The sequence below is a fragment of the Sus scrofa genome, chromosome 2 (assembly GCF_000003025.6).
Source record: "Sus scrofa isolate TJ Tabasco breed Duroc chromosome 2, Sscrofa11.1, whole genome shotgun sequence".
NCBI lineage: Eukaryota > Metazoa > Chordata > Mammalia > Artiodactyla > Suidae > Sus > Sus scrofa.
Genome location: NC_010444.4, coordinates 26,279,843 through 26,340,790, shown reverse-complemented (window position 1 = coordinate 26,340,790; position 60,948 = coordinate 26,279,843). Strand labels below are relative to the sequence as shown.

The 60,948-nt window shown below is 46.3% G+C and overlaps 1 protein-coding gene across 9 annotated transcripts; it reads left to right on the top strand.

Moving 5' to 3' along the window:
* On the top strand, positions 569-53,547 carry EHF (ETS homologous factor). Of its 9 annotated transcripts, XM_021083195.1 has the most exons (11): positions 8,034-8,081; positions 8,201-8,284; positions 28,496-28,645; positions 30,307-30,406; positions 34,303-34,548; positions 37,357-37,419; positions 40,428-40,496; positions 40,620-40,688; positions 46,658-46,720; positions 48,416-48,611; positions 48,985-53,547. In XM_021083195.1, the coding sequence occupies exons 3-11, from the start codon at positions 28,643-28,645 to the stop codon at positions 49,082-49,084; spliced, it is 909 nt and encodes a 302-aa protein (XP_020938854.1). In that variant the 5' UTR covers positions 8,034-8,081; positions 8,201-8,284; positions 28,496-28,642; the 3' UTR covers positions 49,085-53,547. The 9 variants fall into 9 exon arrangements, with proteins under 9 accessions (XP_013849889.1, XP_020938854.1, XP_020938855.1 ...); XM_013994435.2 differs by lacking the exons at positions 8,034-8,081; positions 28,496-28,645 and adding an exon at positions 569-592; XM_021083196.1 differs by lacking the exon at positions 28,496-28,645 and having other exon boundaries at positions 8,039-8,081.

Sequence of the window (60,948 nt, the reverse complement as noted above, 5' to 3'; positions counted from 1 at the left end):
TCGGAGTCAGGCAGTGCAGTGACCCATGGTGGGTCTGGATGACGGGCAATTGTGTCCATGTTGGCACAGTGCTGAGGCTTCCTAGGCTCGTCTTACCTGGTGGTTCAAAGAATGTCACCCCCAGCCAAGGCTGAAGTTCACAGAGCATTGACCCATCCCCTAACAAGCCTATTTTCCCCAGCTGGGCATTCAGCGTCCAAGTTAAGGTGACCTGCCAAGCTGGAAAGAAAAGGAATTAGCAAAACCCAGGAATTTGCCGAGGGCGCCCCTCCTCCACCACAACCACACACAATTGTGAGAGCTAAGGTTTGACTCCCTGAGATTTTCTGCTCTAGTGGTTCTGGCAGTCCCTGGAGACGCACAAACTGGTGAATCTGAGGGCTCTAACCCTTGGGCAGACTTTGAGGGGTTTTGGTGTGGATGGAAAAAGTCCTTCATCACTTCGGTGTTGACGGAGAAGGTCCCTGGCAAGCAGACCATGCCCTTCTGGCACGTTCACCTTGTCAGGGGTGGCTCTGGCCCGCGCCCTCCGAGTCGCGTCCTTTGCAGCCGAACAGAGCTCAGCGGCCGCCATCTTTTCCACTGTGAGGAAGTGAGTAGCCCGGGGCTGGTCCCTTTCGCTCGGGGTCGTCCTCCCGAGAGAAGTGTTCAGATGAACTGACTGTGCATATTTTTGGTTCAGTTTACAGAGGAGTTCCTTATTTCGGTTTCACTGTACACCCACCTACACAATATCTTTTGGTTCTCAGAATTTCAGAGCTATTAACCTCCAACCTGAAATTAGGATTCTCATAAAACTTTCCTGGGGCACTGTCATAAAAGAAACGAGGTCTCAAAATAAGTATTTGGCATACGGTTCTCGTCCAGGAAGACAGATTGACTAATTTCAAACCCCCGTATGTGATGGCTATGGATGGGGAGGGGGGAGGGGAAGGGGAGAAAAATCATAGACATGCCATAATACACATTGCGAGATTTCATCTGGATTTCCCCTCAATATGGAATTATTCAGAAATAATTCCAAGGGTTTCTATCTTGGCATTCACCAATGTGCAGGTGCATATGTTTTGAATGGACTGAATGAGTCATTTATTTATGCAAATGAGGTTTTTGCATCGTCCCAATGGATGTGCTTGTCAGCCCTTGGATATCATTTCCAGAAGGTTTCTAGATGCATTCTTTGCAGAGGCTCGAGCAGGTCCAGAATTCCTAATTTCTGTCTGGAAGGCATATAGGAGCAGAATCTGGCTGGTTAGCATTTTACGTTTTCTTGAGACACCCAATTGCTCATAAAGAATGGGGATTGAGAAACTGACAGCAACCCCCACCCCCAGCTAGTGTCCACGACTGCCCTCAACCTTCATATTTAATGCCCTCGTCATCCCTCCAACTCTTCACTCTACGCTTCTGCCATTTCTCGATCTAGATGCCTAAGGGCGTCTCACTGTGGTGCTTAGCCTGCCTAGCCGCTGATGGGGGGTGGAGTGACCTTTGTGTCAGAAGAGACTCATGACTTCCCAGACAAGACCAGGTCACAACTTTTTCCAATGGGCTTCCCCTCTAGTCTTATTCTGAGCATTTTGACTTTTTAAATATTTGGTATGGAAGGGCAGGGGCTGAAAACTGTCCCATAAGATCCAGACTTGTTTGCCTGTTTCCTACTTTTTTTTCATTTCAACTTTATAATCTCAGTCTTCCAAGAAATATTCACATTTTCAATTGCTTTCCAGAACTGAGCTTCATTTTCCCTGTTCCTGTAAGATATTATAATGCAAATTTCAGCACATTGTTAAGCTTCTCTTTAAAATTTTTTTTATTTTATGACTTTCATTTTTTCCATTATAGTTGATTTACAGTGTTCTGTCAATTTCTACTGTACAGCAAAACAACCCAGTCATACGTATATATGTATACACATTCATATTTATATATATAAGAATATATGTGTGTGTGTGTATATATATATGTATATGTATGCTTTTTCTCACATCATCCTCCTTCATGTTCCATCGCAAATGACTGGATATAGTTCTCTGCTATACAGCAGGTTCTCATTGCTTATCCACTCCTAATGCAATAGTTTGTATCTATTAACCCAAGACTCCCAGGCCATCCCATTCCCTCCCCCTCCCCCTTGGCAACCACAAGTCTGTTCTCGTACTAAGCGAAGCTTCTCTTTTTTGAAGAGGGTTGTGGTGGAGATGTTGTTTTGGAATGACACGGGCTGGGTCTGAGCTCCAGCAACTTTCTTTACCGGTGGCCTCGGCCAAGTTACTTCTCAGGCTTATGAGGCTCAGTTTCCTCATCTGTAAAGTGGGAAGAGTAATAGTACCTTTCTGATGGAGTTTTGTGAGGATTAAATGAGGTGATTCAAGTTCCATGCATTGTCGGGTGACTAGGATATGGTTGAAACAGAGTAAAGGTGAACAGTCATGCTTATGCCTCTGTTTTCCTGTATCTTGTCCAGCTTTGCCCCCTTCTCCTGCATTGTCTTTTGGAGCATGGAAAAGTAGTCCTCTGCTCACCCATACGAAACTTCATATGGTGCTAAGAGGATTTCGGGAGATTCAAGCTCCATATTTGAGAGAGTAGGTATTTCTTGACAGCCCACCAAAGGCCAGGTACTCTGCTAATGCTTTGGACAGTTCCTCATCCAACTCCCCAAAGGGCTCACTGTGAGCATCTGTATTGCCAGTAAACAGATGGGGAAACAGAGAGTTAAAATGTAAGGTGTAAGTAAATGTGACAGGGTTGTCCTGGTCTGTCTGGCTCCAATTTTTTTTTTTTTTTTTTTTGCTTTTTAGGGCTATACCCGAGGCATATGGAAGTTCCCAGGCTAGGGGTCAACCACTCTACGCCACAGCAATACCAGATTTGAGCTGTGTCTGTGACCTACACAAGAGCTCTGGGTAGACCCACTGAAACACTGGGTCCTGAACCCACTGAGCGAGGCCAGGGATAGACCCCAAATCCGCAAGGAGCCTAGTCAGGTTCGTTACTGCTGAGCCACTGTGGGAACTCCTGGCTCCAAAATCTTTGTCCTTTCTGCTGCACCAGCTGGTTCTGAGAAAGCTGAACTATGGTTTTTGTTTTTTGTGTTTTTCTTTTTCTTTTTTCCTTTTTGAGGGTGAGAGAATAGTTTCTGAGTACCCCTCGTCTTGCAACACTACAGCTTCTCCCTTTAGTTGGTGATTGGACCTTTAGATGGTGATTTTAATAATTGGACCTTTAAACGGTCCTTTAGATGATAATTTTACACATTTTCTTCTTGGGTCTGGTGTTTGCTGTCTCTCATGGCCCCTGAGTGAAAGAGATGAGGCACTGAGACCTTCATCCAAGGTCAGGCCCAGTAAAACCTCCTCTTGGACAGTAGAAGCCAAGTTGTCTGGTTTACCATTAGTGGGATAATATGGGAGCCCACAAAATATAAATAGATGGTGACAACTGCAAAACTGATGATTGTCTCTGCTCTTACCCACCTTTGGAGGTGCCAATTTGGTAGGTGTGGGCAGGAGCCCCGGTGTTGTAAAGGTGATACTGATGCTCCACAGGCTTAGAGCAAGGACGCAGGGGTCAGAGGAGGGACAGGGAAGGGCAATCCATCAGAGGAGGCTGCAGCTGTCTCACTCTGGTCCCTCTGCAGCAGCATCTCTTTATTCCATTTAGATCTCGGGATTCCATGACAGTGGAAGAAGAATCTTAACCTGAAAATACTATCTAAAAACCACCACTATAGTTTACTATAGTTTTAAGAAACTCTTTGCCACCCAAAAAAATACAGGCTGCAAGAAGTTAGCCGAAAAGTGGCCAACTTTTGCCTGGTCTTCCCTCCCTCTCTCTAAGAAGAAGAAATCATCATTCTTCCCACAGACCCTGATGGAAATATGCTTCAGATGCCCAAAGCAGTTTGATTCAAGAATCAAAGTCCTTAGCCCAACCGTGGAGTTGGCATTCAGCCAGGGCACCATGTTAAAGCTCTTTGAGAAGAAAGATTAAGGCCAGAAAGAGGGTGATAAGATATAAGTGGGGCAGAAGGAACAGGGCAGGGGTGAGTTCAATTAACCAAGAATGGAAGTGTCTTGAGAATAGTTACAATATGGAGGCGTTCAGGAGGTCAGTTCTGTTCATTTGTTGGTGCGTACATAAGACGGGTGACATATACAGATGCTCGAGGGGTATTTATATGCATATGTGCATATGTGTATAGGCATTGGGCTATTTTTTTTTTCCAGAAATGGGAAGCCCCTCTCCCCTACTCTAGTACCAAGGGTGTCCCTCACCTCAGCAGTAAGTGGTACATGCCATTGGCAGAGAATTTTCTCAGTGTGTAGGCACGGATGTGATGGCAAAACCCATGACCAGAAGGTGCCATGGGTATCTGTTGAACAGCTGTCGACGTCGGACCTCCCCAGTGGACCTCAGATGTCATCTTCAGAGCCCAGGAAGCTTCCCAGAGGGTTTGAAGGGCTCCGGGAATCAAATCTAAGCCAAAATGTAAAGATTTTGGAAACACAGCTTTTAGAAGGGAATAGGCTATGAGGCAAGATGATGTTTATTGACCCTAGTTCTTTACATGACTCCAGCCAAGGTAACTGATGATAATGCCCTATATACCTCTCCCCCCACCAGAGTTTCTTGTTCCTGTCAATTCTAGAGTCTTGTGTGGCTCTCACTAAATCGCTGTCATATTCTGCCCTGGAGGTAATTTCATGTCATCAAGAGGGGATGATAGACAGAAACATATATAAACACACATTTGCTTTCAAAAATAAATAGAGGGCCTCTAGTTAAAAAGGTGCTATAAGCCAGCATCCTCTTTTTGCAAAGCAAGCACATAGCTCTCCTTAACCTTTTAACCACAGCTTGTGTTAGTATTAAGACTCGACCCCTTAGGGCTTGATACTTGGCTCAGAGAGATTCTTTGTCTTTGTCTTGGCCTCGATTGAGGAATTAAGGCCCCTGGGGTTCTTTGGTTCTGAGACATGGCTCTCCTAGTAGACAATCCAACTGAACTCGGGTCCCCAGCTACTGCGCACAACCTGGTCTGGTGCGCGCAGCCCCCCTTTTCCTCTGTGGGAAGAAGCATGGTAACTCGACTCAAAGGCTCTGTGTCTTTGCGCAGGTCTAAGACAGCAACAGGACCTCGAAACTAGGAAGATTTCTATGTAGAGTATCTGGGTTTGCAAAGGTGGTTCCAGTTCCCAGTATAATCTTGATCTTGACCTGAGGGCCAGCTGCTTTGCCTCTCCCTCTCTCTCGAGTCTTCTCATCCTTAAAACCCAGACCATTGGCTTTGTCTCATCACTCTATCCACTTCCAACAGTCTCCAGGAGATCCTGGGAGCATAGAACAAATGGAATATCTGCTGGGGCTGGAGTGCGACCTGATAATGAGACTCCTGCCTGATTCCTGCTCAAGAAGGTTATGACTTTGTTTGTTTTGTTTTGTTCTGGCAGTACCCAAGGCATGTGGAAGTTCTCTGGCTAGGCTGAACCTGCACTGCAGTTTTGACCTGTACCACAGCTGCGGCAACGCTGGATCCTACCCACTGGTCATGGGGGAACTTCCAAGAAGGTTGTGACTTTTAAGAAAACTAACAATTTGTTTATATAAAGGCTCTGGTATGTTTTCTCATTTTGTGGGTTACATTTTTAAACTTCTTATCCATGAGAGACATGCTTGATATATCTGAGGCTCTTACAAGAAGGCCTCAGCATCAAATCCAGCTTTCAGCATTCTCAGTTAAAAATCAGGACCTCCATGCATTCTATCTATGTATCTATCTATGTATCCATCATCTCTGAAACCATCTATCTGTTTAATTGGTTGTCAGTGCTGTCTTTCTTTTTTTTTTTTTTTTACTGAGGGAGGGAGATGTTGTTTTTTGCTTTTTGTTTTTCTTCTGGGAGATTCAACTAATTTCCAAGTAAGGAAAAGAACCAATGCTTAGCAAGAACCCACTAAGGACCAGGCACATCATTAGGTACTTTGTATATATACGTAAAGACTCCACAAATAAGGTGGTTTGTGAATATGAGGTGACATCTTTCCATCCCCTTTCACCACTATCATCCCCAAATGACTCTTCTCAGGAGTGCCTTATAGGAGCAGTCCTCAGAACTAAAATAGGCAAGGTAAGAGTGGGTGAAGAAAGGGAGATATAACTGGAGCTCTTCAGCTAGAAAGGAAAGAGCCTATAATTAGGGTGGTTGGGCCTGGACCAGAGAGTCCCCTCACTTTGGAGTTGCTTTTGAAGTTCACCACCTCTTGACCACACAACCCCTACTTCCCAACCACCCCCCTGCTATCTCAGCTTAATCAAGCAAAATGCTTAAGAAGGCTAAGTTTTCTTCCTGGAAGTTAAACAAGCACTAATAACACTTCACTGGCCCTCCCCACAACACACACATACACACACACACACACACACACACACACACACACACACACCACACACACACACACACACACCCTGAAGGGGGCAGAGTTACTGCTTCAGATTGCTCCTGATTCAGTCTGTTCCCTCAAGGCCCTGCTCTGAGATCTGGAGCTGATAGACTAATTGGGGCTAATGTGATAATGAGCAATAATGATATTTACTGTATTTGTCATACATTTGCATTTTAACAAGGCCTTTGGGAAATACGCATGTTGAAGATAAGTAATGGCAGGAACATTTGCTGAAGGCCATGGGGGTAGAGGGGCTTTCAAACCTCCCTAAATTGTGATCCCCAGACCTTCAAACCTTCAAGACCCTTCCAAGCCCCTGCCTTCCCACTGAGTCTGTTCCAAGTTCAAGAACCTCTCCATTCACAGAGCCCAGCCTAGGAAATTCAGCAAGAAAAGGAATGCTCCTGCCATGCGCCCACCATTCTACCTTAATAGCACGACTGCTTACTTTTTGTTCTATTCAGTTTTTGCCCATATACAGACTTTCCTTTTTTTACACAGGAAACTTCTGGGTTTTGATCACAAAATCTTGGTCTCTTTGCCAAAACTCTAATTCCCTTTTCCTCTCCCACAGAGCAGAGGCCTGGTGAATTAAAGAAATCTGCTTAGACATTTAGCTCATGCCAGGCCAGTGTCCAAGAAGACCCAAGAGAGAAAACTCTTGGTTAGAGGATGGTATTTTTCCTTGCCAGGAGCCTCCGTCACCTGTAGTGGTGAAAGGGCATTTGTGACCCAGTGAAGCAGGCCCTTGGCCCAGGGGGATGGGGGTTGCACAGGCATTTGAAACCCACGGATTCTCCCCTCCCCCAGGATTCAAGCTTCTTCTTGCTCAAACTGTGTTGTTATATTTCCAGTTTCAGCATCATGGTCTTTCCCTCTCTTTCTCCTCTAGGGAATGTTGATAAATAGTTTAAAAAATAAATAAAAGATCACGGAAGTGTCAAGAGCAGGTAAAGAATCCAGATAATCCACCAACCAGGCAGTCCGTCTTTGCGTTGTTGAGAACTGACTGTTCCACCTGAACGACTCAGAGTAGACCCTCCCTTCAAATTTTCCAGAGATCTTACCAGGGGCCAGGGCAGATGGGCTTTTCAAAGTCCATTGAAATTACCCAGGGTCACTGTCAAGGAGGTGATCGTAATGCCCGGAGAGAGACCCTATGTTCCTGGCTACCTGCCCAGGAGCCCTTAAGAACCTGGTGCCCGCACAGCCAGGCTAAGGACGCTGATGCCAAGGCAGAGTGGACTGAGTACAGATTAGTACTCTAGACAGAGGTTTAAGAGCGCCCCCACCCCTCCATACAGCCTCTCCTCCTGATTTGAATTCTGCTCACTTTGCTCTTCCATTCTCTCTTCCCAATGGTGTCTTTGGGGAGCAAGCATGGTGGTTTTCACCCGAAACAGCCTCTAAGCTGCAAAGAACAGTCACCACCAAATCAATTCCTCATCCATTAACAGGTTGTCTCTCTGTTCTCGAGACACAGGCATAACCTGGTTAGACCTGTTTTGTTTGAACACTAACGTGTGAGTTGGCCAAATGCAAATGAGCAAATGTTTGTAATCCTTTATTTTATTTTTTTAAAGGGCCCGGCAGCCAATCAGAAGAGAAGGAAGTGACTTAGGGAATTCCCGGTTGGTGGCTTATTGCTTAACATCCTACAAAATGATTTAAAATTATTGTCATATGCATTTATCTTCACTCTGATGAGGGCTCAGACGTGATAACACTCCTGGTTCCCCATTCCCCGTAGGAGCTGGCGTGAGGGCTGCCTGCTGCTTCCCCTCCATTAGCCACAGCTATTGGATTTGCCACCCAGAATCTTTAGGTAAATGAGGTAAGTCTTTATTTTTAAACCTTCTTTTGATTCTGGAATTCAAATACCTGAGTGGAAAGAGAAACCTGCCTTGAATCAGACAGAATGAAATACAACAGACTCCCGGAGGCAGCTGGCAGGAAGTGAAGCTCGGCTCACCTGTGCTTACCTCACTGGGTTGTCTTAGAATTTTCTTTCGGAGGGCAGCAAGGCTAGTTTGGATGTTATTCCCGTTGTCATGTTAATCACCCATGCTGTGATTTCCCAGCGTGGAGTCTGGACTTGTGATCACTGTGCATTGAAAAGCCCCCTGGTTCCCTGGATTCCCTCTCTTTCTGTGACAAAGCCATTTCCCTGGGTTGAATTCTGAAATTCTGAAAGCTAGGGATAGGTGACAATGATGGAACTCAGTGAAGAGTTTGGTTGGCTCAAAAAACTATTGGGGCTCAGAGCATATGTTCTCACTTTCTAGCGATGGTCATTTCCTTGACTCATTAGTTGTAGGGAAAGGCAGATTCATCTTCGGTATATTCTGGTGTTGGAAAATGGCTGGAAACAGGTGAGGGTGTATGTACCCCACTTGGAAAAAGTGGTGGGCCGTCCAGGTAGGCAAGGGTACTGGGAGAGAGCTGCACATTTCTGTCCAGAAAACGAAAAAACGATTTTGGCACAGGGTTTCGCCATATCACAAGGGGACAGACTAACCCTTTGTTTGTTCCATAATGGGATGCTCTGACCAGACAGGCAGATGTGAGTCAGCACCAAATGCCTTCTAAGACAGGGACTCTTTGGATTTTGCATAGATCCAATAGAGCTATATTGGCCTCCATGTCGATAGAACTGGAATCAGTAGGGAGTTAATCTTTTTGTTGGTAAAAGACAATGCTGAGTCAGGAAAGTGACATTTTCACCCTTCGTCTTCCGCAAGATTTAGGATACTCCTAGGATTGTGGGAGAGTGTGTCTTGTTAAGGTGAAGCCTAAGCTTCTATGAGTCTAAGTTCACAGAGGTCTTGTTGGTTATCTGCACTGACCTTAGTAACAGTGAGAAAGTGGTAAGGGTTGGGACTCAGAACTTCCCAGTAGGAGGTCTAATCCGGGAGTTGTTTCTGCAGGCATGGCTGTGAGGGAGTGTTTAGACAGAGCCTTTCACTGTGTAAAGGGGTAGTTGGGGATCATGAGTGGCCATGTGCTCATTCCACTGAGGTCCAGGGAAGAGCTGATTTCCAACAGAGAGATGAACTCGTGTTATTCGAAAGAACTTCATGGGTAAGTGATGTGATCAGGAAAGGCTCCTAAGAGATTTTAGGAATGACTTCAATAGCTGTGTTTGGAGTTTGCAGAAGGCTCCATTGATTCTCTTTAAGACCTAGAGTCCTGAGACTATGAAATAACTCATCAAGTCCATCTTCTTATAATTTGAAGTTGTGTAGGATCACATTATGTTCACACTATCACTTAGGGCTTTAGGTGGACTGATTTTTTGTTGATGCCCAATGGGAACATGAAACGAGGGTAGTTTGAAAGTGTGAGATCACCTTTTACAAAATAATACATACGACGGAGACAATCCTCCATGTTTCCCAACTATTTTACAGAGGAATTTTGAAAGCAGTACCTTTGAGGAAACAACAATTCTGTAAATTCTCTTGCGTTACTATTCAAGATGGCGGCATTTGCTGGAACCATTTTAGCGTGGTTGTGGTTAGGGTGATAGCTTTGATCCAGACCTCATATGTGTGAAAGATCTCAAATTCAATTATATGTGTTCTTTTGTGTTAAAAAGTATCTATTTGTTATATACAAACAACACTGTCTTGAGAGATACACACACACACACACACACACACACACACACATATACACTTTTTTTTTTTTAATTTTTTAATCTACTGTGAGCTCTCCCAAATGGAAATGACCTGGGCCTTTCTGGACCTCTGAGAAGTCATACATTCACACTCATGCTTCCACGTTTATGCTGCCATTTATTTACCAACTTTATCCAGGTCCTCTTTCAATCTCCTTTTGATGGCTTGAAAGGCTGACACAAAATGGAAACCGAGAGGTTAAACTATTTACTCAACTGCGTTTAATTAGCTAATTGGAAACTGGAAGAAACTCATATCAGGTCCTGGGCCAGAATGTGAGTGCTTTGGTTCAAAGTTCGCTTCTAGGAAATAGGATTTAGCTTTCTGGAATCTTGTCATGGTTTATTTCCTCCTCATCCTCAACTGCCCCCAACCCCCAAATTAGGGTCAGCACTGGGTTATGTTCTAACCGTCTTGCTTTTCTGAAAACTCAGGATAGGAACCCTGTTTACTGTGAAAGCGCTACGCCCAGCCGTGGAGGTTTATACAAATCATTAAAAAGTAATGCAGTCTTTCCCCCTTCTTCCAGCTGGGGTCCTCCCTAAGTCCCAATGAAGGATGGGATTTTCAGAGACCTCTGGAAGACGGGGTGGGGTGGGTATCAAGAATGCCGCGGTAGAACATGTTAACTCAATTGAGACACAACACCACGGTTTGAGGGAACCAAAGGTAAAGTCGGAACCTGGTTTTTGGCGACACCCTTTTGCTGCTGTTTCAGCCCATGTCTCTTGTTAGCGACGCTCTCTGGTAGAATTGAAGCGACAGTCATTACTGTTGTGGGTGGGGCCCCGGTTGAGAGGCATGGGTTCCATGCAGCCTTGGGGCTTGAGACCTTGCGATCGCCTCCCGGCTTTGTTACTGGGTAACTGACAAGTGCGGGTTTTCAGCCTGGGTGAGCCAAGCTGGCCCCACCGTGGGGCCTGCCATCTGAAGACAGAGGCAGGAAGGATGGCCAAATCCGGCCAGGGTTCTCTTAAATCTGTTGCTGAATAATTGAAGAGATAGGGACGATAATAAACTTTACTTAATGTTTTCTTATCTAATATTTAATAATAAGATTAAATAATATGATTTGTTTAAGGAGCAGCAATTGTGTTCTTATTAGACATGTGACTATTACATTTATTTAAATTTGAGTTTTGAAGGGCCAGACTATTAAGCTCTGTGGAAAACAAATGGTGCAATGCGGGCAGTAGGGTGGGGATGGAGCCTCCTCAGCAGCTAATGTCCGGATGGGACAGACGTTCAAGCCAAGTGGTTTTGATGTCGGGAAGCTGAGATGTGATGGGGTAGAAATTTCTGTGGGTCCTTAAGAGTTATTTGATATAAAATGTATATCAAATGTATATCAAATGACTTCAAAGAGGGGAAAAAGATATTTCTTTAAGAATCTTCCTTGAAGAATTTCAGACTCCTGTATTTGAGTGCTTGGAGCACCACAGTGTGGACAAGGCAGGGTGCAGGATGTTCCTGCGACTAGCAGTTAGGGGACCTGGTTTTTGTAGTCCCAGAAAAGCTGTGTGACCAAAACCGCATATTCCACATCTCTGATTTGGACAAAGGTGTTTGAACCCCATCATCGGTAAGATCTGCTTTGGCCCTTGGAATCTGATGACAGTGGGGAATAGCCATGGCTGGGGGCAATAGTTTGAGACTTTGAAAGCTGAGTATGGGGTGGAAGATGTCCTTCTGGGATGAGACAGGAAAGATCAGTCAGGGCCCTTCAATGGCTTCCTTGGAGTCTTCAGGATTTGGGCTAAGGGATATACTTGGTGGAGGTGCTAAGCCTGGAGACTAGGGGCCTTTACTAGGGGTGTTCGAGTCTGTTCCCATGACAACACCCCATCTTTATCCATTGCCTCATGTACCCAAAGTTGGTGCGAGTGTAGAAGTGGATGAAGCGGACTCTCTTTGACCACCGAGAGCAGGCAGTGTACACGGGTCTGCACTCTAATGACATCTTCTGTAAAACACCAAAGCAGTGAACATTCAGTGAAAAGTGAACATTCAGGCCCCCACGGAGGCTACTCAGCTTGTGTGGTGCTGATCAGCTCGCTTGACCAATTGTCCATGAAGTATTGGGTAGATTGGATGGACGTGGAGTCAGCCTGGAGGAAGAGCCGAGGGGTAATCGGAAGGGGAGCACGGCTGGCCCAGCCACTGGGCAGACCAGTGGGCTTCCGCCTGAATCTGAAGCAACTAGATCTTGCAATAGGGTCAAGCAGGACAGCCCATTGAAATAGGTTCCCAGGGTTTTAATCGGCCTGGTTTTAAAAGAGACACCCTGGCGTTCCCACTGTGGCGCCATGGGTTAAGGCTCCAACTGCAGTGGCTCAGGTCCCTGCGGGGGTTCAGGTTCAATCCCAGACAGTGCCCTAAGGCTTTGCCGCAGCTGTGGCACAGGTCACAGCTGTGGCTCAGAGCTGGGATTTGATTGCCGGCCTGGAGATTTCCATATACCTCGGGTGCTGCCTTAAAAAAAGGGAGGGGAGAGAGAGATACGCTGTATAATACTCCTTTGAAAGTTGACTTCACCAGCACCCACCCACACTCTGTTTTTCCTTTGTTTTATGAGGCCGAGCCCCTTGTTCTGATACATTGGATTCACGATATCTTCCCCCGCGCTTTAGCCCTTAGCATCTCCTTCCCTTCCTTTCTCAGAAGTATCTTCAGCGTTATTAAGGGTATCTGCCTATTTATTTAAAATGTGACCAGCATAGCTGCATTCCAAACATACTCTCTGATGAAAACAAAGCCAAAAATCAAAAGGAACCCCAATGCCTACAATAATACCTTGATTATTGGACTAATAGACTACCTCACGAACCCCACTATTTTAACATAACCACCTATTTTTACTTTTGTAGGACCTTGTCCAGATGCATACTTTCTTTGATGTTGTTGTAATTGTGGTGAACTTACAATTTCCTGTTCTGTCACTTCCCCCTTACTCTGTGTCATAGATGTCCCATAAATAACCTTGGGACCTCAGCCTTTATTGGTCCAGTTATGAATCTGAGAAATTTTAGTCAACCTGCCAGCCCTTTCTTGGCCTGAGGCAAACTTCTTCCAGAAGTTGATTGAGTCTTTTTTTGAACCATGAAGAGGGTCTTCTGCTTTTTGTGTGTGACACTGGGCCTTGGAGCCTATGACTGTCTCTTAGAGATGATTTTGGGGTCCCTCTTAGTAACCTTTGAGAAGAATTCCCTCGGTAGAGCTAACGATATATTCTGGTTAATGAGGTAAATGGGGTCTGAAGACTATTTCAGCCCTGTTTTCATGGTGACTCTGTTTTCTTTGCAGTGGTCTTTAGATTTGGCCCCAGTTCAGCCTCTGTCTCAATTACATCCACTGAGAAAATCAGAGCATGTCAAGCTTGCCATTCACTCATCTTAACTCCACTGGCCAGAGGCTGTGGGGTGAGGAACGTTGATGAAGAATAGACATTGGCTGCTTGTGTGTCTGGAGGGGCGGGAGGCTATGCATTTTTGTTGCCTGGAAGCAGCTGGAGTGTGGTGCCAAGGTTAGAGTCAGAATACCTAGGTTCAAATTCGACTCTGCTTCTAAGTAACTGAGTGACTTGGGATGAATTAATAAAGCTTGAGAATATGTTTCCTTATCTGAAAAATGGGATTAGCAACCTCTGCCCAGGCTTCGTAGGGATTACATTAGACCAAGCATCTGAAAGCACCCAGACAAATGCTTGTGCGTAAACAATTAGTAATGTGTGGAATGGAATTGGAGGCTAAATCCTCAACATGGGCGTTTTCAGTGAGTCTCCATTGAGTTAGAGTGACTGAATAATTCTGGGATTTTGTTTTTCAAAATGACGGATGTTGGATCTGCATTGTGACCTTGGAAAGAAATGTGACAGCATTTTCAGTGAGGAAGGTGGGTGGCAAGGAGAGAGGGTGAACTGCGTGAGGTGAAACCAAAAAAATCGCGTCTGGTCTTGAGCCGGCTGCAAACCCTAACCCATGGGGATTCAAGGAAGACTTGAGGTAGGTAATAGTATGTTCCTATCCCTGCCTGCATGCCTGGCGAGTAGGAGCCCCCGTAAGAAACTGGTTCCCCTCCTGGCATATCATGTGGCTAACTGCAGCCCTATATACACTGCTCACCCCTTAAATTCTGGAGTATCTTCAGATACCTAATGGCTCTATAACTAAGGCATTAGTTACTCTGGGTGTTCTAGAGGCTTTGAAAAAAATTCCTACTTATCTTGCCATGGCTTTATGGGGTCTGCCGCCTGTACAGTGTTCACCTGAGGCTCTGGCCACATGGAAGGGGCATCTAGAGGCTATTTGAACCAAGAAGTCCTTGCTGTAAAATAGCAAGGATTTCTAACCTGGGATCCAAGGATCTTATGATGTCCATGGAGAAATATCAGGGCGTTCATGAACTTGGATGTGAAAAAAATTCCATTTTATTTTCAGAGATCTAACTAAAATTCAACATTCAATAGGAATTCAACTCAATTTCAACCTGAATGTAGGCAAAACTCCACGGTAGCAACAGCTATACCTGGTTGTCGCCGAGAGAAGTTACAGACATGTTCATATCACGTTACACTTGTTACGGATGTCTCCGGGTATCAATAATCATCACTACTTTGAAATCGTGGAGGTTATTGGACCTGCACTAGAGATTCTTGCTTAAAGTACTAATAAAGAAACACATATATTATTATGATATCACACATTTATTTTAAAAAGTATTTTTATCACTGTATGTCAAGGTAAACTTCCTTTCTAATCTTACTATCTTACTTTGTCATTTAAAAAGCATTATTTCGAGAAGGGGTCTGTAAGCATCAGCAGATTGCAGAATGGGTCCACGGCATAAAGAGAAGGCTAAGGATCCTTAACTTATAGCACTCTCGCGCGCGCACGTGCAGGTCAAGGAAATGGCTTCTGAAAGGCAGTACCTGATAGATGGTCTGTGTTGTCTTCCCACCTGTCATTGTGGGTGGTAGCCTCTGGGCAGCTGCAGAGTTGTCAAGGGACCCTGGTATAATGAAGATAATAACGATAACAGTAATACTAATACTAATAATAGCTAATATTCATTGAGTGCCTGCTATAAGCCAGGTACTATTCCAGGCATGTCCAATGTCATATTTTGTTTAATCCTCCTAACTACTTTGGGGGCTTTAGAAAGAGAAGCATTAGACAGCAGAGATGCCCCCTGCCTTGCTGGTGACAGAGCAAGTGTTCAGGTGAAGGCAAAAGTTAGGACTGACCCCCTGGGACAGGGCTGTTGTCAGGGGGTACAGCCAGCACGGTCACACAGAGCCCGGCAAGTAGAAAGCACCAAGCTTGAACGCTCTGTTGTTGCTGTCTTGAAATTCTTTTTTATTTATTTTTCTAATGGCCACACTGGCGGCCTATGGAAGTTCCCAGGCCAGGAATTGAATCCTCACCTCTGCCACTGTAGTCAGATTCTTAACCCACTGCGCCACAGTGGGAACTCCCTGTCTTGAAATTCTTGATGCAGTTTGCAACAAGGGGCTCCTCATCTTCCTTTGGCTCTGAGCCCTGCAAATTATGTAGCTGGGCCTGCCTCTGGGTGCAATGCAATTATTCAAACACATGACAACTCCTGATGCTGGGAAGCTGCTGGGGAGAGCCACCCCTCCCCCCACTCTTATCTTGCTCATCTAGCTGACCTTCGGTGTTTTGAACTGGCGAATCTGATAATTTTGTTTGAGCATCAAAGATTTCCAACAAAGCATCTGGAGGGATCGCCGAACCCTTCTGCTGCTTGCCTTGCTGAGGACTGTTTTCATTTATTTTCCAGAGGGCTTACTATACCAGCCAGGGAGCTGGGAGGAGCAGAGCAAAGTGTATTCTGGGAGGAAACATGAGACCTGCTGTGCTTAGAGTCTGTCTTTCTTGTAGGAAGGCACTACAAAGGAACCCGGCTTTCTTGTCCATTGTTGTTGAGTGAATATCGGCACAAAAAGAAAACTCTACTTCTTTTAAGAGGAGATCCTCTAATTTGTGAGAAGATGCAGATGCGATTTGTTTCTTAAGTTGCCAAGATGATACTGGAATGAGCCTGATGAAGCTCTATGTGTGTTTCACGGCTACATCTTTACAAACTGTTCAGGGTCATGGGCATCGTGGAGGAGGGGGTGCCGTTCCTGGATTTCTCCCTGGGCGTGATGGAAGGCAGCCTCCCAGAATGACACATCCATGGGCTTCCCCTCGTCAAAATGATGTCCACCACATGGCAGGCCTGTCATCAGGACCTGTGTGTGCTGGCTCAGATATCAGATGCTTTTCCAAAGGAGGTATCATTTCTCCTTAACTTTTCAACAGTGGTTTTTTTCCTTGTTATTATTACTGCTCTTTTCTCATGGCTAATAAGTCTGACTGAGGGGGCTTCAAGCAGCCAAGCCCAATCCCTGAGTCAATCTGGGGCTTTCACCTGGAAGCCAGACTGAAGTTTTGACAGATAGGTTTGAGTGGCCATGAACTGATGCATCTGTGGCCTCCACACTGCTGGATGCTAGAGAGAACTTTTCCTATTAGGGCACAAAGATGCTTAGTATGCCTCTTATTCACATTTAGGGGGAAAAAATTAAGTACTGAGAGGATCTTGACTTCACTAATAAAAGTAGGTGATCCTAAGAGACATCCTCCTCCTCTTAAAAAAATACAAGGATCTATTTCAAAGCTACAAAGAATTATATTGCACTTCCCCCCAGGCCCCGATTTGTTTACTGTAATACATCTGATCTATTTTCTAGCTTTGTGTCTTCAAATAAGTTGCTTAAAGTCTCTGTGCCTCCTTTTATCTGTAAAATGGGCATAATATTAGTACCAGCGTCTGGGGCTCTTGCCAGGAGTGAGTGAGACCATTCCTATAAAGCCTAGCTCAATTCCTAGCACATTGTAAACGCTCAAGAAATATAAACTTTCATCCCTGTCATAATTGCGGTGGTTGTTCTGAAAATCTAAAGTCAGTGAGATCCCAAGTTGGTGGCTGTTGATCTTTCCTTGGTGGGAGCATCTTAATCTTTCTCTGGGAAGAAACTCGAATCTTGAAATGGCCAGATTCATTGTCCCAGTCCATCCCAACTCCTTCCTGGCTTCCATTCCCACCTCTTACCTCCCTCCACCCTTCCCGCATTCCTGCGCCCTAGGTCTTATTTATTTTTCAGTCGACTGAGGGTGTTGTTGAATCTTTTCTTTTTCTGGCTGCCCAGTCTGGTTCCGAGGCACTCCACTCCCTGCCCTGCTCATGACAGGAATGCTTGGGAATGCTCAGCCAGCCATATCCCTCCCCTGTCGGGACACCCAGTCCTTAACGCTCCTTGAGAAGTGGCATTTCTGAGGCCGTCCCCCACCTCTGGGCTCCCCCTGAAGCCAGGGGTCTGGTGATAATGAAGGTCCTGTGGCGGAGAGGAAGCTGCAGAGGGAGGTGATAATCTCGGGGACCCTGGCATGTTGCCCACATCCTAGGCTTTCTGCTCAAGGCTTAGAGAGAGATATTAAGAGGCTTCTCCTGACTGTGTGTGTTGAAGGCTGGGTGATGATGCCATTGCTTAATTAGCATTGTCATGATCTCCATTTGAGTGATTTGTTTAGCTATTTGTGACTCTTTTGGGCTTGAGCGCATCATGTGATATTGACAAACTGTTGAGAAATGAGAGCGCGGCGGTGATGCCTGAGTTAGTGCAGCCATTGCACTGTCAACATCTCAGGTCCTTTTCACCTGGGACTTCAAGTCACTTGGCTGCACCTGAGTGCGTATCCACAGGTCGCCTTGGAGGGAGGAATGGCCAGCGTCCTTGCCCTGCTGGGAAAGCTCTGGTCCAGACAACGGGGATTTTCAAATCATACTGCTTGCCCAGGGCTGGATGGAAGAAGTCTTTGGGAGAGGCACGCTGAGTCCCTGCTTTAGGAGGTAACCCCTAGACCACACCTACTCCCTGAGCCACACTGAGTTTCAGAAGTCAACCATTTGGAAGAGTGTGGTTTGAGTTTTGGTCATACCCCGGCAGCCCCTTTCCCTGCCCTTGTTAATCGGATCAGGATCTTAATCTGGGCTGGCTGGAGGCTGGCCATGTCATTCTGTGGATCTTGGACACCCCTCAGTGCCCTCACAGAGCCAGCCAATGGAAAAGTACAGTGTCTTCTGGCTTCTTGGCCCTGCCAGCTCTGGCTGGCCTCTTTGATACCACCTTTTCTTCGGAGGGAGTGGGAGGGTAGCCTTCAAACTGAAAGCATGGGTTTTTCTTTGGTTTTTATAGGAAAAACAAATTGGCATGAACTCTCAGTCGAACCAGCTCAGGCTGTTTGGGCAGATGCCTTTCTTTGCTTTTTTCTGTTTATTTTCCAACAAATCAATGCTTAACTGCGTTGTTATTGGAGCAGAGCAACAGGTGCAAAAAAATAACTCTGCTGCCAACTCAAATGAAAAGGTAGGGCTTATACCCTCTGGGAGGTATTCAGAAGATAACAGAAGCCCCTGCCAGCAACTGAATTAACAGCTCTGTTTACGGTGGGTTTTATGTTAACCTGCCCCTATAACCCTCTGACACATAAACACGCTATTGTCTCGGGGAAAGACATTCAGCCCTCCAGACAACCAACGGCTTTATTCTGCCCTGAGTTGAGATTGGTTTTGGCTGAGGCTGCTTTGTGACACGCAGGGCTGCCAACTCCAGGTCTTAGTGAGGGTTTCCTGGGAAGGCAAGGGCACAGGGTTGCCGGAGAGAGGAGGATCGGTCCTGTTTTTAAACAGTGTTGAAGTTCTCGCCAAGTTCGGTCCTTTCGAAATGCCGGGGCCGGTCGCCTGGCTCTCTCCGCTGTTACTCCACTGTGTGTCTTCAGCAGGAGATGGCGAATGAGGTCAGAGGACATGGGGAAAGAGACATTGTTTTCAGAAGCGGTGTCCTGGCCGAATGGAGCAGGGCAGCTTCTGGGTTTGGTTCCCTGATGTCCACGCAGTGCCTCGCCTCTAGAGGATAGTCGATAAATACCTATTAATCGGAGGGGTAAATAAATATTTATACTAGCAGGACAAACCTTGCTTGATGATGGCTTCTCTCTTCTGAAGGCTAAGACAGCAGTCTTCCTCGGTCTGAGGTCTAAAATCCAGGGTGATTAAGTAATCTTTGGAAGAGCAGGGGTGGGGGTGGGATAGGGGAAGGGCTGACTCAGCCGGCCATGAGCTTCCCCTGTTGGAAGTCATTGTCCCGGCAATGCTCTGCAAGTGCTGTGCTCCGGGGCTGGGTTTGTTTGCTTGGCCTTCAGGGACCCATCCCTCTCAGCGGCTGGGCACTGTTGCCTTGAACCCTTTGGTGGTGCTGAACGTCAGGACCTGCTTCATTTCAAATTGGCAAATAACCGAGTGATAGGATCTCCGCAGATGAACTGGAGCTCGGGTTCTTGGGACCGAATGTGTTGTCTCTGACTTTACAAGGATTTCCTGGCCTTTATGGATATTTCTCTTTCAAGGCCCATCACCGCTGGAGGTGGTTATCTTGTTGTGGGAAGTTGAGGGAAGACAAAGCAGAGGAGCCTTGGACCAGGAGGGCTCGGCTGTGAGAGGGCTTAAGGATTGGTGAGCGGGGGGTTCTTAAAGACATAGAGTCTCATTCACAGGTCTGGGTGGCACCCCAGGAAACTTCAAGTTTAAGTTCTCCTCGGGTGCTGAGGATAGAGGTGGCCTAAAGACTGACTTTTGAGAAACAGCTGTGTGGCCTCTTCAGCCACGTAGAAAAACCACCATCAAATTAATTCTGGATGCTCTGGTTCATCACGTGTGTCCCTTTCCAAAGACCTACAGAGACCTAGGATTGTAATAAGTGGGGGCCTAGGTTTTGTTTTTGGTTTTGGTCTTTGCTATACGTTCTTTATGATTCTTTGGTTTTAGAACAGAGTTGAGGATTCATGGGGAGATAGATACTGAGGTTCAGGGTGGTGGGGAAAATGGTGAAATCTTCACCAGCTTGCCAAACAGAGGTCCAGAATGGCCCTCCTGGATGCAGCACGGTGGCTCCAGCAGCTGCCAATGGGAAGAGCCAATGGGGCCCTTCCTGGTGTCGCCATAGAACTAGGCAACACCCAGGTCCAGTGCAGAGAGCAATAATAGAATCTCTCAGGCCTTCTCTCAGAGGATGGAGTAAACATATCTCCCACCCCCAACCCCACTACAAAGTTTTCTTGACATTTCAATCCAACATGAGTGCAAGAGAGATTTTTTTTTTTTTTAAAGACTCTTGGTGTCCATAGATTTGTAAGAGGTCAGTGGATGGTCTTTAGAGGGCCCAGGGCCCTAAAAAAACCAGGTGTGAATATGCATTTCTGGGAGGAGAGAGCCCTAGTTTCTGTGGAGGTCTCAAAAGCCTCTAAGCTTTTATGACTCAAAGCTTGCTCCATTTTAGTCTGTCGTATAGCTGAACGAGATTGATAAGGGCCCCTGAGGTCATGTAAGGTACTTTTGTCTTTTGATCAAATTTAGTGCCTGTCTGTTGTCAGTATCTGTGTCTTGTGTGGATCTGGCACCAAGAATGATAAAGATCAGCATAATCCGTATGTTTCTAAATGATTTACAGTCAGAAAAGTATATCTGTAATGGATCAGCTCTTGGCCTTCCAATATGGCGTCACTGCTCATGAAAACACTTGAAAGCCCAGGAATAATGCTTCTGATGTTGCCCCTGGAAACATGAAATATCTGTTTCAAAACACGTTATGAGGGTATGAAATTACCTGTGATGTAATCCCGAGAGGATCAAATACATTCCCCAAGCTTGATTCACATTTTGATTCATTTGGAAAACATGAATTATTGTCTATGTTACATTCAGTTAGATTTCACATGTACTTGAATTTTCTTTTCTCCGCCTTGGGAGTAGTTCTTTTGAAATGATAGTCATATTGAAACAGGAAGTCAGTGAGCTATTGCAACATCCTTTGGGCAAGTGCTGTGAATTCACCTGCTGGCAACTTTGATTAAGAACCGAGAATGATCTGGATATCGTGGTCATCACAAAAGTCATTGTTTAAAAGACCTAATCGCTCCTTGGGTTTGAGGAGTGAAAATACCCACACAAGGCAGCCAATTATGAGGCACTTTGGAGATGATGTGGTTGAATGAATCGAGGAGCTGGGAAGAAGGTAGACCATGGCCTTGACTCTCAGTCCCCTGGGGCTGGGAACAGAGACTGCAGGCAAAGCCCTGCTTAAGATTTGCTGTGGGGAGTTCCCGTCGTGGCGCAGTGGTTAACGAATCCGACTAGGAACCATGAAGTTGCGGTTCGATCCCTGCCCTTGCTCAGTGGGTTAACGATCCGGCATTCCGTGAGCTGTGGTGTGGGTTGCAGACACGGCTCGGATCCCGTGTTGCTGTGGCTCTGGTGTAGGCTGGCAGCTACAGCTCCGATTAGACCCCTAGCCTGAGAACCTCCATATGCTGCGGGAGCGGCCCAAGAAATGGCAAAAAGACAAAAAAATAAAAAGATTTGCTGTGGCCCTGGTGACTCCCAGTGTATCTTCCTTTTCTAGCAGAAGCAAACCCCGCTTTTTTGCCTGAGGTCTAATTCAGATGAAGCTCCAACAATCATGGACCTGTTTATCTCCAAAATATAAAATGAACTTTATTGAGTCATAAGAGAAGTATTTATATTAGGAGTTCCCGTCGTGGTGCAGTGGTTAATGCATCCAACTAGGAACCATGAAGTTGCGGGTTCAATCCCTGGCCTTGCTCAGTGGGTTAAGGATCCGGCATTGCTATGAGCTGTGGTGTAGGTTACAGACACGGCTTGGATCCCACGTTGCTGTGGCTGTGGCGTAGGCCGGCGGCTAAGCTCGATTAGATCCCTAGCCTGGGAATCTCCATATGCCGCAGGAAGTGGCCCTGGAAAAGGCAAAAAGATAATTAAAAAAAAAAAAAAGAGAGAGGAGAGAAGTATTTATATTATATGTATGCATAAATATTCATATTTATCCATGTATATAAGTATGTATGTATCTATAAATGTATAGGTGTATAGATCTGTTTTAATGGCTGAAAGAGTATCATTGATAAAACTGGCCCTGCTTTTGAACCCTAGCATATTCCTACCTAAGCATGTTGTAGACATGGCAAAACGAAGAGAGCTTTCCATGCTCTCATCCTAAAAGTCACTCTTTGATATACTGGAAAAAGATGACTATGGGTTGCTCTGGCAAAGAAGGAAAATCAGGGTCCCTGCATGACTGAGTGATCTGGAGAATTTTATAATCTTGGAGAAACGTGGTAGAGGTGAGAGGCCCCAGATGGCACCAGGAGAGAGCAGTGACTATGTATGAAATGGGGGCAGGGGGCAAGTTGAGTTGAGGGCGTCTTTCTTCTCTGGCAAAGCACCCCCTTCTCAGCAGAAAGTTCCCAGGGTTTATTGCTAGGCAGTCCGGGTTTGAGTGCTCTTCTAGCTCCAATTCTTTCGAGGCTGTGTGAGCTTGAACAAATGACCTAACCCCTCTGAGCCTCAGCTAAGCCCCAGATAAGTGACATCTTGCCTTATAGAGTGATTGTAATATTGACTGACATGATGCACTTAAAACTATTAGCACAGAGCCAGTGCATTTTAAACGTTCAATAAGCCCCAGCTGCTGTAGTAGAATTGTTGTTGTTATTTTATAGCATTTGGTCCTAGGTCTCAGTAGCCCTACTACGGAGCAAAAGATACCTCTGGCTCCAGATAAGTGAGCCCAAACTGGGCCGCATATGTCTCTGCTGGCAGGTTCTCTCTGTGTGTTTGAGAGAGACCAGTGGAGTGATGCTTGGCCTTTTTATCAGTCCCGAGACTGGGCAGAACCTCCTGGGTTCCAGGGTGCTTGGCTCTGCCCTTGTCAAAGTCCCAGGGGTGCCTCCTTCCCCCCCACTTTGCTGTCCCTTTGAGTTCAAATCCCAGACCCCTTCTTCCAGTAACTGAGCATTTCCTGTGCAAGGGGACCCTGCAGGCTGCAGAAATCCTCTGTCCATCCTCTGCCAGGAGCTCCCATTTGGGACGTGCTGCTCTCCTGTGCACCTGCAGACCAGCCACACTTGTGTGGGAGCACAACACCGGGTGGTAACTCAGAGCCTGCCGAGGTGTGCCCTCCCACTGCTCCTGGCAGCCTCAGGCAGCGTGTGTCTGGTGGGACGAAGAGCAGCTGGAGCAACAGCTTCCAGTCCCTTGAGCAGGGACCATGTCCAGAGGGGCAAGCACAGCTTCTGTGAGCAGGGGCTGAGAGATGCTGTCCATAGCGCATCTTAATGGTGCGTCCACCCAGCAGCCTGGGGTGGAAAGGGGAAGGCACGAGTCCAGCCTTACACTCGACTGTGCCAGCTGGCTGGGATGGTGGAATATTACATAGATGGTAGAAGTTAGAGGCCTTGTTGCTTGAAATGAACTTAACCCTCCATTTCCTTCTTGGAGACTTAACAAAATAATAGTCACAATACAATAAGTCATTGATAATAATTATAAAAACCAGCTAATGTTTTCCAAGTAGTGTGTCAAACCCTTTTCCAAGCATTTTATAGGTATCATCTCATTTTGTCTTTCAACAATGCTTTTCATATCATCTCCATTCTGTAAATGAGGAAACCGAGGCCCGGAGAAGTTGACTCTCTTGTCAAGCTTGTCCCATCAGTAAATTGGCAAAGCCAGGATTTGAACCATGGCCATCTGCCTTCAGGGCCTGGAGTCTTGAACCATTACACCACCCTGCCTCTGAAGGGTCTACCCGGACCCCAAGGATGTCCCTGAAGCCAACCAACACAGTTTAGAGAGAGACCCATGGGCAGACTCCATGATCATAGCTAATACGTCCTAGGCACTGGCCACGGAGGAGAGAGTCTATAAGAACTTTATAAACATTCTCGTTTAAATCCACACATCAACTCCATTTCCCCCGCTTTTTTGTCACAGGGGCAAACTGAGACTTTAAAGAAGCTAGTACTTCTCCAGGGTCAACACAGCCTCCCAAGGGGCAGAATCGAGATTTCAATCCTCACCACCCGAGTCATGAGTGCTTACGCTTAAGAGCTGCCCTTCAGAAATGCAGCAACGTCGGGCTGGGTCTGAAGCTCCTCACACCTTGAACATGTCCTTTCAACCGGACTTTATTCTGTCTCTGGGTGGCTCTCACATGCTCCCATTGGTGCACCGAGCAGCAGCCAGAATGTGAGGCTCTTAAACTTTAGGGTCAGGCCAAGTGCTCTGCTGGCCCTCTCGCCAATCCATTGGTCCTCCCTGTGTGTGGTGGCCAAGCTGGTGCTGGAAGGGAATCTGGTAGAGTGGCCAGACCTTGGCCAAAGGTGGTGGGTGGTCTCGACACATGGGTGGCCCAGAAGTGGTCCCAGTCCCTAGTGCTTAGGGCCCTGTGGAAGCTTAACCCCAAACTGCCCCTTAATGAAATGAAGAGCAAAGAGTGGCTGTGGCCACCTCAGCAAAGCCCGGTGCCGTCTCTCTGCCAAACCCTTGTGGCCCATCATTGTTCGGGGAGTTGCTGCCTAAGGGGGGATAGATCCCGCCTGGGAGCTGGTATGAAGCACCATCTGTGCTTTAATCCACTGGGCAAACACTTGGCTCCTCCACTTGAAATAAAGAGCAGACTGGAGTTGCTGTTGTGGCGCAGTGGTTAACAAATCCGACTAGGAACCATGAGGTTTCAGGTTTGATCCCTGGCCTCGCTCAGTGGGTTAAGGATCTGGGGTTGCCATGAGCTATGGTGTAGGTTGCAGACGCGGCTCGAATCCCTTGTTGCTGTGGCTCTGGCATAGACCAGTGGCTACAGCTCTGATTAGACCCCTAGCCTGGAAATCTCCATATGCCGCGGGAGCGGCCCTAGAAAAGCAAAAAGACAAAAAAAAAAAAAAAGAGCAGACTTCTCTCTCAAAGCGTCAGTCTTAGAAACTGCTGTGAGAGGAGTGAATGTGGAAGTCTAGCCAATGGAAGGGGCACAGAGTTTCCTCCAGTTGCTCCTGTGCAGGAAGCAGGGATAAGAGACGATAAATGGGAAAACTCCCTGAGTCACCCACCTTGCATTTCACTCTTTGGGTCTGAATTAAAATTTCTTTCTTTTTTTTTTTTTTTTTTTTTTGGGGTGTACAGTTTTTAATAGTCCAAGCAGCAATTTATGCTGCGTTCCCAGAATACATCCCATGTGGAGCAGGCAAAGCTGGGCCTGCTACCCAGTGCATTTTCTTAAACTTCCTCTAAGGAGGTAATTACCTGGTATGACCAGGCACTGTGCTGGGGGCCTCACAGTCCCTTATCTCATTCAGTCCAAGCCTAGGCGGTAGTGCTAACGCTGGGCCTGTTTCCCAGGGGAGGACAGAGCAGCTCACAAAGGCTCGGGAACAGTCCAAGGTCACCACCCCAGCAAGATCAAAGCCTGAGCTGTCGCTTCCACAGGCTCTAACTTCACCCGTGTTCTCAACTGGGGGTGATTTGGCCTCAGGGGACGTTTTGTGGGGGCAGGGGGGGGGTGGTTGGGGGGGTGGTGACTGCTGCTAGCATCTAGTGGCTGGAGACCAGGGATGTGGCTAAACATCTTGCAATGCATGAGACGGCCTGGCCATGAAGAGCCATCCCGGCCCATGATGCCAGTCATGCTGAGGTTGAGGGACTCTGCTTTTCACCCCTGGAAGTCCCCCTCGAGCTGGAGATGAAGCCAGGTGGGTCCTTTTCACATGTTGCTCTTGGCTTGAAGGGTAGAACCATTCTTACTTAGGCCCTGAGTTTATTTCTTTCAATCCAGAGAGAAGCAGATTGTGTTAGAGAAACACCTTAAGAATTGATGTTTCAGGAAATGGGAAGAAACTGACTTTAATCGAAGGCAGGTGCACAAGCGCTGGGCTAGAGGCTTTTAAATTCGTGCTATTTGGAGTTCCCGTTGTGGCTCAGTGGTTAACAACCGACTAGCATCCATGAGGACTCGGATTCAATCCCTGGCCTCGCTCAGTGTGTTGAGGATCTGGCATTGCCATGAGCTGTGGTGTAGGCTGCAGACAAGGCTTGGATCCTGTGTTGCTGTGGCTGTGGCGTAGCTCTGGTTCAACCCCCTAGTCTGGAACCTCCATATGCCACCGGTGCAGCCCTAAAAGACAAATAAATAAATAAATTCATGATATTATTTATCCTTCCAAACAGCCCTTCGGCTGGGAGGACCTCCACACCCCCTTGACTCCCCCTTTGAAATCACTGAAGACCAGGAGTTCCCATTGTGGCTCAGTGGTAAAGAACCCAACTAGTATCCATGAGGATGTGGGTTCAATCCCAGGGCTTGCTCAGTGGATTAAGGACCCGGCATTGCCATGAGCTGCGGTGTAGGTCGCAGATGTAGCTTGGATCTGGCGTTGCTGTGGCACAGGCCGGCAGCTGCAGCTGCAATTTGACCCCTAGTCTGGGAACTTCCATGTGCCGTGGGTGCGGACCCCCCACCCTTAAAAAAAAAAGAAAGAAAGAAATCAGATCTTGAGCTTGGGAAAGGGTAACATACTCAAGGTCCCATGGCTCAAAGATAGGGAGCTTGGATTCCAAAGCCTCTCCCACCCATAGCTGATACTTGTTAAAAAGGAAATAATAAAAGCTCTGCTGAAGGTAAAGTGGGAAGTTTAAAGAGGAGCATTAAAATAATCCCCTTACTTTTTAAATAAAAGGATTGATTTTTAGACCCCATAAAGCAATCACCACGTATCATAGAAAGTCTATATTAGTATTTGGGAGTGTGGGTGAGTTGGTGATGATAATGCGTTTTTTAAAAAAAAAAATCTCAAGGCATATTACCCATTATCTCATTTGATCTCAACAGTCTTGTGAAGCTGTTGGGGGGCAAATGTCTTCATTTTACACCTGAAGAGCCTCCAAGGAGCTAAGACTTGGGGGAAGGCCTTCAGCTATGGAAGCCCCTGGGGCCTTCTGTACCCACCCTGCCCCTGGCACTGTCCCCACGGCCCCAAGCTGGGTTGGAGATACCAACCTTCTTTCCTCACAAGCCTGGGTGAGCTTGAGTGAACTCTGACTCACTAGGGAATAAGCCACATAAACTCTTTTTATGGGCAGTAACCATTTACCGTGCCCTATAAAAAAGGGCCCCTCGCCATGCTGGCTGCTTTCCCTCGGAAAGGGGGTGCCGGCAGGGAGGGTGCTCAGCTTTCAGCTGGGTGCGGGTGGCTATGGGACAGCTGTGGCCTTGTAGTCTTAAGAGCTTCTCTTAGAGTTGAGATTGGTCTGGACGCCTCGAGGTGAGAAATGATGTCTTCCCGGAGGAAAGGGGCTGGGGGCACTTGGTCCTCAGTGGCTTGCGTGGTCCTAGGACATGTATGGACTTGTCTTTCGGTACTGCTCTCTATGTGCACCTGCTCATTTGAGTTTGAGTTGTTCCCATTTTACAGGTGGGGAAAGTGAGGATCAGAAAGATTTTGGCTAGACAGACCTGAAACTTGCTCAAGGTCACTCAAAGTGAGCAGGGGAACTAGGGCCTCAGCCCACCTCTCCCCAAGTCCAAAGCCCTGGCGCTCAGCCTTCACACAACCCTGCCTTCGAGTTTTGGGGAAAGTAGTGAACAGAAGCCCTGCACGGGCTGAGGAGGAGGTAGGTCAGAGTTGGCCCAGGCAGGTCTGGCTTCCACCGAAATGGCCACTTCGAAACAGCCCTGTGGGCAAACCCTTGTGAAAGAATTTCAGGGAAGCCTCCCCTGCCCACCCCCCGCCCCCCTCCCCCAGCCTGGAGGGCAGATCCCGATGTGCAGATGGGCTGGGTTCTGAGTTCAGCCCTTTCGGGGTTAAACAGTAACCTTTCTACTGCTTGTAGTTGAGCAAATGCTGGCAAGGAACAAGCCCGGCCTTGAGCAAACAGGAGCCAGTGCCATGTCCCCTCCCTCTCCCAGCCACCCCTCTGGGGACCTGGAGGTTTTCTTTTGCCTTAAAGTCCCCCGTTTGATTTCTTAGCTTGGGGCAATTGCTCTAGAAAGCTCCATGGGAAAAGGCCCAGTTCTTGTGAAAGAGAAGAAGGTTTGATTTAGGTTGGTTTTTATTCTCTAAGAGTGAGGAGCGAAGAGATTTCTGGAGGGAGCTCTGTCATGGCGCCACAGAAACAAACCTGACTAGTATCCATGAGGACCTGTGTTCCATTCCTGGCCCCAGTTAGTGGGTTAAGGAGCTGGCGTTGCTGTGAGCAGGGGTGTAGGTTGCAGATGAGGCTCAGATCCAGCATTGCCGTGGCTGTGGTTAAGCTGGCAGCTGCAGCTCGATTCCACCCCTAGCCTGGGAATGTCCATACGCCACAGGTGCAGCCCTATAAAAAAGAAAAAAAAAAAAAAGTTTTATGGAAATGAGCTCAGGAAACAATTTCTTTACTTTCTTTAAATTTTTGCACAGGGAGACTGAAGCCCAAAGTTGCTTCTGATTCAGGTTATCCAGAGAGGTAGGGACCCTTCTCATCATAACACCTGCCATATCGTCAAGCGCTTTTTTGAGAAAAATGCTCAACGTATAGAAACTCATTTCATCTCCAACCAATTACACATGGTAGGTATGATGATCTGAATTCTGCATTAGAGGAAATAGGGGTTCAAGAGAGGTTAATGACTTGTTTGGTTTAGTACTAACCTCTGTTGGGAAGGGGTAGAGCTTGGAATCAAGCCCAGCCCTGACTTCAGACTCATCTACAGGGCCCCACTACCTAGAACCCAGCTCTGCCATCTCCCGGTGCTGAAGTCTGTTACAATGTTATCATTCCCATCTCATCTTTCCTTCTCCTACCTTCTACTCGGGGCTGGAATCAGGCCTAATAGTTTACCAAACCACCAGGATGATGGTGTTAATTATGATCATAAATGTTCCTGCTCAGCCTAGTTCAACTCTTAATCACTACTCTACCCTCAGTCCTTAGAACCGTGCCCAGCCCATTGCAAGGCTGCTAAATATTTGTTAAATAAATAAATGCATGCGTAAATGTTGATGCCTTTTCCAGATCCCTCTTCTCCTCTCTCAAGTCTTACACAGAACCAGAGGAGCAGTACCTAAATTAGAGAAGGGGTTTTGAGGGGTGGAACTGCTCTGGTTGGGCAGGTTCCATCCTGGGGATGTTGGTGGTACATGAAGAGGCAAGACTTCCCCTAAACAGGCAGGAACATTTCCATGATCGGCTACTATCAAGCTAGCCTTGTCTCCCCACCCTAACATTTAGAACAGGTGACCTCTAGAGGCCATGGGCAATGCTCGATCTCCTTCTGGAAACAAACTGCTTATCCTTGGACTGACTGAACACACTTCTGGGGCTTTGAGTCTAAAGGTGGAGGGTGCCTGGCTTGAGGGTTGGAACACTAGACGCTGGAGGGTTGAGGGGAACATTTCTCAAGTGTAAAATGTTCACATTGTTTAGAAAATCCAAATAGGCCCATGGGCTCTTCTCCTGGGTCCTTTCCTGAGAAAATGAGCCTTCAGACTGAGAAAGTCACCTTCAGATCAGCCTCAAAGCCCAGTCTCTGGGTCTCTAAAAGGCCAGGAACACTGTTTTTTTTTTTTACCAGGAAGGAAGGACAGGGGCAGTGTCTTGTCTGAGAATTCCTATTATCACAGGGCTCAATAGAGCTGAAAAGCTCAAGGTCGAGCATGGCTGAGGTCCTCCGAGACCAGCCCATCCTGTGGCAGGTATCCGAATGGGGAAATCTACTGGATGCCCAGGTGCGGGGCTGCCCAGGTGTGTCGGGGCTTGTCAACGTCTGATCTCAGGTCAGGGTTTCCCGCACAGGTGCTGGGTCTGTTCTGCTACTGGTTGGTTTGGGTTTTCAATGGTTGCAATTCCACTTTAAACAAAATCTCCTTGGCATTTTCACGTTTGTTTAAACACACACACATACACACACACACAAAAACACAAAAACTGGCAGCTGGCCAGACTCGCCCAGTGAGCAGGTATTACATTTTCCTCCCATTTCATTCCTGATCAGAGATTATTCATTTATGAATGGGTGGCTGTAAAAACTTGCCTCATGCATATGAAAATTGAACCTGGAAATTTTTAATTGCCAGTGAGGTTTGCTTTTACTGAAAGAGCTGTGGCAACATGCTTGGCAGGCAATGGAAGGGACAGACTCTTTCTTGCTAAATTCACTCTGTGATCTCGGCTCTCCAGGGACGTCTGTCCAGAAGGTACTGACTGAACGGGCTGTTTGATCCCCTTGCAGATCATGATTCTGGAAGGAAGTGGTGTAATGAATCTCAACCCCAGCAACAACCTCCTCCACCAGCCGCCGGCCTGGACAGACAGCTACCCCACGTGCAATGGTAAGGGCGCCCCAGCGTGTGCGTGTCATTCCCCTTGAGGCTTCTTCCTTAGCTTGAATTAGGGCTTTGTTCCTCAACTGAAGGAAAAACGCAAGTTTTATTCAGCAGGGGGTGTGGCGACCAGGGGAGACTGTAGAAAATGCTTCATGTTGGACGTTCCCACAGGCTGCCCAGGGCTCCAGACAGAAGCTCATTTGAGACAGTCCATGGTTTCCTCCCGATGCTCAAAGCTTCAGGTTGGCAGCCTGGCAGAGATGGTGATAGAAGAGAGGCCTCAAAGGCAGGCCAGCTTTAATAGTGTTGGCGGGGTAGCAAGATAGGGTTAAAGGGAAAGCCGTGTGTGCATGCGTGTGTATGTGTGTGTGCGTGTGTGTTCATGAAGCACAGAAGCATGGATCTTAGGGAGGAGAGAGTTATAGCAGCTCGATCTTTCTATGTCATCTTCTGGTGACTGCCCTTTATAAAGGGAGGGGAGATTTGTCGGGAGACCCCATGCGCTCCTTTGCTGCTTTAATCTAGAACCAGTGGATGAGAAGAGGGAAGGCCTGGTGGGGGGGCTTATAGGGGGTTTGATGATGAAGCCCATGGCTGACTGGAGAAGCAGAACTGAATAAAGTTGGTGCTGAATCAGGGCCCTGCACCCCACTGCGAAGGCCCTCATTTTAGGCAGTCAGCTGTGCACCACACCGGGAGGGTGTAAGGAGCTCTGGGCCTTCTCGCACCCCATACCTGCTGCTACTCTCCTCCCAGAACGCTCTGTTGCTCTTGCTTCCCCTGAAAGATGGAAATGGCCCATTGGTGAGCAGAGTCTGAGAAGCAGGAGGGGGAGGGTAATGGCAGGTTGTGTTCTCCAACAAGCCAATCAAGGGACGCTCCCCCGTTCAGTCTGGAACCCCAGCCACACACATGGTTGAAAGCATGAACAGGTGACCTTCTCTTACTCATTCACCTGCCGCTGCCTTTTCTGGGCATGACCTTTTCCCTGTGGCAGGCCTCAGATTCCCTGTGGGGACCTCGAAGGTGGATTCCACAGAGGGCAGGGATGTCCTTCCGGCTGGATCTTTGGCATCCCCAGGCCCCTGGACCTCCGCTTGTTTGCTCTGGAGTGTGGTCAGCAGGGAGTCGAATCAAAATATCCCCTTGACTTTTTAACTTCCAGAGCCTCCAACGAAGTTCCAACTCCTGGTCATGACTTATGGGGTTGGGGAGGCCAGCTGAATGCCAGAGAGGAGCTGAACTCATAGATTTTTCAGTGCTTCTCCTGGAACTTCAGGAATCTGCTGAGTCTTCTGGCTGATGGGGAGTCACCCCTGGTCAAGTGCAGACAAAATTCTCTGCTTCTGCCAAGTTTGTGAGGCACTATCACAAACTATCCTTTAATCTGGATCATGTGACATTGAAAGAAGAAATTACTCCAGGCAGGGGGCTGGGTTAGAGAGGTGGTTGTCTCTTGTTTGCAAACCCAGAGCTGCATAGCAATACAGTGAATTTAGAAATAAAAGAACAAAGATTTGGGGGATTGCAAAAAGTCTGTCCCATCCTTAAACAGCTAAATTGGTGAGACACTAAAAAGTGAAGCAGAAATACAGACATCTGGTCTAGGCCCGATGTGTTGGAAAATATTGGGGTATATTTCTATGGAATTAAATTTTGGGACTAGATTCTGCCAATTCTTGCCCCTTTCCTCTCCATCGCTGGCTTCCCTTTCAGGGCCCAGGCTGAGGGTTTAGGGCTGCTTTTGTGTGGCCATGAGGTATGAAGAGTAAGGCACATAATGGGAGTAGCAGGTATTACCCAGAGTAGTTACGTTTGAGCCCACGGGAGCGCGACCTCCTGCTCTTAGCGCTTCTGAGATGGATGGATTCAAGGGGGGATGAGCCAAAGGGGGACTGGGTTGGGAACATCCCCCCTTCAGCCTCCCCTCTGGGGGTGTTGAGGGCTGGGCCGAGCACATGGGGACCAAACCTTTTGGAGCGCTGTAGCTCTGTGAAACTCCAACTGTATCCACCGACCATCACCACCGTCATCCTGGAAGCTCAGTAGGAATGTGGGAACTCAGGCCTCACCTCAGATCTGGGGAATCAGAATCTGCATTTGAACAACATTCCCTGGTGATTCATAATCATGTTACAGAGTTTGAGAAGCACTGATCTAGCATGACCTTGAAGAAAAAGTTAGGGACCATTCTCTTGCGCTACATTGTCCGCTATTGGTCCGTCCTTGAGCCTGTGGGATCTGTGTGTCATGCTCAATTGGGTTTCCCCTCCTTCGGCTTGGTGGGTTGTAATAGGGTTTTCCCTTTGTCTTTGCCCCTCACTTTTCCCACAAGAGAACTTCTCCCCTTGGCCTCTGCTTTCAAGGGGATTCTGAGATCCCTCAGCCCAATTACACGCCCCTAGAGGCTGACTCTCTCTTCTCCATCCCTCCCAGGACTTTGAGCTGATTTAGTGATGTTCTCGTAAGTGAGCCTGAGCATCGCATACATATACCGATGTCAGTCCACAGTAGGCTCAGCAGTATTTCCTGGCTTGAATGCACTCCACTTCCTCACTGGTACTTGAATTAACCATCCTGCCAGTGCCCCTCACAACTCTTCCAGGTCCCTGCATTATTTCTTCTTCAGCAACGAATTCCACTAAAGAAGTGGGGGTTACCTATAATGGCAAAATCTCTGGGGTAGTTTTCATGGGAGATACAAGGATGGGTAAGACAGAGTCCATGACCTTGAACATACAGTTTACAAAGGAGAACAGGAATGTTCTTAGAGACCCATCAAGAAAGGCAGAACATGGCAAAAGAAATTATGAGAAATATAAAGTGCATCTGGGGAGATTCAGAGGACAGCAGCCCTTGCAGTAAGTCAGGGGGTCTGTGCTGGCTTTATACGGTGATCAGAGTCTGCAGGCTGGGAGGGAATTCATCCGGGAGTGATACGTAGAACACAAACCAGGCTGAAAGAACACTGTAGAAAAAAGGGGTTACTTGAAGAATAATCAGCAAAGAGCCTCAATGTCTGGCTTGGCAGTTTGGGACCTAATTTCAGTGGCTAATAGGAAGTGGCTGATGGTAACCGAGTAGGGAAGTGACATCACAGTGGCTACAATAACCCAGGGGTGGGGGGACATTAGCACAGTGAGCAGATGAATAATCTGGACTACTTTGAGAGAAGCAAAGGCATCATTGTGAAAAGAACCAGATTATCCGGCTTAATTTTTGGTGCAAAAGGGTCTGAGTTTGGGGTATGCATGTGTATACATCTGTGTGTAAGGGAAAGAAATGACTTCCCATGCTGGCACGGTGGGTTAAGGATCCAGTGTTGTCTCTGCAGTGGCTCTGGTCACTGCTGGGGCATGAGTTCCATCCCTGGCCCAGCCGAGTGGGTTAAGGATCCCATATTGCCATAAATGTGGTGTAGGTCAAAGCTGAGGAAACTTCCATATGGCACAAGTGTGGCAAAAAAAAAAAAAAAAAAAAAGGAAAGAGGGAGAGAGAGGGGGAAGAAAAGCCAACTATGCATATGGACAGGAAGCTAATAAGTTGCTGAAACTGTAGCAATGCCTTTGCTTTCGTGGTAATTTGTGGACGTGGGGAAGGAGCTCATGATCTCAGAGCATTTCAGGGCTCGGGTCCTCAGCCAGCACCCAGGGGTAAGTTTACGAGGAGGGACATGAAAATGCACAGAGGCCGAATGACTGGCCTCCACCAAAACAGGGAATAGAATTACATTTCCGAGAGCCTCCTCTGCAAAGCCCATCTCGAGCTCCGATCCCCGCTGACGCACGCAGACTGTGGTTGTGAGCCCCGTGACAACCGGCAGCCATCAGGGCCTCCCTGCATCTAGGATCATGCCCAGGAATAAACAGGGGTCACTCACAGGGCCGCCTCCTGTTTTGCAGTTTCCAGCGGGTTTTTTGGAGGCCAGTGGCATGAAATCCATCCTCAGTACTGGACCAAGTACCAGGTGTGGGAGTGGCTCCAGCACCTCCTGGACACCAACCAGCTGGACGCCAGCTGCATCCCTTTCCAGGAGTTTGACATCAATGGCGAACACCTCTGCAGCATGAGTCTGCAGGAGTTCACCCGGGCGGCGGGGACGGCGGGGCAGCTCCTCTATAGCAACTTGCAGCATCTCAAGTGGAATGGTAATCATCTCTTTCTCTCTCTGTCTGTCTCCCTCCTTCCCTCCCTCCCTCCCTCTCTCCCTCCCTCTCTCTCTCTCTCTCTCTCTTTCTTTCTTTCTTTCTCTCCACCCCGCTAGGAGCCAGCTGGGAAGAACAGAGACTCTGCAGCCTGCAGGGTTCCTGTTTAGGGACATCCTAGGATGTTCTCACCTCCAGTTTGGACTGTTTCCTGAAACAGGGAAGTAGACGAGAGGAGAGAGGACAGGTTTGAAGCCTAGCGTATGAATTCCATACAGACCCAGCATCGTGTAACTCTCTCCCTGAGGTTCATTTCCAAAGAGACAAGGACCAGCTGAGTGTTCACAGAATACTTGCTACTTTCAGAAAATCTTTTCTTCTTTCCCTTGAAAACAGAGCTTGATCATTTAATTCCCAATCATTTACTTGTCAAGATCATCATGGCTAGGAGTTCCCAATGTGGCTCAGCCGGTTAAGAACCAAACATAGTGACCATGAGGATGTGGGTTCCATCCCTGGCCACTCTCAGTGGGTTAAAGATCCAGTGTTTCCACAAGCTGTGATGTAGGTTGAAGATGCTGCTTGGATCTGGATTTGAGTGGCTGTGGCATAGACTGGAGCTCCAATTTGTATCCTAGCCTGGGAACTTCCACATGCTACAGGTGCAGCTGTAAAAAGAAGAAAAAAAAAATCATCATAGCTATTTATTTTTTTATCTTCTAGACCTAAGGTCTTAAGATGGGAGCCAAGTGTGATAAGAAAATGGGCAAAATTGGAGTTCCCGTCGTGGCGCAGTGGTTAACGAATCTGACTAGGAACCATGAGGTTGCGGGTTCGGTCCCTGCCCTTGCTCAGTGGGTTAAGGATCTGGTGTTGCCGTGAGCTGTGGTGTAGGTTGCAGACGCGGCTCGGATCCCGTGTTGCTGTGGCGTAGGCCGGTGGCTGCAGCTCCGATTCGACCCCTAGCCTGAGAACCTCCATATGCCACGGGAGCGGCCCAAGAAATAGCAAAAAGACAAAAAAAAAAAAAAAACAAAAAACGAAAATGGGCAAAATTAAGGCTCATTTGTTTTTTGAGAAGGGCAAAACTTACAATATTTCAACGGATTCTTAAAAGGTCCTGAGTTGAGAAGAGGGTGTTTCTGCAGTGATTTCTGGAATTAGTGCTGTCCTAGAGCACCAGAGGTCTCTCTGAGGCCTCACTTGCACAGAGACAGGCACCATTCAAAGGCTGTCCATCGGTGATAGTTTATTCACATGTGCATACATCCTACACTGGCTGGTAAGACCTGATGGGGTAGGCAACTCACCTTGCAGAATGTCCCTGACACTGGCCTCAGTTTCCTCTGATAAGGGTGCTTAAAAAACTAGCTCCTCTGAGAACCGTGGGTATTTTGGAAAGCAGTGCCACGTAATATTGAGCTGGCCTGTCCACCTCAGAATGGGCACGTCTGTCTAAGTAGAACCTGTGTTTGGGCATGGAGCCGAGGCTTTGGGAAGCATGAGCTCCAGGGCTCTGAACCAGACTCAGATCCTGACAGCTGCCATCAACACTGAGGAGGACTCAACGTTTGGCCGCCAAGCTGGCAGCAGTGGTGGCCATTTGGGATGACCTCATTCAGCTCCCAGGCACTCCCTACTTCCCACCCACCTCACAGAGGTGGCTGCTCATTCTTCTTTTACTAGAACCAAACCAAACAAGGCTCTATAAATAACTCCCAGGAATCTTCAGAAAGAGAAGACTTACACTTGAAGAATTGAAAATATTTACCTCTCCACCTCCAATTAAACCCACTCCTTAAAGCTTTGCCCTGCCTGAAGCTTAAGGCAGAGCAGCCCGGGAGGTGACGTGACCGCCTTTGATCTCCCACCTTGGCCCTTCCATCCTTTACCTTCCATGACTTGTCTGGCCCCACTGCATCCTGCTGGTGCCTCTGAATGTCTAATGAGCAGATTTATCACCTTTGTTTCATTGTTTGTCCTTTTGTAGACACTCTATTAACTGCTATTTATTGAGTGTTTACTTATACAAGGACTCCAAGTGAATCAGTTCACCTGGTGACCTTATGAGAAAACAAATATTGCACTCACTTGACAGGTGCAGTCTTCATCTGGGAAAACTGAAGGTCAGAGAGGTTAAAGCATGACCTCTGTTCCTGAGATATTTGCAATGTTGCTGGGGAAGAAAAACATAGTAAACTAATTAATACACACACACACACACACACACACATGGTTTTATATGTGTTTCATCTGGAGAGAAGTTGCAAGGCATAAATCAGGGAAGAATCACTGCACTTATCCAGACATAGCTCGGAAAATGGATCTAATCAAAAGAGGATTGATTGAATTTAAGATCAACGAAGAATCAAGATGGCTTTCCTTCTATTTTCCTTGTCCTTTTTTATCAGATCTTAGTATAGGAAAGCACCTTAGAGGCTATCTCATGACTTTATCTAGTTTAATCTCCTAAATTTACAGATGGGGAAACCAAGACCCAGAAAGGTGACGTGTATTAGTGGAAAAACTGGTCTTCCAACTTCTAAAGTTCTGTTTTCACCATACTGGATGCCCTCTCCATGCAAAGCCAAATCATTCCATCTGATGTGGGTCCCCCGCTACTGATTTTCTAGGCCAGGGACCCCAGGCTTGAGGTTGTAGAGAGGGAAGCCCCTTCCTAGAAGCAAAGAGAGGTAACCAGGCTGTGGGACTGGCAGAAGCTCTTCCAAGAAGCCAGCTTGGTCCTTGGTTAAGCATCACGTTTTGGCTCCCTGTGGGCCCTCCCTGACATTCCTGATCTGTCCTTCACAGGCCAGTGCAGCAGTGACCTGTTCCAGTCCACACACAACGTCATTGTCAAGACCGAACAAACCGGTGAGTAGTGGCGGATGAAGGGAGCCAATGTGATGGGCAAAGACCTGGGGGACAATTGGGAGGGAGTGTAAGGAAGAGCATGGGAGCAGGACAGAGCCAGTTTTTGACAGGAGACCCAGGGATCCCTCTTCCCTGGCTGTCACCAATGGGCCATCCTGTTCTGAGATTCGCCCCTGGTCCTTGGGACCAGTGACTGCCACCTATTTCTGATTTCCGGACTGATGGTGCGCCTCCTTTGCCCACACCTCTCAGCTGCCCATCATTGGTCAGAGGGACATCCAGCCTCTGATCCAGGGGCCAGGGAAAATGCAGAGTCTGAGTGAACCTCCTTCTCACCACAAAGAGTCAGGGGGTTGAACCTGGCCACGTCGGGAGAAGAAGGAAAGAAGAGGAAGGGTCTCCTCCCTTGGCGGGAGTGTCTCACAAGGAGTGGGAAGATACAGACTTAGTGTTGTAGCTGCCATCGTTTCCGGGGACCTTGGAGTTTCTGTCGGGATATCTAAGGGCAGCTGTGGAACCAACTCCAGCCTTAGATACTCATTTAGACAAAAGCCATGATTCTGAGCTCCCGGGGGTGGTATGTGCTGCCGGCCAGAGGAACTGACATTCATTTTTGTTCTTCTTCATCTGCCTGATCATCCCTCTTTCCTCGGTCTGTCTTCCCTCTTTCTGTCTCCCCTGGAAACTTGCAGGAGGCAGTACCTGCTTCGAGGAGCTGTGCCCAAGCTTTGTACCAATCAGAGCTCCTTGTGTAGTGACTTTTGTCCTGTGACCTCCTAGTCTAGGGAGAGCCCTGCAAGTCCCCCTGCCGCCAAGCCCACTGGAGCTGCCACGGCTCCAGGGGCGCTCCCCATGTCCCCATCAGTGCGAACGTGGGCCAGATAGGCCAACCACAAAGTTTGCCACCGGCCTCCCTGAAGATTGCGTGCCAGTCACCAGGGACAGAATTTGACCTGGGGTGATGTGTGAGTCACTCTGGGCAGAAATTGGCCCCATGCAGTTATTTACTCCTTTATAAAGGAGCTGGTCTACCATTATTAAAGAAAAAACAATAGCTGCTAAGCATGTTAATTATAATGAGGTTGTCCTAGCCCTGCCCTCCCTCTCACTAACCTCCCCCACCACCTGCCGCCAGACCAGGGGCTGAGTTACCCAGATGGTCCATGCTTTATAGGCCTGACTGCTCTAGAGGCAGACTTGAGGCTTGGCTAGAGGGCAGTGCCCCCTGACCCTTCATCCCCACCATTGGCCGGACAGATATACCCACCAGGGCACCCAGGGCATTAGTGGAGAAGTCCCCAATACTTGACAATTCCTCCTTGACCATCCAGACATTCTCGTGTTGCCAGTTCAGAAAAGCTGAGCCAAAGGGTGGGGAAGAAGGTCCACCCTGGGTGGAGGGGACAGGAGGCTCATACAGGGGCCAACACCCCCAAACCTTTTTGGTGCAGTTTGTTTTCAGAGACAACAACAGGTGTACGAGGTGACCCAACAAGGAGAGAGAGGGTGTAACCCCAAGAGATTGGGCTTGGGGTGCCCAAACACGTAGCTATTAGTTCAAATACCGGCTAAATCCCTATGTCGTAAACAGGAGCACTGAGCCAGTGACTCAGGTTTTCGACCGTTTATGCTATAAAAACAAAATGACACTCGACCAGTGGCTTACCCGCCTGGCCCTGAAAGGCAGATGCTGGGCAGGAGGGAGCTGAGGGCGGCCTCCATCTAGGAAGAGGGAAAAGCAGCAAGCTCCTGGTGGGGATGAGTGACAGCTCCTGCCTGATCTTATGGCTCTTGGCCAGCAGGGAAAGAAAAGGCTTCTGTGGGAGACCGGCCCAGAGGTGGGGGGTGTGTAGGAGTTGGGCTTCATTTGGGGTAGGTGGAGGGGAGTTTCCTTTGAATCAGAAATCCCAAGAGTCAGAGCGGGACGTGCTTACCCAGCACACTGGAGAGAGAGGGATGGGAGGGAGAGAGAAAGAGAGAGAGAAACTTCTTTTCCAAGATGAGGCAGTGAGGCCCCAGTCTTAAAAGTTATTTATTTGACTGGATAACACCCTCCTCTGTGTCTCCGTAGTGTTGTATTGAAAAGTTTAAGTCATCCCCTAAGCATATTGGAGAAATCCCATAGCCTTGGGGGGCTGACACGCAACGTGAGGCTAGTCTTTGGATTTCAGCAAGGAAGCCTCTGTGATAAGACTGAGCAGACTTTCCTCTAAAAGAAACATCACTGATTCTCCCAGGAAGATATGACTAGGAAAAGATGCTCATTAATTGTGAATGTATTTGTCCCTCCCAATTTTTTACACTAGTATAAAAACATTCTGGTGCTAACAGTAGAATGCAAGACAAGGCCAGGCTCCTGAACCCATTTCCCCCTCACCTCCCCCACCAAGGGCAGACTGGGAAAATCCCCAGGAAACCACTGGTATAGGACAGGGTCCCACTGTTTCACCTTATTTCACTTCCTTAAAAATGAAACAGCTATAGAACACCTGGGTGGGGCTGTAACAAAGTCCCTCTCCCCCAGGGCACTGGAGGAAATGTGGAGGGACGTTGTTCTTATAAAGTAACATGGAGCTGGAGTTCCCGTAGTGGCACAGTGGTTAAAGAATCTGACTAGGAACCACGAGGTTGTGGGTTCAATCCCTGGCCTTGCTCAGTGGATTAACGATCCGGCATTGCCATGAGCTGTGGTGTAGGTGTAGGTGTGGTGTTGGCATTGCCATGAGCTGTGGTGTAGGTCGCAGATGCGGCTTGGATCCTGCGTTGCTGTGGATGTGGTGTAGGCTGGCAGCAAAAGCTCCGATTCGACCCCTAGCCTGGGAACCTCCATATGCTGCAGCTGCGGCCCTAAAAAGACAAAAAAAAAAAAAAAAAAAAGTAGCATGGAGCTGAAGCAGAATCTTTTCTTTCTGAGAACTTGCTACAACCTCTTTGATGAGCAGTGGGTTAGAAAAGACAAACTCTAAGGAATACGACTGCTGATGTTTCCCATTTTCTATCTTTTGTAGACCCTACCATCATGAACTCCTGGAAAGAAGAAAACTATTTATTCGACCCCAACTATGGTAGCACAGTAGGTAACTAACTCCCCAACACTAAAGACCCTTTTACTTTCTTATTAATTTTTTTTTTTTTAACAGCCAACAAGTTATGTTGGAAGGAGAGGGCTCTTAATGTCCTTTATCTTTTCATGGCCACAGATTTGTTGGACAGCAAAACTTTCTGCCGGGCCCAGATCTCCATGACAACTACTGGTCACCTTCCCGTTGGTAAGTTGTCCCCACGTCAGAGGCTGAGTGTGCCTCAAGGCAAGTGCTTGCTGAGAAGTAGTGAGAATGAGAATGACTAATGCCCTATGTTTCCACTTGGCAGGTGTGTTTCCCATTAAAAGGCAAAAAGGCAAAAAAAGGCTAGGAAAGCCTCATGAAATCTGCTTTTGAGCCCATAATTGTATACTGAAAATGACCAGCAAGGACACCTCTAGGAAAAGTGTTTGCCTCTTGTGAAACCAAGTCACTCCTTTTTTTTTCCCCCATTTTTTTAAAGGTTTATGCACATATAGCTGATGTGCAAAGTTGTGAGAGTTCCTGCTGTACGACAGAGTGATTCAGTTACACATATGCACACATCCACGCTCCTGCAGATTCCTTTCCCACATAGGTTATCACAGGACATCAGGTAGCGTTCTCTGGGCTATACCTCAGGTCCTCACTGGCCAATCACCCCATATTCCTCAGTGTTCACATGTCAGTCCCAACCACGTCCCTCTTTTATGACAACAGGAACTCTCTTTTCATTGAAAACCTGCTTTGGGGAGATACAATTATTCATATATGGGTATACTTATGGGGAAGAAGGCTCTATTTAATTGTCAACAAGCTGTTTTTGGCTTTAGAGAAAGAATATCTGACAGTGGAATTCAGAGGTCCGTGCAATGGTGGCGATGGTTTCGGGTAGAGGGGTAGCAACTGGAAATATCTAGAACCCTGGCAATCGCAGGTTGGTTTTTAAGTCTGGCCCTGACGGTTCATCATGTCTAATTCATCGGACCACCTGCACGTTATGAATTATGTTCATGTTAGTTGTATTTGGTCATGAATGGATATATCTGGGGGCTGTCCATGACTGTCGTTCAAGGTTATGGTGAGAGGGCTGGTCTATTGGGGCTTTGTGTTTCAGATCATGTTTCCCCTCGTCCACTGACAAACAGGTACATTACTAGGAGTGAGTACAGCAGGGAGGTGAAGAGAGGGTTTCCTGTTGTCCCTTGATCTGGGTGCCAATTTGTGGATCTATGTGGCTCTGTGAAATGCAGCTTAGACTTGTCACAAGGGGATCTGTCTTTTCCTGGAACTGAATTTGGAGCAACCTCAGAACCTAAAGTTTGATCTACTTCCTAATTTCAACAAGTGTCATGTGATGCTATGGACGAGGGTGGGGGAGTCGAGAAGTGAACTGGCCTTCATTCTTTTTTTTTTTTTTCTTTTTGTCTTTTTGTTGTTGTTGTTGTTATTTCTTGGGCCGCTCCCGCGGCATATGGAGGTTCCCAGGCTAGGGTCTAATCGGAGCTGTAGCCACTGGCCTACGCCAGAGCCACAGCAACGCGGGATCCGAGCCTCGTCTGCAACCTACACCACAGCTCACGGCAACGCCGGATCATTAACCCACTGAGCAAGGGCAGGGACCGAACCCGCAACCTCATGGTTCCTAGTCGGATTCGTTAACCACTGCGCCACGACGGGAACTCCCTGGCCTCCATTCTTAGCCTCAATTTAAATTGGGACGGAATTTAAAAGTGTTGGTGGAAGAAAGCACAGAATCAAACAACCATTCCACCACCCCTCCCCCTTTTTTTTTCATTTTTGTTTTTGCTTTTGTTGAGTGTGTTTTTGAGAACTGAAATAATGACGGCTTTTGGTTTGAGGTTCTTTAGGTCAAGCCCCTTCGAATGCGACAGAGCTGGGAGCCAGGGTAAATGCTTTTGGAATTGAGGTTAAGAATGGAGGCCAGTTCATTTCTTGACTCCCCCACCCTCATCCACAGCATTCACATGGCACTTGTTGAAATTAGGAAATAGATCAAACACTGGAAAGGTTCTGCCGTGGACTTGCCATTCTGGGGGAAATGAGCCAAGTGGGCTAAAAGGTCTGTGGCAATCACTGCCACTCCGTCAAGACCAAGGTTTTCAAGACTGAGGAAACCACCCTGGTCACCCTCTAACTTCCTTTCACGCTTCCTAAGGCGTCGCCTCGACCTGGGTCTTTGGCTTTGGGGCAGAAAATTCCAACGGAGAGTAAAGTCAAACCATCCACTTCCTGAGCCTCGGGGTGGTTAGGTCTTGAGGCACCTGGGAGACAAAAAAACCATAATCATAGCTCTGCTGCCCTCACAGCCAGGCCACCCTGCTCTCCTCTGTGTCCCCATTTGCTTTCTAGAGTCTCAGAAGCAATAGGGGCCAATGTCTGCTTTCATATTTGCAATAACAGGGAACTCACCGCCTCTGGACTCAGCCTATTGGACTCCTGAAGGGTCTTTCCTAAGAGGGTTTTCCTAGTCCGCTCTCCTTCACCTCCCTCGATTCTTCATCCCCCTGCTCTGGATTCCTATCCCCCGATTATAACACAGGCTGGAAAACAAAATAAGCCATCCAGGACTCCTATCAGGATTATCACTTAAAAAAATCAATTCAGCGCCTAGGTTGGTAAATTCTTTGCAATAACAGCCCTCCAGATGGGATAGGTAATTACAGCCTGGCAAGGATCAATTCCTTTCAGAATAGCTTAGTCTGTACTGGCTGGGACCAGAACCCCCTCCCCCGCCCCCCCAAAAGACCTTCATCATCATTGGTCTGAGCCTTTAGATTTCCAGCTCCCATGGCACAGAGTGCAGTTCAATATCTTGATATGTTTTAATGCAACTTACAAGCCGCACTGAGGTGAGGCCACATGTAAACTGATGCCCTGGCTGATAAACACAGGTGGAGAAGCGGGCTGTGTTTTGCTTTCTGTCGTCTGCTCATTTCATAAAACATCCACCACCAGTGTTCCCGATCCGCCCGATAGTCCTCAAGCCCATCATGCCAACTCAGGCTTGATGTGTTTATTCATCAGCTTGCCGAGCCTAGAGCGAGGGTGGCCTGGTCCATTATAACACTGAAATTTGTATATCCCGTAAAGAAATGGCTCACAGCTGAATCATATGCAAATGTTTCTAATCTTTGTTTCTGGCGAAGCAGCTTAGCTGAAGTCATGCTCTGGAACTCATCATAAAAGTGTGCCTTGGTGCTGCCCCTGCCTAGGCTGGACCTTGGCCTGAGGTGCCTGGGAGCAGAGCAAGAGAAAGCCAAGCTGGACAGCTTCCCCAGAGCAAGCCATTATTTTATAAGAATGACTCACTTAACCACATGGCTAACTTCAAAGGTTTTGACTTTTATTGGGGGTGAGGGGAAGACCCAGGGGGAGAGGCCGTCGTAGGAAGGGGAAGTTTCAGATCAAAGCATTTGAGTGCCGAGGCAGGTCAGCCATTCCACAGCTTGCTCCCCACGCACTAGGGACTGGCAGAAGAGGCTGAAAAAAAAAAAAAATCGAGTTTTCTTTTGCCTTTGGCTGCATATTCTTCCATATTTTTATTGGGGGAAATTTTTTTAGTGGGGGAGTTTCCTAAGTTGGTTGGAAGTCTAGCTGGGGTAAATGGCTGACATCTCAAAGGGAACATAGCCTCGTGGCGTAGCTGGTCTGGGGTTCTTAATCTGGAGTTCATGAACACTTAAGCGTGCCCAAAGCTCCTGAAGTTGCTTACAGAACTTCACGAGGGCACACCTGTTTGCCTTTTTCTGAGGAGAGGCTCCGAGGTTTCCATTTTATTCATAAAGATACCTTACCCCCCAAATAACTGACTCTATAGGAGCTCGCCCTTCCTAAACAATGACGGAGGCCAAGAAGCTGAGAGACAGTTGGGTTTTTCTGAATTCAACCCTGGCTCTGCAAGAAAGGGCCCCGCATCCCTCCTGGATGCCATTTGAAAATGAGCTTTGCTTGTGGCCTGCTGGGTAAATGCCACTCTTTGTCTGCAGAACAACGTGGCCCTGTCAGGGTGATGTATCACTTGGAAACCGGGGTGAATGCCAACCTGTCGCAATATTGTCACATCCTGATGGGATGTCGCAACCTCACCCTGAAACCTCCAGGGAGGGAGAGCGCCGTCTCCTCGCATTTCCTGTGAACGTCTTCTTCCAGGTTTCGGAGAAATCCGACTCAGGTGCAGGCTCTCCTGCTGACAATGTCAGGGTGGGGGGCTGGGGGTGAAGGTGGTGCACTGAACCAGAAGAAGGAGGTTTCCTAATCAGATCTCATTACATGTCTCTCCTCCACCCCATCATGGCTTTCCAATTTCTGGCCGCTCTGAGTTGTGACAGGCTGGGTGATCAACTGGGTGAATGCGTCCTTGCATGTTGAGAAACACACAATCATCACATTGGAATGACTTTCCCCCACTAACTAGAGCATTGCAGAACTGAACCTGATTCTTGGTGGGGAAGATGACTATGAAATCTGCTCTGTGGCCCCTTTTTTGGAAATGGCACAGAATGGTGGTTATGAGTAAAACCTCTGGGTTCAACTTGTTCCTGTTTGTATCCTGGCTCCACTTTCAGGCTGTGTGGCTTTAGACAAGTCCTTTGGTCTCTCTGTGTCTCGGCTCCTGCACAGCTGTAAACTCTGGTTCCTGCTGGTACCTACCGTATCACAGGGGTGTTGTGTGAATCAAATAAGGTGATTCGTGTAAAGTGCTGATCCCCGTGCCTGGTACGTAGTAAGTGCTCAAGAAACACAAGCTAGTCTTCTTAGCCATTTTCACTAGGGGCTAATGGTTTTCAAACTTTACTGAATCATGAAGCACTTTTAACAGTCTTGAAAGCTGCAGACCTTCTTCCTTGCCTGCAGTTTCAGTGTCTGAAATGCCGCTGAAGCCCACACCTCAGCCAGTAAACCCTAGGTTAGGGAGCCCTGATGTAATGCACACACAAGACGTGAGTTTTACTAGCCCCACATCACATAATGATTGGCTAGCATTTAGGGGCAGTTCTGTATTAAAGCTGGCAGAGGGCCTTCCCACCGTGGCTCAGCGGTTACTGACTAGTATCCATGGGGATGTGGGTTCAATCCCTGGCCCGGATCAGTGGGTTAAGGACCCAGCGTTGCCATGAGCTGCAGTGTAGGCCATAGACGTGGCTCAGATCTGGCGTTGCTGTGGCAGTGGTGTGTGCCGGCAGCTGCAGCTCCGATTGATCCCTAGTCTGGGAACTCCCATATGCAATGGGTGCAGCCCGAGAGAGAAAAAAAAAAAAAAAGCTGGCAGAGTGTTGATGGTGGGACTTTTAGATTAAGATCTGCTTTGGTCCTCCTGACCCTCAAAGTGCCCCCACCCCCACAGAACTAGATCACCTCGTTTTCTGTTGTCACAGATTTGCCTCTGCCATCTCCTTGTTGGTGATATTCACAAGGGTGACCATAATAAGTCATTTGTTAAACTAATCTGTGTTTCCATAGTCCACTGTGGCCTCTGTACTGAGTTCAGGCCAGTCAATGGCCCCTTTGTCAGGCTGATTAAAATGTAACTTTGCATGCCAAAAAGGCACTCCTCTAAGCTTAAAAGTCAGCTTTCTTTGTTATACATGTTTACATTTTTGTATTATGTACAGTCAAATTTAAAAAACCTAAAACTTCAATGACCTCAACCCTTCAACAGCCTCCCATCTCTCTCAGAAGAAAAGCTAAAATCCTCAAAAAGACCTCCAGGGCCTTCGTGATCTGACCCTCAGCTGCTCCTCTCTGCCCCTTGCTCACAGCCACGCTGGATTCCTTCTGCTCTGTGTGCGCCGACCTCAGGGCCTTGGCACTTACTATTCTCAGGCATGGAAGTCTCTTCCGCCACTCTCTGTGTCACTGTCTCTCTCACACCCTTCCGGTCCCCTTATCAGAGAGGTCTTCCGGGACCACATTATACTTAATTGCAAATTATTCCCATCGCTACACTTCTACCCCTACTTCTTAACCTGACATTTTTTTTTCTCCAGAGCACATATCATCTCAATTCTGTTTTGGGCACAGCCCACATACCTGAAGAGTGCCAGACATGTAGTAGGTGCTTAATAAATCCTGGTTAAATGAGTGGATGGATGAATGAAAATGATAATTGTAGGAAATAGGTAAATGAAGCAGTTCTCATTTTTTCTCTTTAGCAGAGTCACCTGATATGAAAAAGGAGCAAGATCACCCTACAAAGTCCCACACCAAAAAGCACAGTAAGTTGGCTGGCTTTCAGATGCCTCCTGGCCTTTCCCTTCGAGTGGAGAGTAATTGGAGGCGTCCAGTTTTTAGACAAATATTGTCTCTGCATGTTGCCTGCATTTCTTCACCTTGACTGAGTGAAAAGACAGTGTGAAAAGACAGGAGTTCCCGTCGTGGCTCAGTGGTTAACGAACCTGACTAGTATCCATGAGGATGAGGGTTCGATCCCTGGCCTTGCTCAGTGGGTTAAGGATCCAGTGTTGCCATGAGCTGTGGTGTAGGTCACAGATGCGGCTCAGGTCCCACATTGCTGTGGCTCTGGCGTAGACCGGCAGCTACAGCTCTGATTGGACCCCTAGCCTGGGAACCTCCGGTACGCTAAGGGTATGGCCCTAAAAAGACAAAAACAAAAAAAAAAAAACAAAAAAAAAAAAAAAAAACCACGACAGGAATTGCTTGCCAGCAAAGTAACCTCCTCTGCGGCTGTTTCTCAAAGTGGAAGCCCCATGAGGACAGCTTGCAGGCACGGGGGAGGGATTTCCCTTTTTCACACACAAAAAAGGGGGGTGGGGTGGGAAGAGGAGAAAGACTGGAAGAAACAGCGGAGGTGTGTTCTTTTTTTCTTTTGTTGAATGTTGACTTCCTACTTTTGTGGAATTGTTGTTCCAAGAAACGACTGTGTATTCTTAAGCTTCAGCAGCACGTTTAGGGAGCTGCAGGTCCCCTGATAATAAAACCTTATGAAAAGGTATGAAATATTAGAGCCATGGGGTTGGGGGAGGGTGGGGCATGGAAAGAAAACAAGGTGAGATAATCTGGAAGTTGTACTCTTTGCTGCTCCGGGTCGTCTTACAGATGAATGGACACAGCCCCTCACCTGGGCTGTGGGGAGAGAACCCTGCAATCCCAAGTCCCACGGGCGTGGACTTGAACTTGTTCTTGCCAATCTTGATTGCTGATTTCATCACAGTCACGGTTTCATTTTCAAATTGGCCCCCTCAACCTCCGCAAGACCCCTGCCCCCAAGGCGTTAAAATTCTAGAATGCTATCAAAGTGCATTTGGCTCAAGCGCAGTTGCTGAGTGGCAGCCGTTTGATGGGTCGAGGTTCTATATAAAAGTGGTTAAGGGAGTTCCCACTGTGGCGAAGTGGGTTAACCACTTAGTTTGTCTCTGTGGTGTTGCCAGCCTGACACAGTGGGCTAGGGATCTAGCATTGTCACAGCAGTGGCCTAGGTTGAAGCTGCATCTCGGATTGGATCCCTGGCCCAGGAACTTCCATATGCCGTGGGTGTGGCCAAAAAAGAAAAAAAAAAAAAAGGTGATAAAACATTGTTCTCCTGGGAAGTAACAAGTTGAAGGGATTCCCCAGCAATTTGTCAGCCATATTTAGAATAAACCTTGTGTCTCGAGCCTAGGAGATCTACGACCTCGTCTTTCGTCTTGGCTTTGCCCAGGTTAGCTGTGTGACCTTGGTCAAATCTGTTAGATTCTCCATGCTTCAGCTTTCTGATTTGTAAAGTAAAGCACTGTGCTAGTTCATTCTTTTAAATACCCGGTATTTGAGGATTCTGTGATGTGGTGTCACAAGCAGGTAGCAGGGAACTGAGTTACTCCTACTTAATGGGAGATGTCTCAACTCTAGGCTTCTCCTGGGCCTTCTTTGCTGTGACTCAGGCCATGAATAAACGCCTTTTTCCACTGTCTCAGATCCTCGAGGGACTCACTTATGGGAATTCATTCGAGACATTCTCCTGAACCCAGACAAGAATCCGGGGTTAATCAAGTGGGAAGACCGGTCTGAGGGCATCTTCAGGTTCTTGAAATCAGAGGCCGTGGCACAGCTCTGGGGGAAAAAGAAAAACAACAGCAGCATGACCTACGAAAAACTCAGCCGAGCCATGAGGTGAGGAGTTTCAAGTCTCCAAACGTGGTAAGGCCTTGCAACCAGTTCTTTAGCCGGCAGTCTTTTTTTTTTTTTTTTTGTCTTTTTAGGGCTGCACCTGCTGCATATGGAAGTTCCCAGGCGAGGGGTTGAACTATGAGCTACAGCTGCTGGCCTATGCCACAGTCACAGCAATGTGAGATCCAAGCTGCACTGGCAACCTCTACCACCGCTCGCAGCAACACCAGATCCTTAACCCACAGAGCGAGGGCAGGGTTTGAACCTGTCTCCTCATGGATGCTAGTCAGATTTGTTTCCACTGAGCCATGATGGGAACTCCTCGCCGGCGGGTCTTAATCTGACCAGCCCCTTGATACGATGTCCTTTGTTACAGATATTACTACAAAAGAGAGATTCTGGAACGTGTGGATGGAAGAAGACTGGTATATAAATTTGGGAAGAATGCACGTGGATGGAGGGAAAATGAAAACTGAAGCTGGTAACACCTCGAACACAAACCCACCCCAAGTGACAACCAATCAAGAAGTCCTCAGACATAAATATTTCAAAGACTACTTTTCTCTGATATTTATGTACTTTGAGGGGAAAATGAAACCACATCTACTTCTAATGGGAAGAAGGAACAGGACCGTTGATAAAAAATTATTTTGTTACTTTTGAAGTATGTCCTATATGGGGAACAAACGTACACAGTTTTCTGTGACATATGATGCTCTATGTGGTTTGTGATTTGTCGTTGCCTGCATTGTGAAGTTCTTTTCCGCTGCAAGAAGAACAGTTTGTAGCCTTGTGCTTCTTGCTAAGGAAAAAAAAAAAAAATCAGAGGGCATTAAATGTTTTTTTATGCAGAATGATTTAGGAAAAGGAGATGTGTCCCCCCCACAGAAGCATCCATCCACGTGGCCTTGTCAAGAGAGGTGAGCATGGTTGCCAGGATGCACATCGGGGTCTCAGCTTGATGGGCTGAACCAGGAGGATGCTGGGAAGTTTAACCTGACCTTCAGGAGCCTGTGAGTGGAGAAGGAGGACTTCCAAAACCCCGGGCGGACTGTAATCACTGCATAATCACATGGCTTTCATGTTTAAATCAGCGAGAAGAAAAATGGTGGAGGGGCTTTATACTCGTTCAGGAATGATTTACCTGGTGCTAAGGCTCTCTTCCCTTCTCCCCCTTGGAGGATGGGTGAAAAACATCAGTTGCCACCTCTGCTAACTGTTAGTAATTTAAGAGAAGGTCCAGCCTTGGTTATTTTTACCCCAGTTGCTTGCTTTGCTCTGGTACTCCCAAGGTCCATGGTTTCTCAATTGGCACAGCTGACACTTTGGCTGTCTTGTTTTTGCTGTATGTTATTTGGCTGCCCTGCGTGTTGTGGGATGTTCAGTAGCATCCATGACCTCTATCTACGAGATGCCAATAGCACGCTGGTCCCCGAAGTTGTGACAATTAAAATATCTCCAGACATTGCCAAGTGTCCCCTGAGGTGCAAAATTGCCCTTGATTGAGAACCACTGATTGAGCCAATCAAGAGGATGGTGGTGATCAATTCTCAGAACAGCAGAAAAATAAGACCTTTTAGTCTTGAGAAGGAAGCAAAAGCAAGACATTAAAGTCCACCTAGTTTTAAACATTTTAAAATTATAGTTGATTTACAATGTGCCAATTAAAGGCAACTTAGTTTTTCACTTTTAAAATGTTTTGGACAATGGGTTGAAATATCTAGAGGGATTTCTTTTCAGAACCTCAGGTGAGAGCTGAAGTCAGAAAAACTAAGCAAGAGCTAGCAATAGAACACATTTTCACAGAGTAACAATTATATTGCAAAAGGAAATCCTGAGAGAAGAATGTATATGTGAGAGAAAGAGGGAGGGAGGGAGAGGGAGAGAGAGCTAGTTATTAGTTCCTGGGAAAAATCTTTGCAGATGTTAATTCTTACAATTTTTCTTCTTTTGGATAATCTCTTTCCTGTCTCATCTTAACTCATTCCAAAGCGAATGATGTCTTGCCTAGATTTGCATCCAGAGGAATATATATACATATATACGTATACATATATGTGTGTATATATATATGTGTATATACATATATGTATATATATGTATATATGTATACATATATGTATATATATATATATTTTTAAAGACAAAGAAAAGAAAGGAAGGATGGAAGAGAAAAAACCAGAAAACTCAGTTCAGGAGCTCTGGTCAGTAAGGAGCTGGAGACTTTGCAGTGAAGGCTTTGCTCTGGGTACTTAGAGACTTATCACCAGACCCTGAAATCTGGGAGGAACGTGAGCCTGGAGGCACTTCGAAAATGAGTTTGAACATCCAGATCCCTTTTGCAGCTTTGCTCTTTGGCTCCCCACGTCCTTGGCCTTGTCCTCCCTCCTGCCTATTTTGAATTCAGGGACAAAGACATGTACCAATAAGAAGGCGTGCTCTTCTCATGTACTGATGGGGTACTTACTCAGCTGAGATAAGCTCAAAGGCTGCAGAGTTTTGTAATAGATTCAGAAGGTTGTTAGTATGAAGAATTAAGAATTTTGTCCTAATTATAATGAGAGCCATTATGGCTGGTGGCCTTAGCACATAGCTTAGTGAAATCAATGCCCTTCTAAAGGTCCCACCAAGTTGTTTATCTTTCTGCCTGGCTTGGTCATCTCCACGAAGGTGTTACTCAGTGTTGTCAAGGAGCAGTCACTGAGGGAACTGAAATGACAGTGAGCAGCCCAGATCTGAGACCTTCCTGCCTAAAAGACACATCGTGCTTGCCAAGCAAGGCTAAGGAACCACGAGGCTTTCCAGCATCTGATTACACTTCACACAGAATGACTTAAACCTGCAGATATTTGAATTAGTGTAAGCGCACAAATGTTTGTGTGTCTGTGTCTGTGTCTGAATTGTGTGAACTTATTAGGGACGTCTTCTCACTTGCTCTCTACTCTTCCATCCCTGGTTTTGCCTATTCATCATTAAGCTGCCTGGATCCTTCTCTGAGCCGGCCCTTCCCCAACCTGTAAGTTTCTCACATTCCTCCAGACTGGCCTTGGCTCCTTTGGCACCCTCCTCTCTCACTGAGGAGCAATCCTCGTTAGGTAGTGAGTGAGTCTGGGGCATACTGACTGGAACACTGCAGACAGTTAGCAGATTGTGTTATTTGTTGAAAGTGACAGTTTCTGGCAGCTGGTTCCTGCTTCAATAGGATGGCATATGAAATTCTCAGCGTATCTATTGTCTTGGCTTGAGTTTGATGCATTTGTTACATGTTGTTCATGACTTAGACAACTCAAGACAATTGAGCCATGCCAACTTGGGGTGTGAACAGAATCCTTCCCACCATGGTGTTGCAAAGGAGAGCAAGGTCCCAGAGACAAGCCAGTATCAGGTGAAACCCCCTTCTTTTGGGGACTCACAGTTTCTCACTTGAGACGCTCATCTGAGCTGAATGCTCCTATGGTCACCACACATGGTCTCCTTAAACCCTCCTTAAGAAAAGGCTTTGGCTCTTATTTGTCCCCCTGCCTATGGGAACCTGAGGGAGGAAATGTATTGCTAAGACTTTACCAGACTCAGATCATCTGAGGCTTCTAGATATTTGACTTAATAAAATTTGAGCAGTGTCCTGTCTCCCGGGAACATACCTACAGCATCTTGAACTTGCTTTCTGAGCAGGGCAGACCCAGGTGATGATGAGTTTGTCTTTGAATATGTTTGTCCTTCTTCAAATCCTTACCTCGCTAGACTGTAAACCTTTTGAGGGCAGGGATGATATCTTAACAACATTGCTTTCCCGGTACCTGGCATGATGAGACAGGTCCTCACTAATTATATGTTAATGAACGAATGTCTCCTAGAAGACGACTCAGCTTAGGAGGCCGTATCCACAATCGGGACATGAATTGTTGCTTCCCTGGATGAACTGGCCCAAACTTCAAGGACATGTTATCTATCAGATGAACATTTTACTGTGAGACTCTTTCCTTTGCCTTCCTCCCTGCGCTGAAGTGAAAGCAAGATAGGGTTTGGTTCTCCAAGTCAATATTCGTTGTGAGCGTATTCTGTCACCTTACTAGGAACTGTGAGACTTTATCTGGTGTAAGAAGCCAGCAATGAACTTTTAACCTGTTTTAACCAATGAAGAGTACGAACGTGTTTATATGATGTAAATTGCTATTTAAGTATAAAGCAGTTCTAAATTTTAGTATTTTTGGGTTGGTTTGTATTTTCTTTTTGAAAAATACTGAAGGGTCTTTTGATAAAGTTAGTCATGCTCGCTAGATTTTAGTTTTACAAGTGTGTTGTTTTTCAAATGTAAAAAAAAAAAAACCTAGGAGAAGTTAAAACAGTAAGAGGGAAAGGCAATTATATTATTATCCGATAGTTAAAAAAAAGTTTGTGGCGCGCCTACCGTGTGAACAGCCTGGAGCCGTATTTGTGAGGAGCTTATCAAAGAATGGGGTGTGATCGATACTCCACAGAAGCCCACTGGAGAGATCCTTCCTGTTTCCTGTGTGTCAGTGGGAAGAGCAATCACAAGATCAGAGCTCAGTTAGCCCCAGCACTGCTTCCCAGGACTCCATTTCTGGAATAAGAGATAGAAAGAACATTGTATAAATACTTATTGAGAAGGTGGCTCAAGAACCACTGAACTATAGGCACCTTCACCAGTTTAGCTGAACCGGGGGATGGAGCTTTCTGTAACTATCTGCATAATTCCTGCTTCTCTTCCCATTGGCTTCTGGGTTGACAATTTATGGAAAACAACCCTACTGCCACTATTTTTTTTTTTAAGTCAGAAATCTTGCCCTGCAAACTATGTTAAATTCAAACTGAGTAGTTCTGTTTTATGAAAGAATTATATTTTTCAAAATATGGGGTTTTTTTGTTTGTTTGTTTGATGGGTCCCAGAAAACACTAATAAAAACTACAGAGACTAGCCTATAATTGTGTGTTTCATGCTGCCACAAGCCATCCAAAACCAAGCTTAGAGGAAATACACTTAGTCCACAGCAACATAGCACATGCACTTCCTGTTTATACTTATTTCCTCAACAGGCACTTATTGAGCATCTTCTGCCATGTGCCAGGCACTATGCTAGGCACGGAGTTATGGCAGAGAATGAAAGAGACCAAAAACTCTGCTCTCCTGAAGTTTATGTCTTGTTGGGTGGAAACAGACAAGAAACAAAATACTAACAAACCTAGAAATCAAATGTAGCCTATCAGATTATGTGGTCAAGAAATGTTGAGCAAGGAAGAAGAGTCGAGTGTGCTGGAGTAGGTAGGGGTGATTGTGAGTTTAGGCAGGGTTACAAAGGATGTAAGGAAAGAAGCTGTGCAGATAACTGGGGAACCAGCATGTGCAAAGTTCCTGAGCTTCCTGACACATGTTCCTGACACATCCAGGGAACAGCAGGGAAGTCTGGTTTCCGAGGCTCATCGGATCTTATTTCACTGTTGGTTAGTTTTGTTCACTACCCATTCCACCCTTACCCCAACCTCCCAGGTCAGATTCTAGAGCAAAAGAGAATCAGACTCAGCAATAGTGGGACTCAGCAATAGTAGGAAATAATACACTACTCAGCAATAGTAGGAAATAATATGAGAGTCTCTGGGTCCCACAGAATGTGGAGGCCATGGTGAAGCCTCCAGTTTTTCTTCTGAGTGAGATGGAGAGTCACAGAGAAGTGACGTGCTCCAACTTCTGGTGTCAAAGTGCCCCTCTGGGCTGAGAACGAATTCCCGGGCAGCACTCAATGCTGAGTGTACACTCTTAGTGAAGAATGAACAGAGAGGCCCCAGAGATCACTTTCCCATCCAGGTTTCTAAAGCAGCACATCAAAATATTTCAAGGCACGAAGAGAACTCTACTGGTTCATAGCACATTTCTCCTGGGGCCCAGAAAGTCTCAGTTCTTTGGTCATTTCAATTCATAAGTCATAATAAAAACAATAATTGCTAACCATTTGAGGACGACCCACTTGATCCCAGGGAGAGTGATATGTTCTTTGTACACACTATTACATTTAATCCTCAGGCCAGCCTGCTATATATAGTTATTATCTCCAATTTTCAGATGATGGAAATGAAGGTCAGAAAGGTTCAATGATTTTCTCAAGGTCGCACAGCTAGTAGTAAGTGGGTAGAAATGGAACTGTTTATCCAGCTCTCTTTTTCCCACAGTCCCTACTCTTAACCCTAATATTTCTCTAGTGTGTCAGAATGCTAATGTTTTACACACACACACATGCACACACACAGAGTTTCATGGTTATATGCCTTAGAGAAATAATACTGAGTCAAACAGTGTATTATAGACTTATTTACTGTAGGACTTCCCAGAGCCTTTACTGTGATGATGTGCAATGTGACTCTATAAGAGAGGGACCTTGACAATGGACCTTGTGCATCAAAGAAGACTTTATGAAATTAGCATAAAGAACATCCTTTAGAACATACTAAGGGAAACGCTCTTCAGGATTACCTCTCTGTTTTACAAGCAGCAGTATTTTCACGTTTGGGCCAAGTTAGTATGCTGATAATATTCATGCACATCAAACTTGGCCAACTTTGTATATATTTCCACCTTTCACTGAAATAAATTCCCTCGTTGCCCTCAGCATTATTTATTTGCATTGATGCGTTTCTCAGTAATCACCAAGAACTCCAAGAGCGCCTCTTCTTTGGGAACTATGAATGCGCCTGAATTTTAACTCTTTAGAACTATCCAAAAGTATAGGTACTAGCCACAGATGGCTATTTAAGTTTAAATTAGTTAAAATTATGGACAGGAAAATACGGTTCCTTCATTGTACTACACCCTTTCCAAATGCTGCAGAACCACATATGGCTAATGGCTCCTGTATTGGACATGCAGATAGAGGGCATTTCTATAATCAAAGAAAATTCTATTGGACAGCACTGCTCTTGAATCTGACCTGGGAGGTTGGGGTAAGGGTGGAATGGGTAGTGAACAAAACCAACCAACAGTGAAATAAGATCCAATGAGCCTCAGAAACCAAAGGTGACTCTGAATTGTAGGGAATAAATAAATAAATACAGGTCCAAAGCAAATGTCTCTGCTGGAATGGTGACAGTATAAGTGCAAACAAGTTCCATGCTCTCAGTGGAGACTTGGAGTGGGAGGATTTGATTATTCTTATCTTCAAACCCCACAAATACCCTACAGTCATTAATATGAATATTCCAAGCATGTGGCTTTCTCGTTGAGAATACTGGCATAGAGGGGAAATCACAGAAATGGGAAGGGAAATGAAAGATCCCTAAATAGGAATGACGGCCCACTGTTAGCCATAAATGCCACCAATATCATTTTCTTCCTTCTTTTCAAGACCAACTTTTTGAGTGAGTAGTTTGTCCATAGGCTCTCTGTTTTCTTATAGTTGTGTTCTCTTTCCTTAGTGTCATGATCTGACCTCTGTCCATATCAGGTCACTGAAAATGCCCTATTGAAGGTTACAGTCAAACTCATCCCTGCCTCAGGAACTTGGCTTCAGCTATTCCCTTTGCCTAAAATACACTTGTGATGGTCAAGTGGTTGGCTTCTTCCAGTCTCGCAGGTTCTTAAAGTCATCTTTGTGAATCACATGAGCTTCAGCTGCTCATCCACCTTCCCCATCACTTCCGATTATATTCTCCTCATTTTATCTTCTTTTCAGAACTTGCTCTACTTGAAATTTTACTTTTAATGTACTAGGTTATTTTTATAGTATTGATTTTCCCTGCTAGGATGTAAGCTCTAGCAGGGACCTTGCCCGCCATGTTCACCAACATATTCCTGGAGTTAGGGTGTGCCTACCATACGTATATGACTCTATAAATAGTTGTTGACTAGAGGGAGAATTTTTTTGTTTTCAAATTTCAAGCCCTTTTGACTTCATGACTTTGGACACTGCTGATCTCCCTCTCTACTTTGGGAAAGATCCATTTTCTTCTTTTCTGCAACAGTTTTCTTCTCCTGCTTTCCTGAGTCCTCATTCTTCAGTTCTTACTCTTCCCATCCTTCTAATAACATGTTGTGCTTCTCCCTGTACATTTGCTCAGCCTCTTAAAAGCTCAGTTCAGAGACTTCGTGATGATATGAGGGAGGGACAGTCTGTTTGCTTTCTGGTGCTGGCTTCAACTAACTGCCTTGAGACTGTGGACATGCTGTTTAACTTCTCCATTCTTTAGTTTCTTTCTCCTTTAAATTGCAATACACCACTTCCCAGTGGTATTGTGGGAATGGAGTGGACAGATTCCACTATTTGATCATTCCATAATTTATGGAGGCTTTATACACACAGGTACTGTGCTAAACACTTTACTTTCATTTTTTTTTTTATTTAAAACCTCACTCATGTGACAGGTTCTACTGTTATTTCCATCTTGTAGATGAGGAAACCAAGGCTCATAGAGTCTTAAGTTCACCCTGCTGGTATATGGCTAGCTGAGACTTGAGCCTCTTCCTGGCTGAGTTTGGAGTTGGGATCTTGGTCATGATGTTCTACTGTATTTCTTGGAAAGTGCTATGAAAAGAATTAGGCACTAAATTAAGTAAAGGAATTATAAGTTGTCACTAAATTTGTGACAATTCCAAGAGAGATATTTTGGGTGTCTATCGTGGGAACACAATGATATCTAACCAGCATGGGTGTCTTTAAGCCACTTTACTTTGTGTTAAAGTCATTCCTGACCATCCCTAGCCAGGGACTAAGATGCAAAGAGGATTTGGTATCTGATCCACCTTAAAAATCCTGGTCCCAGAGATGCTTAGAAATGGAAGATCATTTGGTGCAAACTGCCATCACAAAAATGCAGAGAGCTTAATGCACACAACCAAGGTCATCCAGGCTCTTAACTAAGGGGAAGCCAGTTTGCCAATGTGCCAGTTTTCCCATTCATGAATCCTTTCACCCAAGTGTGAGCTTTCTTGGCCATGGGTTCCTTATGATCACAGGGGTCTTCCTTCCCCAATATGGAGACATCCTCAAGGAAGCTCCTTTTTCTCCTGTCCTCCATGTAATGCTGTGTAACCTTCTTACACTGATTCTTCAAATCCAGCCAATACCATCTGGGTCCCAACCGGTTCTGGTAGGAAAAATTGCACATCCTAAATGGTGGTAGAATAATAGATGTGGAACTAGAGGGACCAAGTAAGAGCTGCTAAGATACGATGAATACAGAGGTCCCTAGCACTGCTAAGGGAGGAGCACAAGAGAGTATGAGATCTGATGAAGGATCCCATTAATCATCCCGCTCTGACATCTCTCCTCAGTTTCCCTGTGTGTGTGCATGTGCGCGTGCACACACGGGATACGTATGTGTGCCTACCCTCGTCTCGCTTCCTCTCCGTGTCTCTTTCAGAGTCCCTGTTTCTTTCCCGTATCTTTCCTTCCTCTTGCTCACCAGTCCCTTTCAGACTCCTTCCCTCTCCAAACCTGCCTTTCCAGGTTGCTGAAAGACAGAGAGCTGACAAGGCAACTGTCTGGGGCCAGGAATGGTGCCATCTCTCTGAAAGCCTCAATGGTGACAATAACAAAAGGTATTTACCTAAGAGTTATTAACACATCAACTGTTCTCCCCTTGACTATTTAGTCATGTCATTCAGCACTAATGGACTTTTCCAATGGCAAACAGAAAGAGAAGAAGGAAAACAAACAGTGTATTCACACGGCTTGAGTCGGTGATCCCTGCCCAATCTGTGAAAACAGAGGTGATCTCTCCAGTTTGACCTAAGGACACGCCTCACCTGAATGAGAAGACACAGGATTCCGCGCCCGGATGGACTCTCTGACTCTCCGCGGAGGTGCTCTGTGAGGGGGAAAACAAGAAGTAAAGACCGTGGCTGCGTGGTACTGGGGAAAAAGGGATTCACGCATTCAACAAATTTCAGCTGCATATGGATCACAGCCAAGGTGCCATGCACTGCACCTTGTTACAGTCTTGCTACACGAGACAGACTAAGAGGCAAGGCCAAACGGCTAGTCTAAGTTCACACAGCAGGTTAGTCTAAGAGCCCACTCGACTCTTAACACTAGTCCACTGTACTGCATCCACCACTAACATCCATTCTCTCTTTAGGAGGGAGATATCTGGAAAACACCTTAACAGAACAAAAAGCCCAGGCTTTTGAGTTGGAACAATCTAAATTTCAAATTTCATGTCCTTACTTTCAAGCTGGGTGACGTGACCTTGGGCAAGTGACTTAACCTCTTTAGACCTTACCTTTCTTATGAACAAGCAGGCATTCTCAGTTGGAGCTCATACTTTCTGGGGAAGACAGCCAAATAACCAGGGTATTACATGGCAGTGTGATCAATGATAGGAAAATGCAGGAAGGTGGGACCGGGGTTCCAGTCATGACTCCATCACTAACTAGCCATGGGCCCTTAGGCAAGTTTCTTAAACTCTCTTGCTTTGCTTTCTTCATTTGTAAATCAACAGGTTGGACTAGATCATCTCTGAGGTTGTTCCAAATAGAAAGTTCCAGGAATTTATGAAAGTAAGTTTGAATGTAGTCCAAAATTTATTTAAGTGTTTATGATTCTGCCCTGGGATGGGCTGGTGAACTAAGGTGAACATGGAATTGTCTCTGGTGGTTTTCTAAGACTGTGGAGGTGGGAGGGGAGCAGCAGAGCCTGGATCCTTGGATGTATGTAGCCAGTTCCAGGGGAAGCTGCTCTTCAGCATCTAAGAACTGCGTCTCCACCTGAGGATATGGCTCATGGGGAACAGTGACGACTGGTATTTATGCAGTGCTTACTCTGTCAGACAGAGTACCAGGCACTTGTATAATCTCAGCGAATTCTATGAGGTAGGAAAATATCATTGTAACCATTTTTCCCTTGGGATGAGGAAATGGAGGCTCAGAATGATTAAACAGATTGCCCAAGTAGCAGAATTAGGACTTGCACCCAGCTCCCAAGCAATGACATTCTATCACATGAATTCTGAAGCTGCTAAAGGAAGCACCACCTGAGGTTTGAACAGCGGAGTGAAGTCCCTTCTTTCTTCGAGGAAGCTTTCTTAGATACAGGAAGTCGAATTTTGCCCCCTCCCCCCAAAAAAACCCAGATATTTGGGGCACTGAGTGTAATTTGAAATTCAAAACTCATGACAGATATTACCTTCTCTTGAGGCTGATTGATCCCCATAATGCTAATGATGGAACCACAGATGGGACCCCCAGGGGACTCCTGCAGCAGGAATGCATTACGTGTCCACAAATAGCACCTGTCTCAGTGAGTATGTGTATGGTGTGCGAGTGCTGCAGAGTAAGGGATACAGATGATGGAGAAGCAAGAGGTCATTTCTGGTCCTGACAACAAGCAAAGTCTTGACAAAAGAGTGGGACTTAATTGGCCACTGAAGGAGAGGAACTGCTTTCACTTTTAATATATAATTTTATATATTATAAATTTTATATAATTTATATACTATAAATTTTATGCAATTTTAATATAACAAAAATTACGTCAAATCATAATTTGAAAAAAGGAATATAGAAAAATAGTAAGTTAAAAATAGTAGGTTAAAAAATATCTCAAATTCCACCTCTAAAAATAACAGTTGTACATATTTGGTGGACATCTTTGCAAGTTGATTATTATTTTTTCTTTTTTTGATTTTTAAAAAAAAATTTATTAAAGTATAGTTGATTTACAATGTTCTTTCAATTTCAGCAAAGTGACCCAGTCACATATATGTGTGTGTGTGTATTCTTTTTTTTCATACTATCATCCATCATGTTCTAACCCAAGAGATTGTACATAGTTCCTTGTGCTGTACAGTAGCACCCCACTGCTCATCTATTCTAAATGTAATAGTTTTCATCTACCAACCCCAAACTCCTGGTCCATCCCCACTCTCTCCTCCTTCCCCCTTGGCAAACACAAGTCTGCTCTAATAAAAAGACAGATGGATTGAGGGCTAGAAATTGGGAGGGTGTTGGATATGGGTGAAAAGCATGACTTTTCAATGTGAATCTTTATATATCAATCACATTAATGTAACAGCTATTCAATTAAAAAGAATATATGAGTGTTTAGATGGACATAATTTTATAAAAATGTAATCTTATGCACAACTCAAAAATGAAAAAACATTCAACTGAACTTGAACTCAACTTGGAGAAAAAGAAATGGAAGGAAAATCTGAATTGAAATAAATATTTCTTTAATGTAAGGTATAACAGGTCAAAAAAGGTACCTCTAAGTTCATGAGAATGAAGTATAAAAATTTTAATTTTTTTTATACTTTGGAGCAATTATGCTTTCTAAAAGTACATGTTTCCATTTGAGGCAGGATTGATTAACTTCTTGTTATGAAATATGATGAA

Excerpts from the sequence above, each read along its gene's own strand:
- EHF (XM_003122871.4), top strand. The coding sequence starts at position 14,108 with ATGGGGATTCAAGGAAGACTTGAG. Across the intron at positions 40,497-40,619 it reads CAACTATGGTAGCACAGTAG|ATTTGTTGGACAGCAAAACT; the intron begins GTAACTAACTCC and ends TCATGGCCACAG. Across the intron at positions 48,612-48,984 it reads AAACTCAGCCGAGCCATGAG|ATATTACTACAAAAGAGAGA; the intron begins GTGAGGAGTTTC and ends CCTTTGTTACAG.